The sequence below is a fragment of the Vigna unguiculata genome, chromosome 6 (genome assembly GCF_037176805.1).
Source record: "Vigna unguiculata cultivar grain cowpea cultivar isolate G323 ecotype 2 chromosome 6, ASM3717680v1, whole genome shotgun sequence".
Lineage (NCBI taxonomy): Eukaryota > Viridiplantae > Streptophyta > Magnoliopsida > Fabales > Fabaceae > Vigna > Vigna unguiculata.
This window is the reverse complement of record NC_140797.1, coordinates 32,534,711-32,606,799: the sequence shown is the minus strand read 5'-3', so window position 1 is coordinate 32,606,799 and position 72,089 is coordinate 32,534,711. Positions and strand designations below refer to the sequence as shown.

Below are 72,089 nucleotides of genomic sequence, written 5' to 3'. Positions count from 1 at the left end.
TAGTTCTCCTGAGTCAGCAAATCTGCACAATCGAGGCATGAAAGGGTGCATTCCTCGCACTGTGCAGAAGAGTAGTTTGAAAGCCAGACTTTTGGAGGCTAGGATGGAAAGCCAGAAGGTTCAGTTGCGCCATGTTCTTAAACAGAAGATTTAGAATGTAATGTGAGCATAGCAGAGATTCCTCACCTGTATAACTGCAGAATGACCCAGAAGCAGCAGTTTTGTGTTGAATTGTAAGAGTACAAATCTACTGCTGCCAGAAAAAAACTGTTCAGAAATGATGGGGGGTCATGAATAAATGCACTTTTGCTGCCTCAGACTTTGACCATCACTCATATTTAAAGCATTCAAAAGATGATCTTTCACCCCCTTGTGCCACTGCCTCGCTTATATCTATCATGAACGGCCTTGCTTCATTTTGTGTAGAATTCTATTAAGTTACGAGAAGCATGTTGCTTGTAGTGCGTAATTTAAGTCTGAGGACAAAGATGCAGGGAAACCAAATCATTTTAAGGTATAGATGATAGCTTATCTTTTTAGCATTTTGATTTTCTGTCTTAGATGTGGCTTAGAATTTGTCATAGATTGTAGACCATGAGGATGATTTCTGGTCCCAGGACTGAAAATTCACAACTGATAAAAACTTCATACCATAAGTCTTGGATGGACCACTTCATCATCTCTGTCTGTGACTGTTTCTTTGGAATAATGAGGACCATTTATCTAAAAATAATGAAAATCAGATTAATTTTTTATGTTTTGACCTTTTGTTTTATGAGTAATAATTAATGTAAAATAAGGTTGAGATTGCAGAAGTATTTAGGTATAGAATGAAATTTAATGATGAGACAATAATCATTGATATTATGTTATGTGTAATAAATATAAGATGCGTTGGAATGTCACTAATTGTATTTTATAAACAATTGGAATTATATATTTTTATTGTCTTTACTTTGTAGACGAATATTAAATGAAAAGACAGAATTAGTAATCTATAGATGAAATGAAAATTTTCCTTGAAATTATAACACAATCCTTTTATTAAATTTAGCTCATTATGCATTTGCATTCAAGATTTTGCCTTCTTGTACTTCCCCATCGTGGAAATGATTTTAGGAAGTTTCTTTTCAAAAGTATCCTAAAAAAAGTACAAAAATAAATAAAGAAAAATGATTTGTTAATTATCAAATTGCTAGTGTCTAAGACTTATTTATGTAAAAGGTGATTCCGTTAATGGTTATAACAATTATGCTTTATATAAAGAAAAAAAAATGATAGAATGTATTTGTCATAATTTTTTTTTTATTTCTTCAAAATCAACTTACAAGTTGTTAATTCTTATTACTTAATTTTGACAAAAACAAACTTTAAAACTAATATGGTATACAAGTATATTTTTATTAGAGAACAGAGAAAACTCCTATTTGTGACCTTTTTATATAATAAATATTTTAATAAAAAAAGACACTTCTACTTGTTTAACAATGGTATTAATATTTACAATCAGAATAAAAAATGTCTTTAATTTTGATCCTGCATTTCTTTTTTTTGTTTTCCGTTTTTATAAAATTTAAAAATAAATTGTTTAGTTCTTCTAAAACGAGTGAATTTTAGTTTACTTTTTATAAATTAAAAATCTTTAAAATCTATCACCTCAAAATCTGTAATCACTATTTTTAAGCTTTAACATTCATTGATAAATAAATATAAATAAATAACTTCCAATGTAGGTTTTTTGATTTTTTTTAGACGAGTAGGCTAGTGATTTCACATGATTAACTATTTTTTTGTTTAAAATATATGCAGGTAGTTGATGTTGCATGATAACATAAATAAAAAACAATAAATTTATGCTTTTCAACATGAGATTATTTAATAACATTATAAGAACAAAAATCCAAACTCCTTCATTTTTTATAAAAATTTAAAATATATAATCTTAAAAGTGTGTTGGGGAAAGAGGAGAAAAAAGATGGAAATAGAAATAGGTAGTAAGAATAAACAAGGAAAAAAACATGACAAATAAAATGAAAATATTGGTTATTCCGATTGATCAACAAATAAAATTGTGAGGGTTTGGCTTGAAAACTAATTATACAATATATTTAAATAACCTAATCCAAATATACAACCAAAATATGTTTACTATGTATCTATTCAAATTCTATTGAGAGGTAGAACCAATTGCATTAATTTCAATCAAATTTTGATTAGTAACCCTAAATATATGTTTCTATTATATATCTCAAAGACTAAAAAGGAATTGGTGCTATATGAAAATAAATACTCATATCTGATTTGTTACTATCATTCACTTCAAAATAAAATATTGAAGAGTTCAAAGCATAAAAATTGTTGTTTATCAGTATTTACAAGCTATGTACATGAAAACAACCTTAAAGACATCACACAGAAGGACTAGATCTCAGAGTCTTCTCAAGTTTCTCCGCTTTAATGTAATCCTTATCCGTAAGTGGTCCAGCAGGGAAAGGGGTGATTTCCACAATGATATGTGGAGTTGGAAGCTCATCAAAAAGAGCTCTCACATTGTTGCAACACACACTTTCTCCATGTGCACTCTCCCTTCGTATTTGGCAACCCTATTATGGTTGTTCATCACCAACATGTAAGTCAAGCATGTCTTACATCAAATTATGATAAAATAGAACATATCAAAAGAGGAGTTGATGAAAAATTAATTAAGACCTTGTGAGAAGTGGCATCAACAAAGTGGTCATCATCAGATAATAGAGATGCAATAGCTTTAAGAACTCGTCGCCCTTCTGACTTGGATGGAACTCTATAGTTTCTTCTAAGTGTACCCTTTGTGGTAGGATGCCATTTGCTAACCAATTTCCTTCCATTAGGAGCTTCCTTTGCTGATCATATACAAACACACATAACTAAAAACATGTACTTTGAACCAACATCATCCATCATCAATAATAAGCGGAGAGACAAAGATAAGGAAACACATTGGCTTGCAAAGTGAGGAGAATTACAGATTTAGAGAAATGGAGAATGAAAGCAAGGCAACTTGATTGATGAGCCTTGCTCAGATGTCAAGGTTCATGTTGATGCCTAACATGATTTTATTTGGGAAATAAGAAAACTAACAATACCACACAAGATATAATAGACTCAGTGGCAGGTGTTGGAATATTCTAATCCAGTAGTACTATTTATGTAGGTATTTATGCAGTTATTTAGGTTAAAGACTTGTATTACCCGTACAAGCCCAAAGCCACTAACAATGAGACCTATATCTCAAATGTTTTATACCCTCAAATGTTTTAACACCCTTCAAGCTTAAACATGTTAAAGTACCAGTCATATGAATATCTCCATCAACTTGGGACTTCTCCAAATGAATGAGGGTCATATGAATATCTCCATCAACTTGGGACTTCTCCAAATGAATGAGGATCAACAAATGGCCAAATCAAGCTCCCTTATGTCTCTTGCTTCCCCACCGGTGAATAAGGGAATAACAAAACATTGGAAACATCCTTAAACTCATCGCTTCTAGTGAGAACATGTCCCAAGCATACGAAATCGTTCTGAGTCCTCTACCTTTCTCCTCTTTGTCCCATTCCACTGGTCTGCAAAACACTGCATCAAGTATCATACAACCTAAAACCCACCAACATGGTGTGAAATGTTTGATGGATAGCCATAACTATTAAGCATGTGGTCAATGTCCGATCTTCAGATCTCTGTCTCTGAAAGCTCATTCGTTAAGTGATGTTAGTCTCTTGAATAGGTCTCAGTTAACCTTGAGATTAGTCTTTGACTGTTGAAAGAGAGATAAGATACCCTGAATTCGTCCAAAAAAATAGTATAAACCAAGTAATGACCTCCTACCAAGTCTCCAAAACACTCCCAATTATAATACCACTCAATAACCCAAATGGGGTCCTATACTACCTTCCAAAATATTCAAACCACAATCATTCCCATTAAACAATCATCACTAAATCAGAATAGCCTTCAACTCACTGATCAAATCACCCCATACGTTAACACACAGCACAATCAAACCAGCTTAAATCCATTAAAACATTCACACTTGAATGAGAAGCAATACCACTAAGGGATCAGGAGCAGCAAGTACATCAGACATGAATTGGACAAACCTGGTTTTCCTAGTATGGTTTGGGCCCATTTAGAGAAACCCAAGTCAGCAGCACCAGAAGGAACTCCAGATTCATCATTACTCTCCCCAATTTCCAAATCTGAAAGAAAGAAACAGACACCCAACACATAAAAATGAAGCCTTTTTCCAAATTAAGGGTGTAAAAAATGTAAGAAAATGTACTCAATTGATTAATTTGGTTTGGCACCTGAGACAAGTGGATTGGCTTGAGATCCAGCCAAGCCAGCTTTAAGAAGGGCATAGAAGATGCATATTCTTCCAACCCACAAAACTGGAGCCTCCACCAATGAAGCATTCACACGAACACTGACACTGTCACCACTCAATCTTCTTCTCCCAGACACTGAACTCCCATTGAGTTTGAGGGAAACACCACAACCAAAGAGGGATTTGGGGAGCCCAGAAAAAGGTAAAGGAAAGGGATTATTCAGATTACTGTGGAGAAGAGAGACGCAACTGAATCGCATAAGGGGTGCAGAAAAAGCCATTCTTTTTTCGCCTGAACAAATCGCAGTTCTTTCTGTGAGAGATGGAAATGATATTTTCTTTTTGATACTCGTTCCACTTCCTAAGCAGAAACGATGCCGCATGAACGCTCGTGGGGTCCAATCGAAATTGTTTCGGATAAGATGAATTGATGTTGCAAGCAAATACAAAAAATACGTGTCTCCGAAGTACATATAAAACTTTCATTTTAAATGGATACATTTTATTTCGATCGAAAGTTTCACTTTATTATAAAAGAACTTTGCTTTGTGTATTGTTTTAATTAATTCTCTTTCAAAAAACATTATTAACATCGTTAACAGCGTGTCATGTTTGAGCTTTTGGTTTATTTCATTTTTTAATTTTCTTTTAAATTTTGTAAAAAATAATTTGTCACGTGTCAAATTCTTGGTGTGACACGTAGTATTGTCAGTGTCACGTGCTTGCCACGTGTAAGTGTCTTTGTCGAATATTTTTGTCTTATTTCAATTTAATCTCCACATATATCTATTTGTTTCAATTTAATATCTATATATGTTATTTTTGTTTCAATTTAGTCTTCATCCTATTTGTTTCAATTTAGTCCGAATATTTTTTTTTCGAAATAGAGAAATATTATATCTCTTACAAGACAAAATTTATTATTTACAAAATTAAGTATTGATATTTATATTAAAGTTTAGTGGTAAAGTCATGAACAACAAAACATGAATTAACAATTAAAAAAAATGTAATATGTTATGAAGTCATTTTTAACAAAAGAAATATGAGTATTATTGAAATTATTATACTGATGTTTTGTTAATTATGACTTTTACTATTAAATTTTAATATAAATATGAGTAATTAATTTTATAAGTCATTTTTAATAACAAATATCACTATAACATTTATATAAATAATAAATTTGATCTTAAGGATGGACAATATTTCTTTATTTTTTAAAAACAATATTTGGACAAAATTTAAACAAATAGAGTAGACTCAATTGAAATATATATATATATATATATGAGAACTAAATTGAAACAAATAGACATATGTGGGAACTAAATTGAAATCAAAACATGACATTTGGCAAAGATACATGTGACGGTACCTTATCACATGACACTGACAATGTCATATGTCACACCAAGGATTTAGACGTGACAATTTTTTTTTAAAATTAACAAAAAAATTAAAAATTAAAAAAAAAATTCAGAGACTAACACGTGACGTAATTAATAGCTTTTTTTTTCTGAAAGAAACCTAATTGAAATATTTTTTCAAAAGTTATGACAAAATTGAAACTTGTTTAAAAGCAGGTACCAAACTCAAACTTCCAAACAAAAACGGGTATTATTCAACTAGTTAAAAGATGATTAGTTAATTAAGACATAGAATATATACACAACAACTTCAAAATTTGCATAGTACCACTTTTTTTTTATGTTCATCGATCTTCGTAGTACTATTTGCTGCTGCATACCACAGTCTATATATCTATTTTTGTAACACCTAGATAATATATTTTATAAACAAATTATAAATAGGTATAAAATAGTTTTTTTTTCTTTTTAATATTTTAAGCACTCTCTAAAATTTTGGATTTTCCAATTAAATCACATATTGATCAAATTCTTTCTCTATTTGAGTTTATCATTTTTCTATAGATATTTTTTTTTCTTATTCTCATTTTCTTAAATTTATACTCTATATGTCAGAATCAAATAAGAAAATAAGATATTTGAGTAGATGTGTTAATTTTATAAGTTTAAGTTTATAAACTTGTATTTAGAGATTTCCTTATTCTATTTCAGAAAGTGTGAGATTTGCTTTCATTGCAAGGTAAACTACCTTCATATTAGGAAATTAACTCATACAAGTGGGTTTGGTTGGTTTTAAATGCACTAGTAAATTTGATCATTTTAAAGTTATTAGTATTTTCATGAACATGGAAAACAAAGTTGTTAATAGTATTGTTCACTTTTGTTACAGTTAGATCTTTTACTTAATTGAAGTGTTGAGTAGTCAAAACTAGTTTGAGTTAGAATACTAATCAGTCGAAGTGAAAAATAGGTTTAATGTGTTGGTTAAAACATGAAAAAATTGATTGAATTTGATTTGTATATCATTGATAAAATTTAGTTTTTTCTTTTTCATATATTGTTTAATTATTGTACTGAGTTTTTTTTTTCATATATTGTATGTCATATATTGTTTAAATCTGTTGTCTTTGAAACTTTCTTTAGTCCATGCGAAATGTCGTCATTCAAGAAACAAGTGATTGTTTAATTGATAGAGAGTTAAAGTTTTGAGGGAGATTATGTAAGTTAGTGGTTTAATGCAAGAAGTCACATCTCTCAAGTGATAATGTAGTGTTTGACAAGAGAAAGTAATATCGATTATTTTTACTCTAGGACTATAGTTTGGATCCAAACATTCAAACCAAAAAATAATCAAGTCATGTTATAATGTATTACTGGATATTTCATATTGAATAAATAACTCTAATTTTTTCATATATATATATATATATTAGCATTACCTAAACACAACAAAGTTTAATATTATAAGGTGGTAAGGTTTATCATTACCCACTTTATCCATTCAAGACAGATATTGTAGAAAACAAACATATACAGCATCCTCAACACACTTTCAAAACATAAATTCATAAATAGAAAACAAGATACACTGCTAAATTGAACTCCAACATAAAATGTAGTAGAAACTCAGCACACTCTTCTTTCCAATGAGCATTAATATAGACTCTCTATAGAAGAAGCTCATTGGTGCAAGAATTTTCATCCAAGTTCCTCAGTTACTGCAGAGCACAATTTGGATTTGAGAAGAAACATCGCTTAGGACTTTCTTTTACATAGTTGCAGAGAAATTCAACATCAGTACCTTAAAAAAAGGTATTATCAATCAATCAAAGTTGTCAATTTTGACAGGAGTAATATCATCAGCAACATCAAAGTGCCCAATCAATCGTGCGAAGAAGACCATTTCTTGTTCAATTGTATTCTTAATGTTCTCAGCCTGCAAGTAACATCACATTACTGTATATAGTCAATGTTTCATTCTAAAAGATAACTAAATTAAAACGAGTCCAAATTCTCTAATAGTTTTTTTTTGCTGTCTTCTGCTGAACATTAAAAATACACTATATTATTACTTTAAAAATCTTTTTAAGATATTTTAAAATTTTAAAATCAATGACCATTAATGTATTTTGAAGACACAACAAAAAAACGGTATAAAAAACTCAGTAGAAAATCCAAATTCAATCAGAACACACCTTTCGGAAACCGTGTTGTTCTCCTTCATACTCAACAAGAGCAACTGGCACACCTTTCTCCTTCACTGCCTGGTATATTTTTTCAGCTTGATCCGGTGGCACAACCTGCAGAGTGCATAATAGATTGATCAACTTGGTTTTTGTAAAGGTGGCAATTTCCAATTTACATTCATGATCCTTCAAATGTTAGATATGGTAAGGGGAAATAATGATAACATTGTTACTAACCTTGTCCTCCAAGCCTTGAAATATTATAATGGGACAAGAAAAATCATCAACATGATTGATAGGGGATCTTTCATACATATCCTTATCATCTCCTGCAACCAGTTGAAATAAACTCAGCACCAAATGAAACAAATAATAAACCAACAAAATTAGAGGTACCTTAAATGGTCATTGTTGACTTACCAACTAGATTTTCAACATAATGGGATTCAAACTTATGTGTTTCTGCTCTCAACAAGTTCAAGTCAGCTATCTGTTCAATACACCCCCCCATTGCCAAATCAATTCCATAGTTAGGGATTTAAATGAATGGAATTGAAATATTCAATATCAACTTGTTCAAGTTTATTTGTTTGGTTAAATTAATAACACAAGGAATTGCTCGTGGGGAAGAAATGGGAAAAAGAAGTGTCAGAAGATGCACTCACTCCATACAAAGAAGCACCAGCCTGAAAAGTATTTCTGAAAGCAAGAACTGCCAAAGTGGTATACCCACCAGCAGAGCCACCCATTATACAAAGCCTCTCCTTATCCACCTTTCCACTCTCCACCTAGATGGTACAATTTATCATATACCCCTTTGCTTTAACAGATTCACCAACCAAAAAAGTAGGTAGCAATTACCAAATATGTAGCACAACTACAACAGTCATTAACATCAACTATTCCCCACTGTCTCAAAAGTCGTTCTCTGTATGCCCTGCCATAACCTTCCAAACGTATGAAAGACAGAAAAACTAAGTTTCATCTTCTAAACAAGTCAAAGTACTAAAACAGGCTACAAGTTTATACAAAAATGAATATTTTCCGGGGACTCAAATAAATCAAGGACCAAAACCAGAAAACAAATTTTATAGGGACTAAAACTAAAAGAGAAAAGGATGAAAAAAAAAATCCAGCACTTCCACTGTGAGAGATGGAGTTATAAGATTGGTAGTAGACAAGATGAGAAACAAACCAGTGCTTCCACCATAATTAACATCAACAACTGCCCAACCTCGGCTAGTCCAATACTGAACGCTCAAATTTAAAATTCCACGAGTTTCTTGAGTTGGGCCACCTGAAATATTCAAATTAAGTAATGTACATATAGGAGTTTCTGGTGGATGAAAGCCATTAGAGTGACAAAACTCACACACGACAACTTTGACAGAAATAATTAAGTGCAATGAAGCAGTGACCAGGTAAAACTGAATTCAATGAAGAAATTTTAGACAAAGTTGTTTTCAAACAACTGAATTAAATTAAGAATATGATGTCATAACTGTTAAAATGAGAAACTTAAAACATACTAATGCAGAGATGGACAAAATCATGAGTACTGTACTGTCGACAGATAGAATTGAACCAAAGATAATGTAATTAAAATAACTATTGTCACTGTCATTAAAATGCTCTCACGACCTAAGCAGCATTAGCATACACTTATAATTTTTAAAGGTAGTTCATACTCGATTACCAAGTAGATCACTAGAAATTAAGCTACATATACATGTTGGATGCAAAGGGAAGATCCCATTTTCAGCATCTAATTGATCAAACAAACAAATAAGAATATGAAATAGAAAGTGATAATCCCAGATTCAGGACCAGAATTACCGTGGCTCTTCAATAATAGTGGAGGCTTTTCTTCTTCACTAGCTTGGAAATCAGGATTAGATGGTGGATAAAAGTATGCATAAGCATTTTGACCAGGAACGTCAGTTGGGAATTCAATTAACTCTGGCTTACTGATGTATGAACTATACTTCAGACTATCTGGTGATGAGGACCAGATAATATTGAAATCCACTGCTTTTGATTTATCATCATCAAAAGTCACCTGGAAAGCAAGAGAGTTGTTATGGTGTGAATTGAAATAACAAAGAAATGGAATGATGGCTGAAACTCTAATTTGCAGTTGCTGTTGTGGTTAGGGAAATTGCAGTTGCGGTCATTGTGACGGCTGCATTTTGGAGTGATGTGAAATTATTATATGATGGCAGTTATTCTGATTATTATTATTAGTATGTCTTTTATTTATAAGACTGTACAAATTTTAAGATTTTTCATCGTTTTCCACTATGAAATACCTCTCAACACTCCTATAACAACCCATAACACAGCACCTCATCAATCATAGACACTTGAAATAGAAGATTGAAGTTTGAATCTCCTTTTTTTGACAAAAAAAAAAAAAAAACCAAGAATGGAGTTAAAGTTCTGTTGTGACCCTGTTGCAGCTATGTTGCAGATGCGTTGTGGCAATTCACATGATATAAAATCACACCACAATTTAGGTGTTGCAGTTGTCAATTTAAAACCCTTGGTGGAACAATAAAGTACCTTGGCCACTGATGATGGAAGAACCTCTGATGCTCCCTCCACGTACAAGCAATTATCACCAGACGTCTAACAAAATGATTCAATTCAACAACTAAGAATGCATTTCAAATATTTATTTAAAGCCACAAGAGAAAAACAATGAATCAATTTTGAAAGTTACTATGTTATTTATGTCTGTGCAAGGGAAATCAATCACAGTTAGCTCTGAGCCCTCTACATCAACAATACCCAGATATGACTTTCCATGCTGCCTACAAAATGCAAAACTTTGAATTAAATTACCAATTTGAACACACACGCACACAAATTTGTAAGTAGTAGATTTAGAAATACCTGTAACTACAAGCAATTAACTTTTTAGAACTTTGAACAAATTCATAAGAATTCACACCAAAAGTCCACAGCGGCCTTGTAAACTCAGCTTCCAAAGAATAAACTGACACGACCTTATTCTCAGACTCAATCTGCGGTCAATTATTATAGAAGTTAGAAAAGGAAAAGTAGAAATACAAGTAATTAATTAACTTTTAGTGGCTACAGCATGTCCAACCAGAAAAAGCAGACAAGCATGCTTGCAACTGAATTATTTGTCACAATCATCCTTTGCACAGGGAAATCCAAGCCAAACAGAGAGGGATAAGTGATCATAGGAAGAGCAAAATATCCACAGAAAGCATTTGTATAACTAATTTAACCTGAACCTCACTGCGTGGATCAAATCCCAACAGAAAGCATTTGTATAACCAGAAGAATGCTTAATACATTCCCTAATCAAATTTACCGAAGAGTTTAAACACTCTTATAGAACTTTACTTCAAGAACATTTAAATGTGTTAAATACTCTACCAAGATTTTAATTCTGGAATGTATAAAATGTTTCTTTCGGAAATTTTGTATATCAAAGATCATTTCCATTGTTAGATAGAAGTAATTGGAACAACAATTAGAAAATAAAGGATGGTGCAGTTAGCAGCAAAAGTGGCAGGAAAAGCAATTTCCTTTATGTAAATTTAGCAAATCAGAAAGATATTAAACATAGTTGTTCTAAAGAAACAATTCATATCAAATTCATAGGTTAGCTTTTGTAGTAGAAAATTTTTCAACACTTAATTTGGAAAATTAAAAGTTGACTCCATTGCAAAATGCACACACATAGACATCAAAATAAAAAACGTCATAGAAATTCTATTTTTTCAAAACCAGCAAATTTATATTTTATCAGCGGGAAATACAACTAGTCAACTACGAATCCTTCATCGAAATTTGTTGATGTTCAGTAAATTTCACAAATAGAGTAATGACTAAAATATCAATCTGTACCTACCAAGCATCCAAATCTATATATAAACAACATAATTTCAAAATTATTCAGTGCATTAAAGAGTATTTATTAATTAGAAAATCAGAAGTTCTTGGAAACTACCACAGAGAATTAATAGCTTGGAGAAATGATAGGTGAATGAAAATTACCCATTTGTGGAGATTCCAAAAACCATTTTCCCTATCTGTGATGAAAAACAACTCCCCTGCATAGTCATGCAAAATATAATAACCAGAATGCACAGAAAGATAAAAATATATGTCCGTATTGGAGTTAGTAGTAAGTTTAAAATCACGTCCATCAATGTGAATACAAACCAACGTGAGTAAAAACCATGAAAAGTAAAAACATAAAGTTTTAAACTATGGAACATTAAGAGGTCACAAATTGACATAGATCAAGGATCCTGAGCCTATCTCTGGAGTTATCATGATTTAATGATCTTAAGAAAACATTTACTCAACGAAATCTATCATGACTTGAGTATCTAAAGGAAACATCTACCAAACAAAAGCTAAATGATTGATGTTAATGTTACTATGTCAACTTTCGGTTGAATAAAACTACCAAGTATTGTTTGGGGTATGGAGTTACAAAAAGGCTAATTTATGTACCCTCAGAGGACCACTTGGGCTCTGTTGGAGATTCCACAAGTGAAGGATCATTCCCAGCAACACAAACACGTTTGTAGATCTCACTGCAGGAAACCATGAGATGATCAAGCTTTAAGTTGAAACATGAACTATGTATATACTAAAAACCATGTAATCCAATTATCATCTAGAACTTGAAAATGAGATCCAGGATACAAAGCAGGAAACAAAATAGAGGGTTAAGAGGAAAAACTTTTAGAGGGAAAAAAAAAATCTGTGCATGACCCTGTATATAAATAGTGCATGGAGACAAGAGGGTAGATAAGTTGTGTTAATAGTTGACATTTGAAATGTGGATACAAACCAAGTGATCCTTGCATCCTTTTCTTAATTATGAAAAGGGCAACACCATATAGTGTTACATAATCGACAAAATATTAGAACTGAGGAAAAGAAAGAATATATCGCCAAAAGCACCAGCACTGCATACTCATATTTAAGCTCAGCATATCATAGATAGACTTGTAGGAAATTTGAAAACCAAAACACAAATAAGAAGTGAAAACGATTCTTCCTTGCCACAATTGGGAGATATACATGGCTACATGTTAAGCAAACTATCTTAATTCTTATAAGTTACTTGTACCATAATAACAGAGAGTTCTGCTCACCCATTTTCAGAAATATAGCCAACCCAAAGTTCTGTTTTATCCCATGGCATGTTGGGGTGATTCCACTGAATCCATGCTATTCTTTCACTTTTAGAGTCTAGACGTGGGTAAGCATAGAAGTCACTCCCACCAACTAGCACAACTGGTTCTGAATGTCACACAACCGAGTCAGACATCATATCAAACAATTGATGCACAGTGGAAGCAACCCTCAACCAACTGAAAATAACACAAACTTTCGAAAACCTTGGACGAGCAACAATGAAATACTCATCAGCGATATTCATTCAACCTCTCCACTAGTTAAACACACTAATAAGATGGAAAATTTTACCCTGAACATCTTTGCTGCCAAGTGCTATGGATACAATAGTTGTAGGTGGATTTAGACTGCTTTCACGACGATCTAGCAACATGATTAAGCATTTATGATCATATAAATGAATGATTTAACAACACTGTGGGAACAAGCTAACCTGAGCCTTGAAGATAAACTTATAGTGGATTTCTTACCTTCCCTAACACAAAGAAAACGGTTAAATCGTACATCCAATATTCCATCGGCATAGCTGACTACAGGTCCACCATAATCCGGAGTGACAGGTACAGGAGGATCATCTACAAGGCAATGAACCATAAAATTCAAACAATGAAATACAAAAAATGCTTCACATACACCTTTTGATAGTAACATAATACAAATTCAATATTCCTAGATTAATCAAATGAGATGTAACCTAAGTTAAATTTACAATGGAGAAAATTTTTTAACTCATGACTCTGAAATCATATTAATAGATAAATTTTAAGTCTAACCGAAACTTATAAAATCAGCTTGAGCTTGAAAAATAAAGTTTGCATTTAGTTATATACAATCAGCTTGAGCTTGAAAAATAAAGTTTGCATTTAGTTATATACTTACTTTGTAAATTAGTCTTATATTTAGGCGATGTGACAACCGTTGTTAACTGAATTACTGATTAAAGAATTAAAATAAGAAAGCTTCGTTGAAATTCATACTAGAGTGTATTAAAAAATCAGAGGAAAACACATTTTTACACATCTCAATATAAAACTTCCCACTTTCAAAACATTTGTCTTTGTTTATAGAGAAAACAAAACAAGATGCAACTAACATAGATTGAACTACACATCAGATGAAAGGGGCACCAACAAACATGTCATTTCATGTCAAAGTGCAATAAAATTGGAAAATATGGCATTGGATGATGAAAATTTACGCTTGCAATACTGACCCAGAGAAGTGATGGACTGCGTGTACAACCTCTGATCATTGTAATTTGCAAAGAAGACAACATCCCCTGAAACAGTAAAAGCAGCACCTCCATATTCCTGAGCCAATGTTCTCACTCCAAACTCCTTAGGAGTAATATCCACAGCCTCACCTCCTGTTTTTTCTGGCTCAAGAACAAGAACTCCACGCCTGAACCAAGAAAGAGTGCCAAACCAAAAGGCTGAACATGCAAACTCAAAAAATAAAAGCATTTATATGAAAGAGTGAATGTTTAGGATTTATTATATAAAAATATAACAATTATTTAATATTTTATTAGGTGATCAGAAATATTTAGGTGTTGTACTTTAAAAATTTATTTCAGAAAATATAGATAAAACTATTTTGCACCCCCATTAAAATTGTTTGGATGAAAGAGAATACACAATTAAGGTTCGGAGATGTTTTTAGATATAAGTTTCAAAACTTTTAAATATTAAAATTAGTTTTTAATTTGTTTAAATAGTTTAGGATGTTTTTAGTTCTACTTTTATTTTGAATTTTTAGTCTAAAAATAAATTAATTTAAAAATATCTATCATATAAAAATGAGGTTAAAGAAGTATATATTTATATGATGACAGTGATGGTAATTACACTGACATTGTTAGTTGGTTCGGGTGGTAATAATCTTGACAATTACAAAAATTCAACAGTAATTACCAAAATAAGGAGCGTGTGACATTAATAATAATGGTAATAGTTGAAATAAATAGTGCTAGTGAAAATAGTAATAAAAACAATTATTAGTAAAATTATATATTTATGTAGGGAAAGATGAATTCTATTTCATAACTTAAATATGAAATACCAAACTAATTGATGAAATCAGACTTTTAAAAAGATAAATAAAGTCAAGTCTCAAAAATAAGTCAAAAACAAATAACATGCTTTTTAATAAAATAAGTTAGTTTTGGGGCTATTTATAAAATAGTGTTGATCGACTTTTTCTTTTACATAAAAGTTAAATTACATGACTCGATAATTATAAAAAAAATAAAGATTAAATTAATAATAATAAAATTTTAATATATATATATATATATATAATTTTTTAAACTTTAATATATATGTTTAATAGTGATAAAAAAAAATTAAAATGATTACATTAAATTATTATATTATAAAAAATAAAACTTGTTTATACAATTATAGTAATAAATTTGTAAAATAATAAATTAGAAAATAAAAATAATTTTATAAAAAATATCAAAATAGTATTCTACATGATAAAAATAAATAATAAATAAAAAAATTAAGAAAAATATTAAATGTGTGTTTTAGAAACAATTTGAGAGATCATCAAAAGACATCACACAAAGAAGGATAAATGTATAATTAAGGATATGACAAAATGAAAAATACTTTAGATACCTAAGAAAACTTTTCAAATATCAACTTAATTGATGATTGATAGATTACGAAAATTGTTTTAGAGAAATAAAATATTTCTTTAAATGAAACAAAAATTAATAATAATAGACTAAAGAAGATAATTTTTTTATATGACCTAGTAAATGAAAGTTTTATGCTATTGAATACTTAAATTGATATTGTTAAAAAAGTGTTGAAATATTCAAATGTTAGACATAAAAAATATTTAATTGACATACATCGTTTGAACATAATTGCATAAAAGTTGTGATAAGACGAGAAATATATTGGAGAAGTGAATGGATTTTATAATAAACTAAACAATAAGAAAAAAATAAAAAAATAGAAAGTGTGTAGTATATATATAATTTTACAATAAATAAAAATATTATAAAAAAGTATAAATATTTAAATGTGAGACATAAAAATATTTAATTGACATACATCATTTGAACATAATTATATAAATGTTTAGATGAGACAAGAAATATACTGGAGAAGTGAATAAATTTCATAATAAATTAAACAATAAAAAGAAATAAGAAATATAGAGTGTTTAGTATATATACATATATAAAATTACTTAGCAGACGATGAGTATTCTTAGTTTAAGGAGAGGATGAGATATGACGGAAATAAGTATTATAACGGAGTATGAAGACGAAAACAGAACAGATATATAGGTTCCTATCCCATCTTCGTAACATGTTGAAAAAGTTTTATATTTTTCATTTTTATACTCATACTTAATTAATGTCAAAATTGTTCATCAAAACATATACTAGTTAAGATAATACCAATCAAATATATTTATTCATCATCTCTACTTAAAATATTATTTATAAAATTCAAGAGATAGTCAAAGTTAAGTTTGAAATAACTTTTGAGAGAAAAATTAATAATACACCATCAAACCCGCTGTTTTAAACTCGTCCTTCAATATTCACTGAATTTTACTCAAATTTACATATTTTATATTAGTACCATTTTTTCGATTTTGTAACAAAATTAACCTATGATAAAGCATATATTATAAATATACGTGTTACTCTTTTAAGTTTGTAGTCATCAATAAATAAATAAAAAAATATATATATATATATATGAATCATATTTAATAAAAAAATACAGACAAGAAAAACGCGTATATCGAGAGCAATCAAAATGTAAAAAAGAAAGATAGACAAATGTAGAACATTTAAGCTTCTTCATGCGTTGCGAACCATGTTGCTTTGACTTTTTTGTAATTCTAATTAACTTCTCCAAAAGTGCTTTTCACTCTCTTTTTCTCTTTTATACCGAAAAATAAATAAATACATAAATAACAGAGAACTGAAAGACCTTACTTACCCTGATTCTAATGGACGGAATTCTAGCCAGATGAGGCGGCCATGGCCATCCACGGCGGTGCCGCCGAGGTCCTTGGTGGCGCCGGAGACAGCATCGCCTGTGATGGGGGACTTCCAAGAGCCATATGGAGCAGTGGTGAAGCTGGCTGTGGAGAACGCCATTTCCCGTATGTTGTCTCAGTGAAACAATTAAAATTAAGTGATTTTGAGTTTGAAGGAACACAACACAAACGTGCTTATTTTAATGGTTGGATGGAATATGTGACTATCAAAAAGCGAGTGCTCTAACCTTAAAAATAAAAATAGAAATAATTCTCATCGTACAAAAATAAACCATATTCATATTCCTAGTGAAAGACATTCACATTTTTTTAATATTTATATCGTATAAGTTAATAATATATATAAATTATTTAAGTTAATATATAAAGAAAATAATAAAAAATATATGAATATTTACAGTTTAAAATAACGATCTTTTCTATAAAAAAATAGTTAACAACTATATTTTTTAAGAAAATTTAATAATTATATTATAAAGAATAAAATAAATTTAAAATTATATATACATAAAAATAAATATTTCTTTTATATATAGATGTAAATTATGAGTAAAATTAACATAAAACGAAGAAATTGATGGTAAGAAAATTAAAAAAATATATATTTATTTTAGGTCCTGTACTTTAACTGTTAATAAAATATTCTTTATTATTTTTTAAGTGAAACTATAACCTAATTAGAAGTCGATTATTATTAACACGTAAATATTAATAATTTTAATTTATATATAATATAATCTATAATCAACCATCAATGAGACATTCTCAATTTCATCTTTTTTTAAGTACATGAATATATATATACTGTGGTATAAAATTAAAATAGTTATTAAAATGATAGAAAAGTTTATTAAACCTGAAACTTAATAATGCAAATTTATCTGATTTTTATATATTTTCAAAATTAAAATCTTGATTTATGAATAAACGATGAAATTAATTCCAATAAATAAACAACCGTGTTAAAAGAAATAAAAAAGAAAACCCTTAATAATGAGAGCAATAGATGAGAAATGTGATTTTGAACGATGAATATCGTGAAGGTATCGTCATTTTCAATATTCAGAACTGAAAGATACTTGATAATATTGGGACCATGGGTGCTACAAATTTTGTAAATTACACTACAATTTTGTAACACGTGTAAAGCATGCCCTTCAATACTTTCTTTGGCTAATATTTTGCATTATCATATTGTCCTCTTCTCCATTTTCTCTCCAATATTCTATTTTAATGTAACATTTATCTTATATTATTTTAGTGTAACATTCATCTTATATATGAATAATGTTAAAGATATTAAGAACATTAGGATATCTTTATTTGTAATGATAAATGGGAATATTAAAAGAGAATTTTATTTATTAATAAATAGGTTAAATTTTCAAATCACATTATTATTTTTCAAATTACACTCTCTTTTTTTCTTATAGAGAATTAGTTAAAAGATGTTTTCGAGAAGGAAAATAATATGACCACTATTTTTTACTACTTCTCTTATCACATTATGTACCGTATTTTAATTTCTTTTTTTAATCTAGTTAAAAGTTGAAAGCGGTGGCATATTAAAGTGGAATATCACTCTGTGCATTTGGGAGAAATTCTCACTCTCTTACCCTTTCCCCATTCTTTGAAACAGAACCCCTTCCTCTTCCACTTTGAAAAATTTCCAAACCTCAAAAAGTTACCATTAAAGAACCTCAACCCCATTTCAGGTTTCCACTGATTCTGCGCGTTTGGGGAGGTTTAATTTGTTTTCTCCTCACCTTTCGATGACACGCCATCCATATTTGACAATCCTCATCTTTCCAATAACCAATTACACAATGCAAGAGGAGACAACCAAACAATGGGTGCACACAAAAGCCCAAAATGTTATAATTAATTGACGAATTAATTCTATTATGTGACTCATTTGAAATATTATGATGGACTCAGTTGTAATTTAATAAAATATAAGAACCTATTTGTTATTATGGGAAGTCGTAATAAAATAAAATAAAGCTCAGTCCATCCAGAGAGAGGGTGTGAGAGGAGTAATGAAGGAAAAGAGATGGATTGGGAAAAGGAGGTTGAAGAACAGAGATTGAAGAACGCATTATTATTGGGTCTCTCATGGATCAAGGTTAGTATCCTAATATGATTTATGTACATAAATGTGTGATTATGTGCGTGAACATGTGAGAATCATGAATCTTAAGATCCTATAGTAGTTTTTTTAAAATGAAGTATTATTGCATGCAAACTACAACATAATTTACATATTTTTTTTCCCAAATTGTGTTATCCTGAAATTATTATAAACCCTAATTATGAATTTAGGGAATTTATAAAAGTATGAATCCTAATTATGAATTTAGGAATTTTATGCTATAATAAACCCTAATTATGATTTAGGGATTTTAAGATATTATAAACTCTAATTATGTTTTTAATGTAACATCCCGCTCGGATATTACGGGATTTTAAATAAAATAGAATAAAATAATATTAAAACCTCATTTAATATAACTGTAGTTCCCAAAACACGGGAAATTTAAAACTTTCATTCATCATAAGATAAACTTTAAAACCATAATTATAAGCTTCATTACAATCATCAAAGTCTAGTAATATAAAATATTACAATTTATTTAGAAACACAAAACATAAAACTCAGAAAACTCTTTTCTCCCATACTAGCCCCGCTTCGGCTCTATGCCTCACTAGATCCACCTGCAACATCATTTGCTCTCGTGTACCACGTACACGATCATCGCCAAACACAAGCAGATAGAGTGAGCTAACAATTAAATAATCATATATATATATATATATATATACACACACACACACACATACATACATACAAACACACAAAATGAATTCCATCCTTTGATTCTATATCACATGGCCACCACCATGTTACCCGTGTTCTACGTCTTCTGACAAGTACTACCTCAAGATGTTTTGCTGCCACACCTACTAGCCACAACTGGTAGAGCATGTGCCGGAAACCACACTACGGACCACACTCCGTAACGCCAGGTTGAGTTTCCAATACGAATAACATTCGTAATGTTCCAAGACTACCAAACTCGTTGGTCTCATGCCAAGGAGGGCAATCTATCTGGACCCGCCATATGCGTCACAACACGCACACTCACACCGATAACACTCACCAACCCGAGCCACAACTCAAGAGTTCATCGTATTCATCTGCCATCCCGAGCCACAACTCAAGAGATGTCATTCCGAGCTACAACTCAAGGAATGCCACGTGCTTAATCCCTATCTCGAGCCATAACTCAAGGAATACGTTCTAAGCCACAACTCAAGGAACCCAGTAAGCCGACCTTGAGGTATCACCAAAGCTTTGTAGATCACGCACATCCAAAGCAAACAAAGCTTATGCCTTTGCATCATCGCTTGACGCTACTCTAGAGCCGCCATGTGAAACTCATTTCCAGACCGCTTGGCGGGGGACACATGCCGCCAGGCGCCAAGCGCCTCTGATGCTATTGTTTTTGCAAGTATCGCCTAGCGGGACAACCCTTACCACCAAGCGCCACACGCTTCAATACTCCACTGGTTTTGTAGCTATCGCTTGGCGGTCAAACACCACCGCTAGGCGCTACACCAGTACTTGCGCAGTACTGGTTTTTAAGCACCCAAAACAAAGTAAAATCAATCATACTCTTATAATTATGCATATCCACAATGAAGAATATAGGCTTCTAGAAATCAACATGACTCCCATGCACAATCTCAATTTAGATGGCTTCATCATACGCATACACAAGTATCACCATATATCATATACATCAATCCTCATATATATATATATATATATATATATATATATATATATATATATATATATATATATATATTTCACCCTTTAAATCCATGCTAGCATTTAATTCCAACTTACGAATAACGTATGCTCAAACAAATATAAAGCAGCATCACTCTGACAATTTAAGCACATAATCCTATGCACCAATGTAAATTAATATAGCATTATTGCCTCTCCTATGCAACAAGTTAATTTATATTGACACACATGCATTCACCAATAAACCAATTCTAAACATGTGACTAACCAAAGGAACATTCAAATTCATAGAGACTTACAACATAACCCAATCATGCTTCATTAGAAGTTACTTAAAATTGTCAAGAGCTTATTTATGCATTGTAAAGACTTCAAAACCAGCAATAATGAGTAACATATATCTCTAGCTACTGAACTCCAAATCAAATCTCCATCGTTCAAAGTGAAGAACTACACATTATGGACCACCTGTCAAAATTTCACCTAAATCGGACGGTTAACGAATTGAGAAATGTAGTTTTACTAAAACTGCACAAACTAGAAAAATGGTGGCGCCTAGCGCCTAGCGCCTAGAAGTTAGGAAGGTGGCGACTGGCGGTTCCTGATGTGCGAAAAGTACAAAAAATAGTATTTTTTGTAAACAGAACATCACGTGCATCGCCTGACGACAACTCTTCACCATCAGACGATTTTTATGACAGTAATCCAGAAATTGTGTTACTTTAACATGAGTCGCCTGGCGACACTGCCAAACGGATTATCATATTCTGGGTAGAACCAATATTATTTTCCGCACTCGTGAAGAACCCTAATATGTCTTTTTTACATAAATAAAATCTTTAAGTAAATTATTAGTTTAAAAATCTTATAGAATTCAATTCAAGCTATTGGTTTATTTATTTTTTTAATATTTTATCAATTATGTTCATTTGTATTAATGTTTTATTTTATTTTTGTTATATTCAAATTTTGTTGTCACGTTAATTTGCGATTTCAATATTGTAATAGTAAATCACTTGATACAGTAAATATTATAAACGAATTTGAATTAAATATTTGTAGAGATATTATATTTCCTAAAACAAAGCATATTATGAACATTATTTTTCTTCAAGATTATTCAATAGTATATTTTAAATATATTATTTTTACAATAGATTAAATTATATAAATATAAAATCTTTCTCTTATTTTATATATTTTTTAAAATACATTTAATTAATTCGGTGTGATATTTTTTTCTTACTTATTGTATATTTAATTTTTTTTCATAAAACTATATATAAAATAAAATGTGTTTTATTATTATTATTATTATTATTATTATAGTTTTAATCTATATTAATGAACTTAAATATTTTTAGAATATCATTTTAAATGAATAAATAAATTTATAAAAGTAAAAGTAAATTTTGATTTAGTTTACCAGACAAAATACATTATTCCCACACAAATATTGAAGTTATTTAAATAGGAACTTTTAATCAAGAATAATGATATGTTAGACAACTATATTTTGACAACTTTATTTTATAATCTGAGATGACATATTTTAATTAATTTAAAAATATAAAAAATTAAAAACTGTAAGACCGTTTAAAAAATAATACATCAAATTATAAAAAAAATTGTTGAAAAATAATTTTCCTTTAAGTAAATACATTACTTCTGCAAAAATATCAAAATTATTTTCATAATTGTTAAATATTTTTGTGAATAAATGTTAAACTAATTTTTATGCAACTAATATATTTTAATTATCTATAAAATTTAAATATGAGTATCAATTAAAGAATATTAGTTTTAAATATAATATAAATAAATATTAATTTAATTTAATTTTGGGTATAAATATTTTCATTAGTATCTCATTTATAATGTTTATTAACAACTTTAAATATTTGAAAAAAGTCATCATTTTTATATAATTTAAATAATACAAGTTTTTTACTAAAATTATAAATCAAAATATATAAAAATCCTAATTTATTGCACATTTTTTTCTAACTTTAAATATTATTATTATTTATAATAACAAAAAACATTATATTTTAAATAGTCCCGTGTATTTGTACGGGTAAAAACTTTATATATATATATATATATATATATATATATATATATATATATATATATAACAGCAGCAAATAAAAGTCAGAAAAATAAAAAAAATGAAATGAAAAAATAAAAGCAAGATATAATGTTTAGTAAAAGGAGAAGGATAATGATACTTTAACCCATTTTTTTGACCCACTTTTAACTCACCACTCTCATCATCTTTAGATCATTACATCACTACAAAAAATTAAAATAGATAATCTAAGGGTGATGAGAGTGATGGGTTAAAAATGGATAAAAAAATGGATTAAAATATCATTTTCCAAAAGGAGAAAGAGAAGAAGAAGGAAATGCATGATTTTTTTACCCCAGTACGGTTTTGCTTTTTAATTTCCCAAACAGCACACTGTTCCCATTATTTACCTCAATAGCATGGTTTTATTTGTAAGTGAGAATTCGGTCCCCAGGGATCCGAATTCTGAACTGGGTTTTTTATTTTTTTTTTCATTTTTTTAAATAAATAAGAATTAAGATTTTTGATTTTTTTGAATAAAATATTTTTAAGAGTTAATTTTCTTTTGTGAAAAATTAGAGGTTAAAATTATTTAAAAAAAAAAGATTTAATAATGTGTTTTTAGTTATTTTAGGTACTATTTGAAACAATGAAAAAATAAATAATTTTTTTTGTCTTTTTGAAATTTGTTGATTTTAAAATAGATTTTGTATTGTGTAGTAAGTTATTTTATGTGTAATTTGAAAATATTAAAGTAAATTTAATTTAGTTTTTTTATAATTTGTGTAGTGTTAATTATTTTTAATTGATGTTTATAAATATTGAAATTATAGTTATCTTTTAGTTTTGGATAATTTTTAAAATTTGTATATTATAAACATTGAAAATTTGTAAAAAATAATTTAAAAATGAAGGAAATAACTAAAATAATTTAAAATCATTTCATTATTGTATTTTAAATAATTTTGTTACTTGTTTTTGGTTTATGTAAAATAAGTAACAATAAAAGATAATAAGAAAAGATGTAGCATTGAATTGAATCAAGTATAAATTTATTGAACACAATTAAAAGTACAACATAAACTAAGTGGTTGATGTGGATCATCTAAGTGCAGGGTTATTAGGACAATGATTTCTTGTGTGTCCTTCAGTTTTATAATAGGAACAGTTCTAGATTGTCTCCTTCCTTAATGTCCATCTCAGTCCTAATTCTACTTGATTTAGGACGACCCCTCTCGCTTCTTTTTGTGGCAGGATGAGGCCAAACCTGTGGCCCTTGGTATGGTGGCCAATATTCTTCGTGTCTTAACTCGTCAAATAAATTTTCATATACTTTCATGACGACATCCAGCCTATAATGGGGACTTATGTACATGCTGAAGTCGTGATGTGCATGCTTGCAAGCTACAATAACATGTGAACATGGTAGATGTATTTTTTGAAACTTTCCACAATTGCACCACCTTTCATCTAATCTGACTACAAATTTTCCTGCAGGACGTATTTCTCTAGGATTCACCATCTCCTCCACTCTGAATCTTGTGGTATTTCTATCAAATTCAACAACGTGGTGCGTGTTTGACTTGGAGTCCACATCTTGTAGGAAGTTGGTCGCATATTCAGAGTACACATGACCAACATTGACCATTGTAGTTATTTGCCTACCTCTTTTCGTGAAGTATGTGTTGCACCTGGTGTACGTGGCCAATACTATGGATGAAATTGGCAAATTTCTTGTCTTCTTTAGGACAAAATTTATTGCTTCCGCCATATTTGTTGTTACATGACCCCACCTTCTTCCTTGATCATATGCAAGACACCACTGCTCCCTTGGTATTTGGTCTACCCAAGCTACTGCTTCTGGGTTGTCTTCTCTAATGATGTTGTAATAGTAGTTACAACGTGGCTCCGTCAATGCGTACGCTACAAATATAATTATAAGAATAATTTATTTTCTAATAATGGGTGTGAATAATTAACAGCCAAAGAAATGAAAAATAAAAATTTACATGTAATAACTTACCCATGTTGACGAGGTCCTTTTTCAGAGTTGTATTCTTGAATCTTTTTGTAAAATTTTGTGCAATGTGTCGAATACAAAACACCTGTATGCAGTTCCCTTCAGTCCAGCCACTACTAGGTCTGTTGAATGCTGCACTGATTGAATTGTGGCGGTCTGACATTAAGCATAAATTTTGTTGAGGCGTAACATGTGTCCTTAGGTTTTTAAGGAAAAAAAAACAAACTTCGGCGGTTTCACCCTCTACTATAGCAAATGCAATGGGGAAAATGTTATTTCTCCCATCTTGTGCAACAGCTACTAGAAGGGTGCCCCTATACCTTCCGTAAAGGAAGGTTCCCTCCACTTGCACTATTGGTTTGCAAAATGGGAAGCCATCAATGCATGGTTTGAATGTCCATAACACTCTTCGAAAGTGTTGTTGGTTTTGTAGGACCTCCTCCCCATTTGTAATTGGACTGGTTTTCAACTTGTATACAAATCCAGACAAATAAGTTTGCATGGCTTGTAATAGGCACGACAATCGGTTATAAGACTGTTCCCAGTTTCCGTACACATCTTCAATTACTTGTTGTTTCGCCAATCATGCCTTTCTGTAGGTTGTGTTATATCCCATAGAGGTCTGGATGGAAGAAATTATTGTTGCAATTGGTGTGGATGAGTCTGACTCCACCATTTGTCTTACATGTTGAGATATTATTCTTGAGCCAAAGTGTCTGTGATCTTGCGTTATGAGTTGTATGGCACATGTGTGCATACCTTCAACCTTTCTAATTTTCCACACTTGGTCCCTTGTACGTAATATTGCCTGACATTTCCAAGGACATACGTGTTGCACACATTGCACCCTCAACCTTGTTGTGTTTGAGTGTGTGGTTTTGTAGGTGCAATGGTTTGTTATGTAGTACCTATTTAAAGCATCTAGAAGTTGTTCCTTTGTTTAGAACCTCATTCCTTGGGTTAGTGTACCAACATCGTGCTCAAAGTTGTCATGCAACATTGTGTGGTGGTCATATGCGTTTGGAAAATCCTGGTGTGGGGTCTGGTTGTATTCTTCATATAATTCAAAGTGTTGTGGTGGGTTATAGGGGACATGTGTCTGAGGGTTAGGGTGTTGTTGTGGTATGGGGTGGACATGTAAGGTTTGGTCATGGTCATCATGTTGATCAAAAAGTATATTGTCCTCATCTTCACTAAACGCGTCTAAGGATGATGTAGGTAGACATAGGTTTTCAACTTCTACGATAACTGGAGGAGAGAACCTTTGGGTGTTGTGATGTGCGGGAGTTTGAAAAATATTTGAGGTAGAAGGACCGGTTAGTAGTTCGGTATATGATTGTATATCATTTCCCCAATCCCCTAATCCCCTAAGTAGGTAGTGTTAAGGTCAAATAGTTGTTGTTGTGGTTCAGTGTTTGGATGTGGATGATGTGCATCAAAATGTGTTAAAGAAATATTTTCAGAAGGTCTCGTACCTGAGTTGTAGGTGGTGCAGAGTTCAATAGATGTAACAGTTGGGGTGGCATGTATCATGTCGAAAGCGCCATCTAAGTCGTCGTCATCTTGGATCTGAGTGGTTGTGTACATGTTGGCCACAAACTTTAGTCGGAAATTTAAAGTGAATAATTGGAACTCCATCCCTTGGATCTCTATTTGCCTTCTCCATGATTATGCGAATAAGTTTGGATAAGTCGAAACCTCTATGGATGCAGATCATGTTTGTCTTTGCAGATGCAAAGTAGGCACCAATTTGAGCGTCACTAGCGATTTCTCCATCGTCGTATACACAGACAAACATTGACCCTTCCATCTTAGGTTGTGGTTGAACCTGACTTTCGATGATTTTTCACAGTGAAGAGAAATTGCAATATTAAGATTGTGACTTTAGAAAGTGATGGTAGTCTTTTATACCGAAATTAAAGTTATCATGTGACTTTTTACTATGTGAATATGTGACTTGCACGAGAATTAATGTTATCATGTGAGTGGCATGAGCTTTTATGTACTCATGTGATTCACACGACTTCTTATGTACCCATGTGAGTGGCACAAATTATTATGAACTCATGTGACAGACACGACCTCTAATGTTAGCATGTGACTTGACAACATTTTATAAGAGATTAGCATTTCACCATCCCCATTATGTAAGTTCAAATTCATTAAAATTAAAAGTTGCATAAACATTTGATGAAGAAGAACGTCATAAATAAAATTACATACTTTAAATAAGAAAATATAAACCTCAATCTAAGTTGAGGGACATGTTGAAGTTATTAGAAAATTCAAAATAAACTTCCTCAGGGATTGCATTTCTATGCCTTGCTGTAATAAAGGCCATTATCTCAACTGGAAGGTGACATGCTTTTGTCGTTCCCATGTAAAAAATGGACTCAACATCATCATCTCCACACATCGTACAAGATCGATAGTGTGTAATGTCGCCCGATATGAAGATCGGTAACCTGTAACGTAAGTCGACTTCATAGTCGTCCAACGTTGCACCATTGAATTCGTTGAGGATTTCCTGCTTAAGTTGGGACATCGTCATAGTATTTGTTATGGTCACCCATGCCGTGTTGGAGCTAATGTATGTATCTGAATAGTTATCTTCAGCATAGATGCTGCCATTGAAGTACACCAACACAATGAATACTGTAGATGTCATTGAGGGGTAGGAGTGATATCGCAATGACTTGATTAGATTGATGAATGAATTTATGAAGGGCATTATTTATAGCTTGATTGGCTTAATGTGGGATACAATAATGACAATTTTTGTTTGTTTATGTTAATGGTTTAGATTCAAAGTAGACAAATCGAACGCATAAGATTTAGATCCACTTTGCTGATCAACCAATGACATTTTGACAGTGATTTGTTTTGTAGTGATTTTTATTATGTGTTGCAGCTTTAATTATTTCGCATGTGATATGTCAGGTTAAAATAAAAAGCACTACACCTGATGAGTTATATGCTCTAGTCAATGTCATCACGTGAAAGCAACATCACAGACACAGTTGATATACACACTGCACGATGAATTCCAATCAGGCTTTATCCCACTTTACTTTGTCATGTGAACCCACTTTAATCTAGGGGTCAACATTTTTTTTTGACCATCAAGTAACCAATCCGCTTATAAATTATTAGGTCGTTCAGTTCACAACCATAACTACTTATTACCGAAACAAGGATGGTGCTCTATCACAAAAATAACATTCACAATAGTTTTCTTGTTGCTGTTAACTACGAAGGTCGCATTAATTGTGCTTTTTATGTGTCAAATACTATGAATTTGCAAATGTTGAAAGAAGAAATTGCAAGCTATCGTTGTTGCAGTCAAGGAAGAAGAGTCAAAGATGTATGGTTTCACAAGCCAGTGTTAGGACGTTGGGACCAATATGAAACAATTAAGCTCCTTACGGATGATGATGTTCGAGACATGGTTGCCTTCTTCCTTCCACTCCCACATGATCTCCCAATGAAACTTTCTATGACCCTATATCCTGCTGAAGGTGACAATTTGGATGCAACAACCTCAGCTTCAACCAGTAATGTCGATGACTAAGGCTTAGTTCGTTATGTGTTTATGGAAGTCCTAAAATTATGTATAGTAATGTTTGTCATTAGTACTTAATTTCCAATAAAGACTTAAGTGTGTGCAATGTAAACAAAGTATTTGTGTGTAATGGAACTTTTATTGAAGTACTAAGTACCTATTTTTCAAGGACATTATTTATGGTTTAATATTTGTTGTTGTATCTTAAACTTCTGTCATTGGTTCAATCCCATAAAACACTATTGTCATTAACACAACAAAAAAATTTTAAAAAAGTCATTCACTTGAATTCGGTGTACACCCTCTTTTACAACTAAGCACCTATTGTCTTTGCACATTAATCCCTAATCAGATTCACATTAATGACCCTTTATTAGTACTGAGCACCTATTCTGAACCTAATTTATGTAAAATTAAATAAAATATGTTGGTATTGACAAATATTTCGTTGTTTGGGCCATAATTCTGAAAAGGTCTCTGCATTGTGTAGTCACCATCATGCAGGCTTTAGTCAACCTCATGCAGGATTTAGTCAACCTCATGCAGACTTTAGTTACCATCATGCATGCTTTAGTCACCAACATCGGCAGACTTTAGTCACCATCATGTTGTGCAATAAACGTGTAAGGAATGTGATTCGTTTGTGTAATCCAACGACTAACTTTTCCCTTGGCAAGTGTTGAGTCGTCTATAAATGTTGAATGTTGTTGTTTTCAATTCAAGCTATCGTCACCAAATCTACAAAGATTTAATCAAGATGTTGCTGTGGAAACAACAACAACACATGGCTACATACATTTTTGCTCGGGTATGTTAATTGCATTTTTAATTTACAAATGTAATTATTAAAAATAATCACATCTTTTATTTATTTGGTTTAGGACACAGAAGGGAGCATTGTGTCGTCTTACTGTCACTTAATGTCTGAACCTCATCCAAGTATTGTGCCTGTAATACAAGAAGCAGGGTTTGGCGGTGTGGCTAAATTGCGACATCTAAAGGTTGACCATGGTTTAGTCACTGCCTTGGTTGAAAGATGGAGGCCTGAAACACACACATTTCATTTTCCAACTGGATAATGCACCATAACCTTGGAAGATGTGTCACTTCAATTGGGTCTTTGTGTTAACGGACACCCTATCATTGGTCCAACTATGTTAGATTGAGACGAGATGTGTGATACCTTATTATGTTTAACACCAGTAAAGGGGGAATCCATTGTCGGTTCTATGATAAAACTGAAATGGTTAAAGGATAATTTGTTGCCTATAGATGAAAATTCTAGTATTGAGGTCATTCATGCACATGCTAGAGCTTATATATTAGGAATGATAGGTGGTGTTTTAATGCCCGATAAAACTGGGAATAAAGTACATTTAATGTATTTGAACTACTTGAGTAATCTTCGAAGAACCTGTAGATATAGTTGGAGTTCAGCGTGTTTGGCTGTCTTGTACAGGGAGATGTGCAGAGCAACCGATGCACGTGCAAGGACTATGGGTGGATGTGCTTCGTTGTTACAATCATGGGCATGGTTTCACATGCCTTTTCTTGCACCCATTTCAAGAGTTCCACCAACTTTCCCGCTAGTTTGCCAATGGAGCGGCGGTCAAGTACTGAACTACAGAAATGTCCCCCACAATGATTTAGTCGGATACCGAGCAAGGATAGATCACATGCAACAAAATCAGGTAACATTTTAGATTTGTATACCGATAAATGGTTGTAACTTAATGAGTGACATTTTCAATGATTGTTGTAGTTTATTTGGGTTCCTTATGAGGGATTGGGCTCTATCATTGATGTTGGAGTATATCGCGACCAAGCAATATGGACGTCATGCACAAGTTTAATTTGTTTTGCCATTGTCGAATGACACCAGTCCGATAGGGTCAAGTTACAATTTCGCCTATCACAGGAGATCCATGAAGAACCCAACAACCTTGATCATTTACATAAATTAGACATGAGGGGGCGGCAAGATGAGAACTGGGTTACTAGACAGGCGTAATGGATACAGGTATGGAATAACAGGCGTGACCTTACATTGAATGGAGTACGGATGTTTGGGCCACTTCAACACACAATGGAGTACATGTCATGGTATACTTCAAACTTATGTTTATATTTGTCAGTTCCACAAATGTTAAATGATCCTAGAATGCATCGTCAATCAACATCGACAAATGTCCCACCACCACCACAAACTACGCATGACTTAAACACTCCTCCTCCACCACAAGGTATGGAGGGAACAAGGAATTCAGTTTCACTAAACTCAGAACTAGGCATACCAAGTATGTTTGCAACTTATGCTGAAACATCACCTTCTGCACAACCGTGGTTGCATACATATCCCCAAAGTCCAAATTTCTTTGAAGGTCTGCATCAGCCACAACAAGACTCAGTTTACTATGTCCACAATCCTTACACACAAGCATCATCATCTGCTGTAAATGATGATCATGAACCTGATGAGGAACATGAACGATAACCTTCACAGGTTGAAGAACCTAGACTTGAAGTGCATAGGAGGAACCCCACTAGAAACAGGCGTCGACCTCGGTGTGGAACTAGACACCACTACGGTGATTAAAAGGACAAATATGTACTTTAATATTGTATTACATATGTATTAGGTCATCTTTATGTGTTTGTAATAGTTTGCCATGTTTAACACAAATTCGCATATTAGTAATGCAAGAACTTAATCATTCCAAATGCTTCATTGCTAAATAGTGAACAACAACTTCTGTAGATAAAGTGAACAAGTTCAACCATCTTAAAGTATAATGTTAAAACATATAAAAGAAAACTTAATATGAACAAAGTTGTCACACTTCTCAACTTTCATGAAGTTAACATAAAAAGATATTGTCGTTGTCGGGACCATCATTGCGTGCCACTGAATGGCATGTTGAAGATCTTCGTCATTCCTTATAAAAAGGAACTCATAATGCCTTGTGCAACAAATTCAGGAGGGACATGGTACCAAAGATGGCTGAGTGGGGGCTCAGATGGTCCCATCAAATGACTTCTTATGATAATGCACATATAGTTAAGAGTAACGCCATTTGGAAATCTACATAAAGAGAATCTTCCATCTTCGAAATCAATAGCAGCATTAAAGGAATTATATGCGTTCAACTCCTCAAATAAAACCAGTTTTACTTATTATACTAGAGCGCTCCACAACTTTCAAACCAAGGAACAACAACCTTAAATAGAATTGACTACCTTCACCTAGATAGGGTGTCAAGAAAGATATTTACTCTCACCACTGTAAAAGGTGGCCTCACTTGCACCTTCTAATTATGACAAGACTGGTCAATTTTATTGGGAAGTGCCAAAACTGATAAATTATATTACTCCTCTAAAAGGTGATAGATACTTCAATTGAGATAACGTGCCAATTCAAAAATTTACTGTCACCATTGTAAAAGCTGGCACATATTTGAAATAAATGGTCTCACTTGCACCTTCTAATTATGACAACACTTGTCAACTTTATTAGGAGATGCTAAAGCTGATTTATTATATTACTTTTGTAAAATGTGACATATACTTCAATTGAGATAACGTGCCAATTAAGAAATTTAGTTTGACCACTGTAAAAGCTAACGCATATTTGAAATAAATGGTCTCACTTCACCTTCTAATTATGACAACACTTGTCAACTTTATTGGGAGGTGCCAAGGCTGATTTATTATATTACCCTTGTCATAATGTGCCAAGGAAGATGTTTAATTCAGAAATTTCCTCTCACCCTGCAATTTGGACAACACTTGTCAATTCTTCGACATGGAACACTTTGGCATCAACACCCAAGAGAACTATTCAAATTCCTATCTTGTACATCCTTAATCACATGTTCAAAATGTATACCATAGGTTAGCACTTATGTAGCCATGTGTAAGCAAAAATATTGCGTAGTGGTAGTGAACAAGAAATATATACACCTTTATTTTTCTTTTCCAAACAACAAATAGGGGCAAACTAGACTCACTTGAAGGAATATGAGTCTGAAGATTTAACTTTATCATACGAACTCAAGGCATGAAAGTGCCACTATTGAAGTTATTGAAGAAAGAAAAACTTCATGTGCAAAACATTGCCCCTGGGTTACCATTTATTAAGTCACGGGTTGGCACATAGGGAATGAATTCATATGTTGTTAATTAAATTACAAAAAATTTATTCTTTGACTCACCAACATATACTCCCCACTGGTAATGACAAGAGTGAAGATTGAAATAAGTTTTGTACATCCTTTCACACATGTTCAAAATGTATACCACAGGTTAACACTTATGTAACAATGGGTAACCAAAAATACTGCACACTAGTAGTGAAGAATAAATATATACACCTTTATTTTCCTTTTCCAAACAACAAATAGGGGCAAACTAGACTCACTTGAAGGAATATGAGTATGAAGGTTTAACTTTATCATATGAACTCAAGGCATGAAAGTGTCACTATTGAAGTTATTGAAGAAAGAAAAACTTCACGTGCAAAACATTGCACCTGAGTTACCATTTATTAAGTCACGGGTTGACACATAGGGAATGAATTCATATGTTGTTAATTAAATTACAAAAATTTTATTCCTTGACTCACCAACATATACTCTCCACTGGTAATGAAGAGAGTGAAGATTGAAATAAGTTTTGTACATCCTTTCACACATGTTCAAAATGTATACCATAGGTTAGCACTTATGTAGCCATGGGTAAACAAAAATACTGCCCAGTGGTTTCACACATCCTTTCACACTTTTTGCTTTTTCTCTTCCAATTTGCATTTCCACCTTTTGTTTTTTCTCTTTTCGCTTCCTTCCAAAGAAAACCAACATGAAAATTGAAAAAAATTAAAAAAAATAGAAAGTGACAATAAAACGTCAAGTTGTGAGTGAAGTTATCAATAAATGGATGTTAATATATCATTTTCCTTAAACTTAATACCTACTATAAATTCTAATAATAAATTTTACATTATTTATTTTTGTGTAAAAATAAATATTTTATCAATAAAATTCTTATAAACAAATCAAAATATAAATATATAAATAAAAAATAATTCGTACTTCAAACAATTTTTTTTAATTTAACATATTTAATAAACATTAAAAAAATAAATAATACAACACCACATTAAACATTATATATTAATTATTTTTACTTTAGTTACCTTTATTATAATTCATATTTTTTTTCTAAAATCACTATTATAAAAAGAAAATTAATCAACAAAGTAAAAAAAATTAAATTAAATTGACTTTTATATTTTTAAATTGCACATAAAATAACTTACTACACAATACAAAATCTATTTTAAAATCAACAAATTTAAAAAAATAATTTTTTTTTTATTTTTTATTGTTTCAAATAATACCTAAAATAACTAAAAACATATTATTAAATAATTTTTTTAAAAAAATAATTTTAACCTCTAATGTAACATTTTTCAAAAAAAATAACTTTCAAAAATATTTTATTAAAAAAATCAAAAATCTTAATTCTTACTTATTTTAAAAAAATGAAAAAAATAATGAAAAACCCAGTTCAGATGGAATAAAAAAAAATTAAATTTTGTAAAATAGAATTCGTATACCACGATACTGAATTCTCACCAAGAAATAAAACTATATTATTGAAGTAAATAATGGAACACTGTGCTGTTTTAGAAATTAAAAAGCAAAACCGTGGTGCTGCATAAAAGAATCGGAAATGCATACGCAAAAGGAAACAACGTAAGAGGAAAAAGAAAAGAAGGGAACAGTGATGCCGCTGAACCAGAGACCCGACGGAGCTGCGACGCGAGGCGACCGGAACTGTGACGTGGACGAGCGGAGCTACGGCGTCGAAGGCGATGAAGCTCAAACTCGAGATCACGAAATAGGTCAGCGTTCGATTAGGGTTTTCGATTTGGGATTTGGGCTTCTATCTCTGCTTACAATTGGATTTTCGATTTGGGTCGTTGGGGTTTAAAATCCTAATGCCAACGACATGTTTTTCTGTCATTTCATCCCGTTTTCGAACTCGGTGACTCGGTCTCAAACTCGCGAGTCTGGAACGAGTCAGCGAGTTAACTCCGAGTTAACTCGTCAACAGTGTCATGACTCGTTGACTCGTTGGGATTTACTTGTATACCAACTCTTTTGTGCATTTTACATTACAAGATAAAAACACCAGCAATAAACAAGAAATTGGAAGATGACAGCAAAACCGTCTTAAGCAAATCATATACAAGTACAGAACTCAAGACAGTTGCCAGAGCAAATATGCTGCAAAAGAAAATACAAAAGAAACCCAATAAAAAAATCAACACACCATTCAACACAGAAAACAGCATGCATGCTCAAAAAGCAATTACCGATCATCATATACATTGGACTTCCCCACACTTTCAAATCCTTCGGTGTCAAGGTAAAAGACAGAAGTTCTTACTCCATTAATATTAAGGCACAGAATAAGGTATATGTACATATAATATGATACTGTTTTTCATTCATTATTATATTTGAATCATGATTTGCACTGTCTTATTATATGCACAGAATAAGGTAAATGTACACACATTTATGTATTACTAATAATAATCCAGTGACTCCTCAATTTATAGAAGAAGCTATATAAGATGGTCATAATTCAAACACACTACCTCTTGGCTATGGATTGAAAAACAAGGGCTTTCAGCTGCGATCACCTAAATAATGCATGATTATGTCCATGTAAAACATCCAGAAACCATAATTGTAAAAAAAAAAGATATTTATATTTTATTTTGTGAATGCTTGGCCATATCTATCAATTTGTTTTTTTTTTCTCACACCCTTTTGCCCTATTAATGCACTAAGTTATTTTCTGCAAATTTCCTCAGGTTTCATTTCTCTCATGCCAGAAGGCGCTCCAATACAATATTAGCTGATCAAGAATGGTAATAGGAGCAACATTGCAGCATAGATTTCTTCTTCATTTCCGGCCTTTTTTGAGCCGATGTCCTTCAGCTCGCTCAGTGTCTTCATTGCAAAAGCTTGAGCATGCTGTAAGAGAGGAAGTAGAAGTGAAAAACTATGTTAAACTTCCTGACCTTTTCATTTCCTTGGAGTCGTGCCAAAATTCAAATCCTTTCTCTTTCTTTTCTTCATTGCCTCATAACTTACGAGTGCAAATTGTTGATGAAATTTTGCAATCTTTTATACCTATCAGACCACGTTCCAAGCCTCAGCTAGCTTATTCCTATCTTCTTTCTTACACTCTTCAAAGCTCTCATCCTTTCCCCCTTGCACTTGCTGTCCTACAACGGACTCTACGGTCTGGTTGCCTTCCGGTTCCTCAGACTCGTGTTCTCCTCTCATCGGCTTGGTTGGAGAGGCGATGCCTCTCCCAATCTGTTGCTGATATTTTACTTGAGATGCAAACAATTGGATATACTCCTGACTGTGGGACTTGTAATTATCTATTATCATCTCTCTGTGCTGTTGACCAACTAGTGGAAGCCGTTAAAGTCCTTCGGGGCATGGGAGGGGCTGGATGTATACCAGACTCAAATAGTTATGGCACTGTAATTGGTGCCATGAGCAGAGTGAGAAAGACTACTGAGGCACAGGATTTGATGAAGCAAATGGTGGTGCAATATGGTTTAACCCCAGGGCAGGGAACACTGGTGAAATTGTTGGCAGCATTACGGGCAAACAGGGAAATATGGAATGCTGTTGAGATTATTGAATTCATGGAGAAAGAGGGTAACTCTGTCGGATTTGAAAGTTATGAGTTAGTGATCGAAGGGTGTTTGGAGAAATGTGAGTATGTTTTGGCTGCAAAGGTTGCAACAGGGATGACAGAAAGAGGGTTTATACCATATATAAGGGTCAGACAGAAGATTATTGAAGGTTTGGCCAGTATCAAGGAGTGGAAGATAGCTTGTGCTATGAGACATAGATTTGCAGCACTTAAATCTTAGTTGCTAAGTGACTTTTCTATTAGGGTGTCCTACCATTCATATTAATTGTTAAGGTTAGCGTCAGCTGGCACTACCTTATTTATTTTTTAATAATTTTTTAGTTATCATTTGCAACCGACACTAACTTATTTATTTTTAATATTTATTTGAATTAACCGATGATTTCATAAAAACATTATAACGTGGCAAAAAATATAAAATAATGAGAAGAATGTGAATGAAAAAAAAAAGTATGAATAAAAAAATTGAGTAAAAAACGATAGAAAAAAATATAATTGATGAAGAAGATAAGTGTAGATGAAGAAGATAAGTGTAGATGAAGAAGAGAAATTTAGATGAAGGAGATGATGGAATGAATGTAGATTAAAGATATGTGTGGATAGAAAAAAAAATAGTAAAGATGAAAGAGATTAATCTAGATGAAGAAAATGAGTATAGATGAGTAAGAGGATGAATATGAATGAAAAAAACAAAATATATATATATATATATATATATATATATATATATATATATATATAAAAGGAAATTAAGGATGAGGAGATTTGTCTTATTTAAATTTATAGGTTTTAGATATAAAATAATATATAGTTCGTATTAATTGTGAAAAATACATACAAATTTAAAAGTAATATATAACTTAGCATTGGCAATACTAATTTAAATAAAATTAAATATTAAAAACAAATAAGATTAATGTCAATATTAATGGCAATTTTATTTACTTTTAATATATTTTTAGTTAGTATTTACTAAGTCAATTTGACTTATTTAGTTTTAATACTTATTTTAGTTAATATATGCTAAGTCAAAGTTAGTTAGGGATAACAAGAATGGTGGAGATGAGTTTCATTATTTCATACCCATCTCTAAAGAAAAAAATTCATTTTCATCATTATATTTAACTCCAATCGGTATCAAGTTTTTGTTTCATCCCCATTCCTACCGCTTAACATGTATATATTTGTATATGTGTCTGCACTCATTTTCTTGAAATATCAATTAATTAATTTTTATAAAATAGTAAAACATTATGGTTACAAAAACATAATATTATCAAATATTCAATATCAAAAGGAGGTATACATTATTAAATATTTATAAAGAAATTATAATTGTATATATTTTAAATTAGAGCACCAACTAAAAATGTATGACAACCAAATCATTAATTAAATTTTCAAACGTTAATGAAATCTAGATGATAAAATTTAAAAATATTTTAAAAAAATTATAAATGAAAAATAGATGTTCAAATTAAAAATAATTTAAATGTCTCTTTACTCCCATTCTTTAAATTCTAAGGAAATATCTTTTCTTATACATTAATAAAAGTTAAAATAAACTAATTGAACAAAATCATTCAAAAGAAGTAAGAATAAATTAATAATAATTTAAATTTAACATTTATCTATGATCTTTTGAACTTCAATATATGTTAGATAGTGATAAAAAAATTCATGCCAATCACATTAAATTTTTATATTATAGGAAAAATTTCTTTATAACATTGCACAATTAATTAGAAAATAAAAATGATTATATAAAAAACATAAAAATATAATATTCTAATTGATGAAAATAAATAGCAAATAACAATATTAAAAAATAAATAAAAATAATCAAACGTGTCTTAGAAACAATTTGATAGAGCATTAAAAAAATCGCACAAAGAAAAACAGATGTATAATTAAGAGTATGATAAGATAAAAAATAAGAAAATTTTTCAAATATCAATCTAGTTGAATTATTGATAGATATTGAATTTTTTTTTACCAAAACAAGAGTTATTCAAATGAAACAAAAATTAAATCAGAGGAATAAAGAAGATTTGTTGTTTCATATTATCTAGAAAATGAAAGGTTTAAATTATTGAACACTTAAATTGAGAGTTAAACATTCTCATGTGATAAAAGAAACACAGTAAATAAAAATATTAAAAAGGAGTAAAAATATTCAAATTTGCGACATAAAATAAATAATTGACATGGTATACATAATTTGAACATAACTGCAGAATCGTTGTGTTAAGAGGAAATGTATATTGAAGATGTGATTAAGTTTCATGATAAGCAGTGGTGAAACTTGGACAAAAATTTAAGGGGGTCAAGTTATATTTTTTATTTATAAATTATTTTTTCTAATTAAAAAAAAGTTTTCATTTTTTCTCATCATTTTCTCTACTCAAAACAAACACATGTAATAATAGAATCTAACAAAAAGGACAATAATATATACGAAAGTGAAACATAAAGTTTATCATCAATAGTAATATATTAAAAAAAAAGAGAAAATTACCTTTAGTCAAAATGTTGATATACGTTCGTTCAATGACTTAAAATCTTCAAAAATTGAATGAGAACTAAAGCTTGTTGCCTACTTTTCCCTTACACAACTCCAAAGCCTAAAATAACACCATTTACACAAAGAATAGTTCGATCGATAATTAGATTATGATTTTATTATATGTGTTAGAAGTGAAGTTTAAGTCTAATGCAACCCCACAAAACCGGTTGTAAGATGATGTTTACACCCCACTTATATATAGAGAATTGTCCTTATCTCTAGTCGATTTGGGACTTCCAACAATTTGTAACAAATAGAGATATGCCTATAATGTAGAAAAATCACATACAAGAGAAAAATGTATTGCTTCTAACAAAAGAATGAGTAAAAAATAAACTTATTCAAAAGAAGAAATTGTTCGATCCAAAACATTTCTTAACTCATTAATTTTGTCTTAGTGCAATTTGATTTTGGAAATAATGAGAGATTGAGGGTGAAAATTAAGATAAAAAGAAGAGGTAAGAAAAAGAGGTTTGAAAAAGAAAAAAGCCAAATAAAGGAGAAGAAAAAAATAAAGAAAAGGAAGAAAACGTAATTTTATAATTCTAAAAGACTTTTCTAGACTAAATCAATATAAATAATAAAATAATATAAAAAGTATTTTTTAAATATATATAAATAAAAAAAGAAAAAAAGAAAACATGAGGAGTCGTAACTCCCTTCGTTCTTTAAAAGGATCGTCTTTGATAATAAGCCAAACAATCAGAAGAGAAAAAAAAAGAAAGAAAGTGTGTATTATATATATATATATATATATATATATATATATATATATATATATATATATATATATATATATATATATATATATATATATATATATATATATATATATATATATATATATATATATCATTCAAAGCAACTCTCTTTAACACAACCAATTTATTTTTGGATGTCGTTGTTCTTCGTCGGACCACCATCAATTTTGTCTCATGCTAGCTGTTCATTTTCATCCTTTGATGCTGTTCGTGGCACCACCACTGCCATTTTTCTGGCGCACCACCGTTTTTCGTGGCTGCTCTTTGTCGTTATTTTTGCTCCCTGCACCACCATTTTTCCTTGTTGTTCTTGGTCGTTAATTTTGCTTCCTACGCCACTTTTCGAGGCTGTTCTTGGTCGGTTTTGGACATCACCTTTAGGCTTTATGTTTCAATCATTTGCACCCCTTCTTTCTGCCGCCGACGTCGCCTCTCCAATCCCTCTTTGCTTGCCATTTCGTGACGCAAAGCAACACTCCATAGACTCGTGAATCTCACATTCTTCTCTATGGTATTCTCCTTCTAGATTAGTTTTAGATGTTTTAATTTTTATTTGATTTAATTTATTTATTTTTTTATAAAATGTAATAATATTAAATTGGATTAAATATATTTTTAATGCCTGAACGTAACCTAAATTGGAATTCATCATGTTTGAAATTTCAAATAGCTTTTTAAATTTAGCGGATATTAAAAGATCATAAGTTAAATTACTCTTAGGTTAAATTACTCTTAGCGGATAACAATTGTTTTTCACTCACTTTGATATCTTGGAGTCTGTCTATAATGGATACAATTCGTATTCACGTCAATACATTTATTTAAAAAATTAATAAAATAAAATACATACATAGTTATAAATTAATACCATCGTAAAAGTATTACTACATTAGATGCTTCCATTGATATTGGATACGAAAATTGTGTGGTACTGGTGGATCAGATAAAACCAATGCAGAATAGTATAGTATTATTAAGCTCGTAAGTTAATAACATCACAGTTTACGCAGAGCATATATTATCGAGAACAAACTTGTCAGTAACTTTCAGTAAAGGTCTAAAATATAAACTCAAAACTGTATTACAAGATTATAGACTAAATTGAACCCCAATGAAAATTTGATGCAGTAGAAACTCTGCAAATTGCAAACTTTTGGCAAAGAGAATTAAAAACAGACCTGCAAAAGAAGACTTGGTTCAACATGGATGCAAGAAAGCGAAGATCAGTACCCTAAATATGTTATTATCGATCAAAGTTGTCAATTTTGATGGGAGTAATATCATCAGCAACATTGAAGTGTCCAACCAATCGTGCAAAGAAGACCATTTGTTGTTCAAGTGTAAACTTAATGTTCTCAGCCTGTGCATCAAACCCGTTAATGGTTATAATCACTGTGTCAGTTTAAAAGGTAAATACTTGAAGTGGTGCATACCTTTCGGAAACCATGTTGTTCTCCTTCATACTCAACAAGAGCAACTGGCACACCTTTTTCCTTTAGAGCCTGGTAAATTTTGCGAGCTTGTTCTGGTGGTACAACCTGCATTGTACACCAAAAGATATATATTTATCACATTAAATTCTAACAATTTCCACCCCGAAATCCTTTAAGCAATAAATATGTCAAAGAGAACATTTTTAACTGTATTGTTACCAACCTTGTCCTCCAACCCTTGAAATAAAATTATGGGACAAGAAAATTTGTCAACATGATTGATTGGTGATCTTTCATAGCACCCTTTCTCACCTCCTACAATCAGTTAAGACAGATTGAGCATCAAATCAAATTAAAGAAAACAAACCAAAGAAATTATAAGTACATTAAATGGTTCATTGCTAACTTACCACCCAGTCTATCGATATAATGAGATTCAAATTTATGAGTTTCCGCTCTCAACATGTTCACGTCAGCTACCTGTTTGAGAGACCAGTTCACAAATAAATTCCATTGTAAGCACAATTGTTAAAACTTTTATTCTTTGTTAAACTTGTAACAATTGTTAAACTTCATTTTGATTAAAAGCTGGCTGAGAAAGGTACATGTTTAGTATCTTAGCTGTAAGAAATTAAAGGGATTATTATAATTTAGAAGTAATGACTTAGAAGAATATTGTAGCAGAAAAGCATATCAGAAGTTTCACTCACACCATACAGAGAAGCACCAGCTTTAAAAGTTTCCTTAAAAGCAAGAGCAGCTAAGGTGGTATACCCACCAGCAGAGCCCCCTGTAATACAAAGGCGGTCCCCATCTACCTTTCCACTGTTAACCTACATAAGAGATTGTATTGTACTACCCATCTTACAACAGATTCTTCAATTACAGAATGTAGGGAAAAAATTACAGAAATACCAAGTATGTAGTACAACTACAACAGTCATTGACATCAACTATTCCCCAACGTCCCAAAAGCCGTTCACGGAACTCCCTGCCATAACCTTCCAAAGAACATTCTAGTCAGACAAATTGAGTTCCGTGTTTTCAGTGAGTGAAATGATTAACACACGCAACAGATGATACAAATTAAAATAGTGAATACTGAATAACCTTAAGTATAAAAAATTTCCAGTTCTAACTACATAAAATAAAAATATGGGAGAGAAAGAATAGGTAATTAAGAAATCAGAATATAATTTTGTAGGCAAGGTGAGAAACAAACCAGTGCTTCCACCATAATTAACATCAACAAAAGCCCAACCCCGACTAGTCCAGTACTGAATGCTCAAATTTAAAATTCCACGTGCTTCAGCAGTTGGTCCTCCTGAAATATCCAAACACAATGAGCCTATAAAAGTGTGCTGTGTGAAATCATTAGACTAAGAACCCATGCATGTGTAACAATGTTTTTAAGGCAATGGACATCACAATTTAGAGAGTTCAAAAGATTGTGTCCGAGAAAAAGTTAAGAAACTAGACACTACAAGATTTAGACTTCGGCATACAGGAAAAGTTAGAGGAAGAATGGTTTGGGCATATTATTGTGGGCATCAATTTCTCATTAACATTTCTTGACGAACAGAGCTAAACCAAAGTCAGTATGTATTCAACAATGTAAAATAAAAATTAGTACTGCCAGTTTCATTACAATCCATCCATAACCTCCATAATGTTCAGCCATATTAGCATACAGTTTTAACATTTTAAAGGTCATCCTTTCTCAATTTTCAAGTACATAGATCATGAGATAACAAACTACACATAAATTATGGTTGCAGAGGAAAGACCCCACTCCACAGATTTTCAGCATCTAATTAGCCAAATAAATTAGATTATGAAATAGAACGTGATCAGTCCGTATAGTATACAAGATCAAGATTTACCATGGCTCTTCAATAATAATGGAGGCTTTTCTTCAGCACTAGCTTGGAAATCAGGATTAGATGGTTTGTAAAAGTATGCATAAGCATTTTGACCAGGAACTTCAGTTGGGAATTCAATCAACTCAGGTTTACTGAAGTAAGGACTATACTTCAAACTATCCGGTGAGGAGGACCAAATAACGTAGAAGTTAACTACTTTAGATTTATCATTATCTAAAGTCACCTGAAAAGTAAGACAGCTATCAGGGGATGCATTGAAATAACTGACGTGAATAATAGGGGGAAGAAGGAAGCACCTTGGCCACTGATGATGGATGAACAGCAGACGCTCCCTCCACATAAAGGCAATCATTACCAGAAGTCTGCAATAGCGTGATTGCACAATAAGACTGATAATGCATTTCAAGAATTGATTTAGACCATAAAAACAAGAACAAGGAAACAATTTTAAAAATTACAATGTTTTCTATATCTGTAAAAGGGATATCCAGCAGAGTTAGTTTTGAGCCTGGCACATCATCAATAATTCCAAGATATGACTTCCCCTGTTGTCTGCAAACACAACCAAAACCTTGATTGAATGCCCGAGATTGGACCCAAGAGTGCAAGATATTTTCAAGTAGCAGACACAGAATTACCTGTAACTGCAAGCAATTAAGTTCTTCTGTGTATGACTTTGAAGAAATTCATAAGAATTCATGCCAAAAACCCACAATGGCCTTGCAAACTCGGCCTCCAAAGAATAAACAGGCAAAACCTTGTTCTCAGACTCAATCTGTAATCAGTTAGAAAAAGAAAAAGAAAAGCAGTCAACTAAATACTTAGATCATATCGCATCTCCAACTAAAACAGTTCAAGGATGAACAGGTTGTTGAACAAGGGAATCCAAGACAAACCAAAGGAACAGATTATCATATACAAAGTGAATTATTAAAAAGCAAGAATTTATTCTATTGTGACAAAAGAATAATATAGATATTTAACCTCAGTGATTGGATAATGCCCAAAAAAAGCCAACTAGAACACCTCTACTGTTTTTCACAACATGGTTTTGTTAGGAGTTTGCTTTAGGACTCCACGAGTGTTCTCTGTTTTTTATTTGTTTCACTTTTTAAAGTATTATTTCAGTTTCAAGAAACAGTTAGGAGTTATATGCTGACTCATAGAAAGTTGGTTAATTGGAAGTTATGTTTTCTGTTTTTTGGAGAAGTTGTAATATTGTAATTATGTGTTGTAAGAGTTAATTGAACTTCTTCTCTTTTGCTGAAGATCAGTTTCTGTAATTGTTGCAATACTGTGCAATGTTGAAAGTCTTTTGCTAACAGGTTTTACGTAAATGTTGAGGCAGAAAGATATTCAAAGCCTGACTAATTCCAGGAAAAAAATCATGAAATTCATACACTAGCTTTCTGTAAAATCTGATTACTATCCATTATATAGGATTCTCTTTGACATCAGCCTCAAAGAAGTCAAATATAAATTGTGAAATTCACCCAGTCAGGAACCTATATTACAAAACATAAACTTGTTCAATGAACTTTATGACAAAGTGAGTCAACCCGGCTCATACAGATTGGCTCATCACAGGTTGGGTTAAAAATAAGTGAACCTGACTTGACTCACTTTATAGTGAGTCAGAAATTTTACAACCCAACTCAACTCATCACAGGTTGGTGGGTTAAGTAGGTTGGCTCACTAACCCATATAAAAATAAAATATTTTTTTAATTATTTTTAAATATTTAAATTTGTAAGATGGAAAACAATTTTGTCCTTGTTCGGCTATTGAAATTTGCAGTGTCTCAAATATATCAAGAAATAAAAATAAATACAATGATTAGGGTTTCTTTTGCTGGTTCAAAGATAAAAATAGGTTATTTAAAATAAGTGGATTGTGGGTTAAGTGAGCCTGACACGAAAAATTTCAATTTCTCAACCCGACCTGGCTTGAGCCCGTAGTAAGTCAGGTTGGCTAATGAGTTTTGACCTGTTTTGACATGTCCATTTACAATTAACACAATAACAATTTGCATCCATCAAGCCACCAAAAATATACATCTGAGCCTTCCATGTAAAATTATCCAGAGTATAATGTGTATTTATCAGCGTAGAAATTAGAGAATCAAAAGTCAATCAAAGCCCACTATAGACACAAATGATTTTGTGGGAATAAAAAGTAAAAGAATTACCCATTTATGGAGATTCCAAAAACCATTTCCCCTATCCGTGATGAAAAACAGCTCCCCTGTTCAATTAAAAGTAAAATAAACCACAATGCACACATAGATCATAACAAAGCTTCCCATTCAAATCAATGGGTAAACTCTGAATTAATAACATTCAATGATAACAGAACCCATAAATTATTTGAAAAACAAAAACTAAAAATAACACTTTTATTTCTCCCTTTCCTGTACAAATATTTGAAAACAGATTCAAACAAGTAAAAAAAAGAAAAGAAAAGGAAAAATAAAACGCAAGTAAATGCCCCAAGATATCATAAATTAATCAGATGAAGGATCCTATCCCATTATCTGCGATTACCATGACTTGATGATATTAAGAGAACACAAAAATTAAAATCTTGAGAACTACTATTACAAAGTCATGTTTATGTACCATCAGAAGACCACTTGGGCTCAGTTGGGGACTCCACAAGTGCAGGATCATTCCCCGCAACACACACCTGCTTGTAGATCTCTCTGCATAAGACCGTAACATGATTATGCTTCAAGTTGAAACATGGCATATAATACAAAAACAGCCACTCCAACTATAATATGGAACTAGGAAACTAGATCCAGAACAAGTGTCGGAAATAGATGGAAACAGGAAAAATCTTCCGGAAGAAACAAAATCTGTGAATCATCATAACAGAAAAAATTCCATGAAAATTATGAAGAGTATCAATTTAATCAACGAGTGATAAATTAGCATTGTGTGATTCAGAAAAGAACTGAATATCTGCAAAAAATATAAGCTGTTCATATTAAAAGAAACTGTATCATGAATAGATTAGTAATCAATACAAAGAAAATAAAAGCTCACACAATACATGAACTTAAATAATATTTCATTGTGACTTCAATTACATGACCAACATGATAAGAAAACTTAACTTTTTCAAGTTTCAATTTTATTAGAGTTCTACTCACCCTTTTTCAGAAATATAGCCAACCCAAAGTTCTGATTTATCCCATGGCATATATGGATGACTCCACTGAATCCAAGCTATTCTTTCACTTTTTGGATCAAGACGTGGGAAAGCATAGAAGTCACTTCCACTAACTAGTACCTGCGGTTCTGAATGTCACACAATCTAGTTAGACATAATAATGATGAAACAGTCATCAAGAAAGGGAAACTACCCAATATATGAAAACTTTTAACAAGCAATAACGAAATATTTACCCCCTGTTTGGTTTGGTTTGGGACAGTGCTTTTTGTTTTCATTTATCATTTTCAAAAATAATGACTAAAAATGACACCTTATTTCACTTTATTTCATGTTTTCAAATACTTGTATACGAAATGGCAATAAGAAAGAAAAAAAATGCTTTCAACATTTCCTATATAAATCACTGACAACAGGAAACAAAGAAAACTTTGAAATATTTTTAGCAGTTTTAAAATAAAAAATGTTTTCTCATCAAACAGGCCATCGTTAAGGATTCATTAAATCTCTTCACAGAATAAACTCACTAGAACAAAGAATTATTACCCTGAACATTTTTGCTTCCAAGTGCTACAGATACAATTGTTGTAGATGGATTTTGAGTGCTCTCTCGACGATCTAGCAACATGCTCAAACATTTAGGACCAAATAAATAAACGGTTTAACAAATAAAAACATCAGGAACATTCTGACATAAGACTACGAGATGATTTTTTCTGGACTGCTTACCTTCCATTACAGTGACAAAACGGTTAAAGCGTCCATCATATATACCATCAGCATAGCTGACTACTGGGCTACCATAATCCGGAGTAAGAGGTATGGGAGGCAGATCTGTTAGAGAACAACGCATAAAATACCGGCCCTTATAAGAAGATTGTTTTATATATGCCTTTGATGATAACATGACATGACACTAAATCAATATTTCGAGATAATCTCTGATGAACCAAAGTTAAATAGAACACAAATAAATTAAAAAAAATTAATGACAATATATAACAGACATATAAGAGTAAGCCTACATATTAATCCAAAGGGCACAAACACAGATGCCATTTATGTTTACTGAAAGTGGTGGATTGGAGGAATTTGAGATGGTTACATTAACTGTTGATGTTTGGATCATTTAAAATAGGAAGAAATGGAATAAAACCAGTAAGAATCTATTCAATCACATTCCATCCAATTCTTCTATTTGCTTTTTTCTCCAAATAGGCCAATATGAAATGGAAACAACTAAATATACTCTAATATCCTTATCATTCCAGTCCACACTACTCAGCTATATTGCATTCCACCAGTCAAATAACATGCCATAACATTGTTTTGGAAAATATGGCATTAGATAATGAAAATTTATGCTTGCAATACTGACCCAGAGAACTGATGGACTGCTTGTATAATCTCTGATCTTTGTAATTTGCAAAGAAGACAGCATCCCCTGAAACAGTAAAAGCACCACCTCCATATTCCTGAGCCAATGTTCTCACTCCAAACTCCTTAGGTGTAATGTCCACAGCCTCACCTTCCAGATTTTCCGCCTCAACCACAAGAACTCCCCGTCTGAAAAACAGGAAATAGCCAAAACAAATGGGTAAATTTGCAAACTCCAAGAGTTTAAAATTTTCACCTTTTCACACTCCAAACTCCAAATGGTAAAATGCTTGGGTATTTTTGTGCAACTATTCAATTAGAACTAGAGCTCTAAACGTAATCAGCGTGTAATAAGGTTTGCAAATTACATCACTTCGATATAAAACTTTATTGGTAAAACATCACCAAAAACACCTAAAACTTTATCAGGGTTTTGTCCAAGCTAATAAGCCAAAGGGGCACTTGGTGTTTGTCAGTTAGTTTGTTTGTCTGTTTGGACGACTATTTGCAGAACTAATTTTCAATGAAATTAAATGTATAAAACTGAGTTTAGTTACAAATAATTTTGAAACAAAGTAATTTATGTGTAATTATTTATTCTAAAAACAAGTTAACATTAGTCAATAAATACAAGTTGTTCTATTCAACACAAAAAGCAACTACTTTTTTTTTTCTCAAAATCAATTTTAAATCCTAAATCAATTTCTGCTAACGAAACTAAGGACATATCATGCTAAAACCAAGAACATGTTTAGGTGCAAGTTACAAGTGTTTTGAGAACATTTGTCATAAAAATACAGTGTTTTTTTTATAGTAATAAAGCTCTCAAAAACATTATTAGGTTTGTATCAAACAGACCCCAAACATTTATCTAAAATCACTTTAGCGTCTACTCCAACGTGATTTTAGATCATCCAAACAGCAGTCAAACATACCCTGATTCCGCCGGACGTGATTCCAGCCAGACGAGGCGGCCACGGGCGTCTACGGCCGTGCCTCCGAGTCTCTTGGCGGCGCCGGAAACGACGTCCGTGGTGATGGGGGACTTCCACGAACCATAGGGTGCGGTCATTCTTTCGGAAATGGAAGGGGTGGTGACTGGTGAAGATGCTATTCCCCTTTTGGAGTTGCAACAGAAGAAACGACGTCGTTGATGTGGGGTTTTGAAAGATACGAACTTTGTAGTGAAATGATTGAAGGTGCGAGAGAAGAAGTTGGAAGAAGAAGAAGAAGAAGAAGAAGAAGAAGAAGAAGAAGTGCGAGTGAGAGTGAGAACAGCAATGGCTAACGTGGCCATTCTACGTTATTTTCTTACGGTTTCCTTTAAATATTATATATAATAATTAAAAAAAGTGTTTTTCATTCTCATTTATAAAAAAAATTAACTTCACATTTTAGTTATGTTAAATTTTACAAATTGCATAATATCCTTTTGTTAAAAAAAAACAGTAAACAAAATGACATATTTCAGTGATTGAACTAAATAGCATATATTAATTAAAAGTGAGGTATTTAAAAAATTATAAAAATAAGTAAAAATAATTCAATTTTATGTATGCTTGATAAAAAAAAAAGATTGTGATTTCTTTTGCTTGTAAATGACTACAGTGACAGTGTGATACATATATTACGCTTAGAGAAAGATAATAAATATTTTACACGATTATATCATCTAATACTAGAGTGTGGTTAATGATAAAATTGTTAATTTTGTGATAATTGCTTTTAAAATTCAATTAAAATGTGCTCACACTTATTAGCTAGTTAGAAATTCTTTTATACCAGAAAATGATCACATATCATAAAATTGTAAATTTTGTAACAATTAATTTGTTAAACTATGTCTAACATATTTTTAAATGATTAAAAGTTTTATTAATACATAATTATTTATTCTTGTTGTTGTTGTGTCTCTCTTCTAAAATATGTTCTAAAATTTTAATATTATTTTTTGAAACCATTTTACACATTCTTTATTTAATTATCTTTATAAAGAGTTTATAAGAATTTATAGAGAAATATTAGGATGGAGCGCCTCTAGCACGAAGAACAATGCTTACAAGATCTACTCGGTGACTCGGTGGCATCTGTAACCGGTCTTGGACTACTTAGGAATGCTACTACTCAATAAACTTCATGTTCGGCTTGTCAACTTTAATATTGTCGAGAAAACGTGAGTCTTCACCTGAGCACACCCACATGTTAGCTAGAAAGTCATGCATTATATAGCTAGAAAGTTGAGCAGACTTAGTCCTTGACCAAAGTTCGAGCCTAGTCAGCTTAAACCAAAGGTTTAGCCAAGTCAGCCCTGACCGAAAGTTGAGCTGAATCGGCTAGATCGAAAGTCAAGTCGAGTTGGTCTCGGTTAAAGGGCGAGTTGAGTCAGTCTCGGTAGAAAGTCCAGCCTAGTCGATCGGGCTAAATGTCAAGCTGAGTTGGTTTTAGCTGAAGGTCAGTCGAGTCAACCCTAGTTGAAGGTCAAGTTGAGTTGACTCAATCTGAAGGTTTAGGTAAGGCAGTCTCGACCGATAGTTAAGCCGATTCGGCCTCAACCTTAGGCTAAGCCGAGTCAACTCAAGTCAAAGGTTAAAAGTCAGCCCCTTTCGAAGGTTGAGTCAGCTCCAACTGAATGTTGAGCCGAGTAAACTGAACCTAGGTGGGACGAGTTAGCTTGACGCATGTATTAAATTGTTCTCATTGGACTTAATCTAACTAACAAAGTGAATTGTATCTAGATTTAATCCAATTGAAATTGGATTGATAAAAATTCCAACTTTGGTGTATGGAGTTAATATGGATATATTTAATCTATTTTATTGGCTTTGGAATGAATTTTGAAAAATTCAATCCATATCCACCCTTAGCGATAGGTCTCACAAGTTAATATTAACAAACTACATGTATGTAGTTGTCAAAGATAAATAAATAAAGTTGTACCATAGTGGGTCGACCATCCCTAGCCAATGGCTAGACCTGAGGTCAGAAACTTGTCCATCCCTCCAAGGAAGATCAATCATAATCCTTTAACATAATAACCCCATAAGAAAATGGGAACCCTAATACACCTATGAGGACCACCTAGTTATCGGTTATGTCTAAGAATCCAGACCGAGCACTTAACAACCTTGATTAGACAAACACTGAAACTAAGTGACCATACAAAGTAAGTCATCAATAATAGGACACTTATCGACAAACGATAGATATGCAACCCCTCCTCATAGACATAACTTAGAAGAATTTGTTAAAGATTAAGTAGACTTTTCAGCAAATTAGGCCTCCAACATCATGCTCATGAAGCCCATAATTGGGTCCAAGCCTATAACCAAGTCAGAATACACGTAAGGCTGCAAAATGCCAAGTAATGATCCTTAGAAAAATAGTATGAATACACATGGACCTAAGTAATTAGACTCACTTTAATCATTAGTTGTTAATCCTAGATATTTGACATTGAAAACAAAAACTCTTTGTTGACTTGAGGGTTAGCGTATCTTTTGCATGTATCTCTCCACACTTTGACCTACAAAAGGACGAAAGCTAAAAGGATGACTAACACTTACAAGAGAGAATTTCATTAAGAAGTCTTGAGATGTTTATAAGGTACTATCTCAGTCCTATAATAACAAAAGTAATGTCTAAAATAATTCAAATAATAATTAATAAATAAATATACATAAGAAAAATTTTAAAACATATTTAAAAAAATTAACGAAAGAACAATAATTTATATAGACTATTATATATAAGGTTTTAGTTCAAACCTTATTATTTGAAATAAATGTTAGAAAAAATGACTTAAGTGTGAGTAGTATAGGATGGATCATTATTTTAAATCCTTAAATCTATTTTGTTATTGTAGGTTTTTCAATAATAGATTATTCAACCATATGTAAACACAATCATTCTCATTTTTTTTTAGTTTTGTAAGAAATTATTTTAAGAAAGAAATTAGTGTTAAGAGCGATTGTGGGAGGTTAGAAAGAAAATTAATCTCTAATTAGGTTAGTTTTATTTGAAATACATTAATATTTAAAATAATTAAGTGCATGTTTGGTCTTTAATAAAAATTACATGTATTTATTAAAGAAAAAGTTATCCCTAATATGCAATTAGCTTTAAAAAAACTACTAAAAGTGTTAAATTAAAAAAAAATGATAAAAACTTCCAAAGTTAATTACACAATAATAGGTGTGAGAATTACTAAATACAAACATATTTTTAATTACCTTAACTATTGACATAACTTAAATAAAACTAACGAATTAAAATATTTATAGTAAAGCTATATTATTTTTTCTTATTATACTATAAATAAAATTATGGCATTATTCATTCTACTAAACTAGTTCTTTACATCTTCTAACACTAAGATTATGGATGACAATTGATCGGTTCAAACATAAATAGTATATACTCGCAATCTGACCCACACAAAAAATCTTTTTGTTATTCATCTGTTTACCTATTGAGTACCCATTTAAAAATATCAGTAAATTTTTTGAAGATCTGCGATTACTCGTGGATTTTCTTAAAACCTGGGAGTACCTATGGATACCCGCATACCAGCAAATATTTAAAATTGATATATAATTTATAAAAAATAATTAAATTTCAATTTTAATTAAATTTAATCTAATAAAATATAATTATAATTTTAGTTAAATTTAAATTAATAAAATATATATTAAATTTTAATTTTAATTTTTGTACAGGTAATAGATATTCGTGAATACAGATACTCATATTCGACCCATTTATAAACGAATTTTAAAATACCTGTTATCCATTACCCGTAGATAGTAAATATTTGCGGACACTAACTATTTGTCGCAAATTTTTTATCTAGAAATACCTACATGTGTTAGTAATTTTACCATCATAAGGAAGATGGTATGATTAAATTATACATCATTTGATCAATGGTTGGGTGTAATTGTAAATGGTTCGGTGTAATCGTGATCAAATTTGGATAATATTATTATGAGGAAATGTTTGACTTATCCTTTTCATTCCCTTAAAAGTTATTCTTCAATTGTAAATGAGAGGGAAACAAATAATTTATTTTCCTAAATTTCACTCCCTTGTAAATACATATTCAGAACTCAGTTTTGTCTTTGTTACAATTGGTCTTTAATTTTTGTAATATCTACCTATAAATTTAATTTTATTATAATTTTTTCTTAAAACTTATTAATTTTTATAAATAATTTTTTAAATAACTTTGGATTGGCATAATTTTCATTGAACCATTACTACAATTATTACTACTATTAATATTTAGCTAAAAAATGCATGGAAAAGATTATTTATAAAAATGATTTAATTCAAAAAAATAATTATAATAAAATTAATTGACTAAATTTCTTCGAAGCACACGAGACTAGATTTGTTTTCTTAATATATATATATATATATATATATATATATATATAAGTTTTAAGTCTATATAAATTTAAGTTTTTTTAATTTAATCTTATTAATTTGTTTCTATAAAATACTAAAAAAAATTATATTTTTCAATTAAATTATTATCATTTAATTTTTATATTTATTAAATGATGTAAATGTTATTTTTTTTTTATTTCTATTCATGTATTAAAAAATGTAAGATTTTATGATAAATATAAATTAATATTACAAATATGGTAAAACTACAAATGATTTTATTGTTTTCATTGAATTTTTTTTGGTGCCGATGTCATTATACTCCCCAATTACTTCTACATCATCACATACAACAACTAACAAAACTACCCTTTTAATTTACTAGTCATCTTTCATCAACCACTATTATTTTTAATTACACGTTGTTGTATGGATTATTATATGTATAGTCCATTATCAACTATGAGAATGTTTTTCAACTGTAAGAAAATATTAGGTCAACAAAGCTTACATTACATTTCCACTTACACTGAATCAAACCAATAACCTTCTGTTCCCTTTTTCTTCTTTGTTTACAATAGTACATCACTCATAACAAACTAAGTGTAACAGTTAGAGGACTTGACCTTTAAAGAGCTCCAGATATCAATTTTGCCTTCATGATGAAGGCCAATTGGAGACTTTACAACTACTTCAGAAAATTTTGATCAGAAATATCCTTAGATATTCTGATTCCTGAGGTTGTTACTAACATTCACACACCAGTATGTGGTGAACAAGTAATTTTATTGTCAAATGTTTAATTTCACAGAAGTTCTTATGGAAATACATTTAGTGAAAAAAATTATGGTTCTTATGAAAATACATATGAAATTTAATCATTCAAGCGAATAGCTTAAATAATTTTTTTTGTAAGCTATGTAAGAAGAGCAGAAAGAAAGAAGGGTATCCAATCTATACAAGAAGCACAAACTGCAATAGATAACCATTTTCAATTTTCGTGGACAAGGTGTTGGATAATTTCTGTCAACTAGAAGATTTTAAGAGAATCAGCATAAACTCTAAGCAAAACAAAAAGTCAGAAAGATTCCACTGCCCGTGGAAATTTACAGCAGCCCAAATAGAAAGATCATGATCACGTCTTCAACTTGTCTGAACACTCGTCGTGATCAACTGGCGCTTTGAAGTTCTTCACTGATTTACCCAACACATTTAAAGCAGCAACACGCTGTAATTCTTTGGCTGTCATCATAGAAAAATCATCAGCTTCACACAGTTGATGAAAGTATTATGCAGGTTGGGGATTCTAACAGCTACAACTCCAACAAAATGCAAATGTATAATTTCTCTGTTCTATATAAAATAATGGATTTGAGAAAAAAGAAAAAGAAAACATGGCAAAGTAAGAGATTGCATCATGGACAGATGAGTTCCCAAGCATAACAGCTATGGAAGATATCAAAGTAATTCACAGACTCGTATTGATTGAAACTAGCACAAGCATGATATAAAGGGAATAATCATAAAGAGTTCATTTAATGCCTAATTCAACACCCCACATTCAGTATACATTCAGAATGAACTCTAAGAAAGGAAACAAACGAAACAGCAATTCCATTACCTTCCTCTAATGAAAGCTGAATTGATCTCTTCTCTAACTCAACAGCATGTTTGCTAAGTTCAACTGAGGACAGGGAGCGAAGCACTGGCAAAGGATAATATCAGCTAAACAAAATATCATGAACTTCATAAGAAAACATTTGAGTTACTATTCTACGGTTCCTGGACATACTTTGGATATATTCTTCTTGGTCTGATTGGTCCAATTTCTTCAAAAACATCTGCAATTGTTGGTATCGCTCTTCCCAGTGCAGATTTTTTAATCCCTTTGGATTACCAGTGGTGGGAGTAGCGCCAGAAGAAGCTGTCACGTAATTGGACTCAACTGGTGCTAACTTGATTGAAGATTTCCCAAGAGAAACAGGAACTGAAGGCTTTCCAGATGAGTTCATCGAAGAAGCCACGGGAAAAGGTGCAAATGCAGGGAAAGAAGAAACCTTTGGTTCCTTTATCTGAGATTTTGGTTGAGCATTCTCCTCTTCACAACAAAGTTGCTTCGAATGTGAACAATAAGCATTAACACTTGGATTTTCAAAAGCAGTGCCCTTGCCCATTTCTGCTTCTGATTTTCTACGGACATACACAAGATGTCCATTTGCAGCATTATTTCCCGGAGATTGCTGGAGATTTTGGTTCACTGGGTGGTCAGAAAAGGGTCTCTTTGTACCGGAAACCCTATTCGATTCAGTACCAGGATCCTTATCCTTTAAAAGCGAAGAGCTTCCAACAGAGGTTGGCACCATGATTTTATTATCATTCTGCAGATCTCTCAGTGCTGTCTTCTTCACAGCAACACTCTGCTGGTTATCACGATTAGGCAAGTCCATTTTAGGATTGCCAGACTATAGCCACCAAATTTAGAATTTGTAAGTGTAGTTAGAATCGTACGATTGGAACCCCTATTAGTTACAAGATTCTTCCTCCGCGATACTTATGGTTTGAAGAATCGTTTTGTAACCTGAATCGTGACATAAACAGGATCTGAATCGTGTGATTGGCGATTCAGTTTCCGTTACAGACTATGGGTGAGGGAGGAACAAGAAAAGAAAAATCAGCACGAAACACAGAAGAAGAAACTCAGGGATGAAAAACGACGGAGAAGATGAACATCAGAGTGAGGACCAATGCAGAAGATAAACAGTGAAAAGAAAACAGGAGAAGATGAACATAGAGGGAAGAAGATGAACGGAAGGAAGAGAAAAGATCAAAGATAGCAGTGAATAGGGTTTTGGACATTAAAGTAATATTTTAAGATGTCAAATGCTTTTTGAGATGTTTTTTATTTTTTAATTACTGATACTCACTTTGATACAAGGGTATTAATTTGGTACCGTTTTAATAAAAGTATCAATTACATCCCAATTTTTAACTTTTAAATAAGTGTTTCAATTAGGTCTTTCTTAGATGAAGTTGACTATAGTCAACTTGTCACATGGTCAGTATGTGATTTTTTTTTTCATTTTTTTAAAATTTTTCATATATATATATATATATATTTTTTTTCTTTTTTTTTATTTCAAGTTAGTATCTATTTATTTGTATCTGATTCAATTTTGTTCCAATTTTTTTAATAAGTAAAATATTTTTGTAATCCATTTTTTATAAGATTAAAACTAATTAAGTGTAAATATTTTTATAAAATTAAGTACTAATATTTATCTTGTTTCTCTCAATTTCATACCAAATTTATCATTTGTATAAATGTTTTACTAATATTTTTTATTAAAAATGACTTTTTAACATATTACTTTATTAATTACTTTTTTATTAAGTACTCATATTTTGTTAATTATTACTTTTTTCCAAAATAGAACAATATTATCTCTTACTAATTTTAAACCAAAATTTCTAATGTCTAAATGTTATACTAATTTTTTTATATTAAAAATGACTTTCACCACTAAATTTTAATATAAATATCAAATACTTAATTTTTGTAAAAATTTTATACTTAATTACTTTTAACTTTATAAAAAATGTATTTTAAATATTAAAAAAAATTAAGTCAAGATTGAATCAGATACACATAAGTATGTATTAAATTGAAACAAAAAGACATATATGAGGACTAAATCGAAATCAACACATTGACATCTGATAGTGACACTGACACGTGGCATTGCAATGCCACGTGACACTGACAATGCCACGTGTCACACACAGGGACCTGACACGTGGCATTTTTATTTTTTTTCAAAAAATTTTAAAAATTTTTAATTTTTTTTTAAAAAGATTCAAAAAAACCACAGACTGACACGTGGCACGTTGAGTAACGACGTTAGTCAACTCCGTCTGAAAGGGACCTAATTGAAACACTTTTTCAAAAGTTGTGATGCAATTGACACTTTTTTAAAAGCGGGTACCAGATTGACACACTTGTATCAAAGTGGATACCATCCAAGTAATTAAACCTTTTTTCTTTTCTTCACCTTATAATCTTAATCATACTAACTTTTATTTTGTTTTGGTTTAATCATACACAAAAGTCCCTCTTCTCTTGGTTAAGAAATCTTAATTGAGTCCTCGACTTTTGAGTCGTCCAATTGTTTTTTTTTTAAATATGTATTAAATACGCCCAAATTGTTAACATTGTTAAAATTTTTAACAACGACGTACAATAGGTAATGTTTGGTAATCTAGTTTTTTGACGTAAAATATAATATATGGTATACGTTAAATAAGGAAAAAACAAAAAGGGTCAATTTGGGCTTAGGTTACAAATTAGGGATTGGTCATTCGATTTTCGAGCAAAATGATGAGTGGAACGAGCAAGGAAGGATAAGGGACGAAGAATTGGGCACGTCGATCGTTTATCGAAGTAGTTTGTAGGGCATTTGGGGGTGTTTGTTGTTGATCGAAACTGTAGTTCATGGAGGTATCACCAGCGAAGGTGAGTTTGTTTTCGTTGTTGGGTTTTGGTGTTTTATTTGACTTCACTCCATAAATGTTGTGATTGTTGGTTTATGCGTATGATTTGGTTGGTGGATTTTGTTCTTTAAGTACAATTCATTTTATATTTGGTTTGTTTGTTGTGCTATGAGATTAATTGGGTGGGTGGGTTATATTTTAGTTCATTGCATATTTGGTGTGGCAGTGGGGTTATGCTTTTTTGTTTTTGTCACTCATGTAGGTGTCGTCTAAATATTTGAACAACTTGTGGTCCCCCATTTGGGTGTGTGGGTGGTAGGGACCGTAATTTGTTAATTAATTTATGGGCATATATGTATATATAGGGTGAGATGTGTGATGGCCATTTTGAAGTGTTGGTCCATCAAAGTGGAAGCTTTGTATCTGATGATAATGGGAAACTACAATTTCATGGAGAAACTACATGATGGTTCTGTGACCCGGACAAATGAAGTTATTTTGAGGTTGTAGATGGATTGGAATAGTTATGACATGTTCATATTAAGGACACATGGTACTCTTTAGGAGGTGGGTCAGTGTTGGAAGATAGATTGGAACTTTTGACAGATGATAAGGGTGTTATGCATATGGTTAACTTAGTCAGGCTAAACGGTGTAGTGCATCTGTATGTGGTACATAAGATGACTGAACCAGAGATAATAGAGGCCATTGAGAGGGCTTAACCTAGTTTAGAAGAGATACAATAGGGTACTGAGTTTGGGTGTGTTGGTGAAGGGGAGCAATAGTTAGAGGTTGAAGCTAACCTGGGTTAGAAGATATACAAGAGGGTGGTCAGTTTCACTATGGTGGTGAAGTTGAAAAAGAAGTGGAGGATTGTAATGGTTTGGGTGAACATCACGTGGAGGAAGAGGTGGAGGATGGTAATGGTGTGTGTGAACATCACGTGGAGGATGGTAATGGTGTGGATTAATGTGACGTGGAGGAAGAGGTGCATGATGGTGGTGTAGGTTGAAAAGAGGATGAAGATGGTTGTGAAGATGACCACGAAGATGATCTTAAACTTATAATGATAAAGGACTACTTGATATTAGCATTGAATGTGAAGTAGATAGTAATATGGAAAACAAGTGAGATGGTGATGTTGAATGTGAAGTGCAAAATGTTTCAGAAGACGTTGTTGGGACTTCAAAGGCAAAAGTTAGACAAAAACGACAACAGTCTTCTAGGCCAGATGTGACAGTACAAGACAATGATTTAGATAGTGGGGGAGTAGAAGCTGAAGATAATCCTATTTTAGATGAGTGGCATTCTGATGAGTTGGTTAGTGCATTAGATAGTCAGGAGGATACTTTTGATAAAGAGAGTTATGGTAGGTTTCCTACATTTTCAAAGCCAAAAAAAATGGATGAATTCGAATGGGAAGTAGGAACTTGTTTTACTGAGAAGAAGGAATTCATAGATGTTATGCGAACTTATTCCCTTCAAAATGGGAAGAATTTGAAATTTGTTAAGAATGATAAGAAGGGAGTTTCAATGAAATGTGTGGGTACAACTAGAAAATGCAAATTGTATGCTTATTGTGCTTATTGTGCAACTTGAAATGTGTGACGTTCATACATGTAGCAGAGATTTCAACCTAAAATTAATGAATTCAAAATGGTTAAGTAAGCACATGGAGAAAACTGTTAGAGAAAACCCACATATGAAAGTAACTGACATGCGTGAGAAAGTAAGTAGGAAATGGAATATAGGAATATCTAGGAATATGACTTATAGGGCAAAAGCCATGGCAATAAAAAATGTGGAGGGTTCATTTAAAGAACAATTCAAAAGAATCTATGATTATGTACACGAGCTTCTGAGAACAATCTAGGCTCAACAATGAAGGTCAAAGTTGAGGAAGTTCAAGGTGACCTAATTTTCAAGAGATTTTGTGCATGTTTGAAGGCATGCATGGATAGTTTCACAAGTTGTAGGCCTATCATTGGGTTGGATGGATGCTTCTTAAAGGTAGATTTGGAGGGGAGTTATTAACAATATTTGGAAGAGACATGAATGAACAAATATTACCTATAGCATATGGTGTTGTAGAAGTTGAGAGCAACGACTCTTAAACATGGTTCTTGGAGCTACTCATGAAGACCTAGGTGGGGAAACAGTGGTTGTAGCATGCAGCTTGATTTCAGACCAATAGAAGGTGAATTTCACGTGTAACTCTCATGTTATTTACCTCATTTTCATTTCAATTTGACATTATCTGACTTTCACTACTTTCATTTGACATGTAAGGGTCTTTTGCCTACACTACAAGAGCTTTTACCTAGAGTGGACCAACAATTTTGTGTGAGGCACTTATACTCCAATTTTTGAAAGAAATTCCCTGGAAAAAAGTTGCATCAACTAATGCGGAAGGTTGCAAGAACAACATATCCACAAGCTTGGGAGATCGAGATGAGGAACATCAAGGAGGTTAATGTGGATGCTTTCAAACATTTGATTGCAATTTCACCAAGTCACACTTTTGGATTTTATTTATTGAATCTTGAATTCATTTCCTTTTTTTTATCTAATGTGCATTTTTACAAGGATTTAAATTCACTATATCAAGTTTTGGTCAAGGTCAAGGTTCACTTCAAGAGCTCATTGTGACATATTAGTCAACAATATGTGTGAGAGATTAAATAGTGCAATAGTGTAGAAGAGGAGTAAGCCCATAATTAGCATGTTGGAGGATATTATGGTTTACATAATGAAAAGATTGGTAAAAAATAGAACAAAGTTGAACTCACATCAAGGCTCAATCTGTCCCAAAGTTCAAAATAGACTAGTTAACTAGATATTGGATACCAATGTCAGTTTTACTTTGTGCTCCACATTTTATTTTAAGTATCTTACTTTGATCATTTTTTGTCTTGAAATAGTCTCAATTAGGTTCTCAATTGTAAATAACATTTTTTTATTCCAAACTAGGTGGTCATCAGAAAAGTTATTCGAAGTTTGGCACATATCTCAAATTGAAGAGCAGTTTGCTGCCAACATTGACAAAATGGACTGCACATGCAAAAAGTGGACCATTGGTAGAATTCCTTGAATCACGCCTTTGCTGCAATGAGATTTCTTAATTTAAGTGGAAAGGACTTCATTTCCCAATGGTTAGAAAGTCAACATATGAAGAAACCTACACTTCTATCATCTAACCAATCAATGGTCAACAAGCCTGGGAAAGAATTCCATATCCAAATCTATTGACCCCACACAAAAGAGTCGTACCATGAAGGCCTAAAAAAAAGGAGACTAGAGGCTTGAGAGATTAAGAAGGACGATACTGAATTAAGAAAGGGAGGTTACAAAAAAAATATGTATTATCTACAAGGTTGTTGGACACAACCGAAGTTCCTGCCCACATAACACTCAACCAAACTAGTCTAAATTAACACCATGTGCAACAAAGGAAACTAATGCTACATTATCTGGACCGTAATAAACTGCATCAACAGAAGCACAACCCTCAACCCAAGCAGGACGATCACTTCAGCCAGCACCATCAACAGATCCAGTACCATCAACCTCAACACCCATACCACAAATGAGGGAAAAACTGAAGCCTATAAGGGGTCCTGTTTGAATCACATGAACTGTAACTGCCTTTATTTTGATGCATCTCTTAAGACAGTTATTTTATGAATCTCTTACGACGTTTTGTGGACATTTACTATCACGAATGTCATTTATTTGGCGTAGTTTCATGTTTAAATTTCTGCCTTTCTTAAAGGATTGAAGAACCTTTACTATTATATAATTAAGTACAATGGCTTGAAAGCCCTTTTATTTTGGCAGGATGAATAAACTAAATTTATATTTAAGACTGTTAATTTAAACATGCACTTTCTTGGCTTACTTTATGGCTCTATTAATGGAGTCAAGAACCTTTTGTAGTGATGCACAATGGTTGGAATGCCCTTTAGTTTTGGTAGTCAAGAAACAAACTTTATGTTGATGCCCTTACTTTATGTGTACTCGTTTTTTATATACAACACTAAAATTAATGACCATAAGCACTAAAATTGTCTCATTCATTTCGAAACATTACATTTCATGAAGTAAATCAACCCATTACAACACGTCAAGGGTTTACAACAACATTGATATAACTATCACATTCAAAACACATACAATAATCTTCATTCATATTAGGCTTGAGCATCGGTTGGGTTAGGCCGAATTTAACTTATCATAAACCAAATCCGACTCTTTTCAATTGGGGTTAATCAGGGTTCGAGTGGTTTCAAATATGGTCAACAATGGATGTGTATGGGTTATCCGATGGCCACAACCATCGGAAGCATATCTGTGCATCCTCTTTTGGCTCTCCCTTTGCACTGCCTTTGTCGCCTAAGACGTCCTTCGCATGCATCTTCAACAGATCCAAAGACCACATGCCCCATGAACAAATCTACACTCATGTAACAGATCCACCATTGTCGGCATTGGGACTGAACAAATTTATAATGGTGTTGTGAGACCCAATTTTTGTAATGTCTGATTTGTCAAGTTGCTACAGGTGTGGAGGGTCGTTGTTTCACACGATGGTGAATGCCGATAAGGTGCAACGACTTTTTGAGTAAGCTGACAGTGAGGCGTTTTTAGAGAGGTGCAACTTTTCCTCCATGTAGATGAAGAAGAATGAAAAAAAAAAGTTTCGTGTTGGTAAAAAAGAAGGAAAAAGAATGGCTCATTCATATTAAAATGTTGGACTAAACATTGACTAAAAAAACCTGCAAGGTTAGGGTTTGTGAATGTTTAAAAAATATTAGAAGAAAACTATAAATAAGGGGTCAGATCGGGTATTTGGAGATATTGAATTTTAGATCTAGACCGACCACTTTTACTCATCGCTTATGTTTGACCAAAGTTACATGAAATAAATATAGACGTGACATTAATAACATGCATATTAATAGTATAATTAATGATCATCCACTTTTATCATATTAATATTTTGGGTACGTGGTCCATAATTCAATTTTTGTCGTGTGCATTGATTACAATGTTATATAATTGGCATGGGTTGATGGAATTTGCTATATAATATAATTTTTTAAAGAGTATGTTCTAAACACGTGTTTTGCAATATAATGGATATTTTGTCAACTCAAACAAAAGAACTCGTGTCAAAAAAAACTTGCCAGTACCAAAAGACCCAAAATTGATTCTTTTTACCTACTTAGATTGACCATTTCGGCCACCGATACTGGTTCTTATTACGTGCCCGATCTCAACACCCACACCATCCATGATGTTTGGCTCACTATCCTGTAAAAATAAAAGCAGGGGTAATTAAAACACACTGAAACAGAAACAATAAATGTGTTGGACATTGATAGAATGAAGTTGTAATGGGCCTACATCCTCAACTTCATCCATTTTTACAAATTACCTACAGTCTTCTCTAATTTCTCATTATTCATCCATTCACAATCTTTTTCTCCTATGTTGACCACACCTCATTCTTCCATCATCACCACATGTCTTTCTTACATCTTCACCACATATGCATCAATTAGGTTTTTCATCAGACTCTCTTCTTTTTCTTCTTCTTCATCATCTTCTTCTTCAATTTCTTGTTCAATGAACCATTGGAAAAAATTAGAGCCACCCACTTTTATCATATTCATGTTTTGGGTACGTGGTCCAGAATTCAATTCCCGTCATGTGCATTGATTACAATGCTATATAATTGTCATGGGTTGGTGGTCCTTGCTATATAATGATAATTGTTTAAAGAGCATGTTCCAGCCACGAGTTCTGCAATATAACTGACATTTTGTCAACTCAAACAAAAGAACTCATGTTAGAAAGAACTTGCCAATACCAAAAGACCTTGAATTGATTATGTTTACCTGCATAGATTGACCATTTATGCCACCGATACTGGTTCTTATCACGTGCCTGGTCTCGATACCCACACATCAATGATGTCTGAGTCACTATCCTACAAAAATTATAAAAAAAAGGCAATTGAAATCTATTGAAACAAAAATAATAAATGAGTTTGAGACATTGATATAATGAAGTTCTAATGGACCCTTCTTGTCAATTTCATCCATTTTCGTAAATTACCTACGACCTTCTTTAATTTCTTAGCTTTCATCCTTTCACCATCTCTTTCTCCTATATTGACCACATCTCTTTCTTAAATCTACTCTAATTTTTGAACTTTAATCCCTCCATCATCTCTTTCTTCCATCTTCACCACATGTCTTTCTTCCATCTTCACCACAGATGCATCAATTAGGTGTTTTTTTAGACTCTCTTCTTCTTCTTTTTCAATTTCTTGTTCAATGAACCATTGGAAAATTTGCAACCATCTACTTTTATCATATTAATGTTTAGGGTACGTGGTCCATAACTCAATTCCTGTCATATGCATTGATTACAATGCTATATAATTGTCATGTTTGGTGGTTCTCGCTATATAATGATAATTATTGATAGAGCTTGTTCCAACCATGTGTTTCGCAATATAACTAACATTATGTCAACTCAAACAGAAAAAATTGTGTCTGAAAGAACTTGTCGGTACCAAAAGACCTAAAATTTATTCTTTTGACCTGCTTAGATTGACTATTTCAGCCACCGATACTAGTTCTTTTCATGTGCCCGGTCTCAGCAGCCACATAATCAATGATTTCCAACTCACTATCCTACAAAAATAAAAGGTAGGGCCATTGAAACCTACTAAAACAGAAACAATAAATGGGTTGTAGACATTGATATAATGAAGTTGCATTGGGCCCCTATCATCAACTTCATCCATTTTTGCAAACTACCTACAACCTTTTATAATTTCTCAACCTTCCTTCATTCATCATCTCTTTCTCATATATTGACCACATCTCTTTCTTCAATCCTCTCTAAATTCTGAACTTTAATCTCTCCACCATCTCTTTCTTCCATCGTCACGACATGTCTTTCTTCCATCTTCACCACAAATGCATCAATTAAGTTTTTCTCCAGACTCTCTTATTCTTCTTCCTTAATTTCTTTTTCAATGAACCATTGGAAAAAATTGCAACCACCTAATTCTTGACACCTACTCTATTCAACAAAATACCAGAATCACACTATCATATTTTGCAGCCATAAAAGAAATTTTGAACAAAAACTGAATTTTTCCCACATCTCACCTTAAACTTAGGGCAACCTCAAAATTGTTTGCTCATATTCTTAAAGGTTCTTGTCATTCTCAAGACAACAATCTCACCATAGTAGCAAATGAGTTTAACACCAAACATCCTCGCGCCACCACAATAAGAAGACCCATCACCATGAGAAGAACCACCACCATAAGAAGACACGCCACTACGTTACTTCCCCCACATGTACAAGACAAAGACGAAAGAGAGCCAGACATAGCTTACCTTAATATTGCACAACGTCAAAACATTGCACTTCTTCTTTCTTCAAAGGTTAGGGCAAAGTGATAATCACTGAACTAGGTCTTATATACACGTAAATAACACTCAAATTTGAAAATAAATCACACATGCACGGTTCAATATTACATTACAGCAACAACAAACGTCGTTTCGCAGTACATAACGTAAATGGCGTATTTAGTACAAATTTCAAAAAAGATTGACTCAATTGGAACGACTCAAGAGCTGAAGACCTAATTGAGAATTTTTATTGAAAATAGAGACTATTTATTAATCTTATCATATATTTTAAATGTGTTTTTAGTTCCTAATATACAAAATTAGAATTTATCATTTTTTCAAACTTTAATACATTTTGATCTTTAAACTCAAAAGATGAATATGTATGAATCTTTTTGACCCAATTAATAAAATATTTTGTGTTAACGATATTTTAGACTATTGTGTTCCGGCGTAATATCAACCTAAAACATTATTTAACACGTAAAAAATAATAATTTATTATTGAATTAAAAAAACTGTATCCCTTAATTTTTTGAAAAATAGGAATCAAAATTTATCATAATTTGAAACAAGAATTGTTGAGTTAAAAAAGTTATATCCCTTAAATTTTATAAAATTTAGAAACTAAAAAAAATCATTGGAGAGAAGACATAAACAAATTCCTTCAACCTCACAGGTTCCAAGGCAAATAATTATGAAACTATTCTCAACATACGGATCGGAATAAAAACATTCAAATTTAATTAAATATAATTTTAATCCTAATTTTTTATTTTTCATTTTCTTTAATACAATAGTTCTAAAAAATATACCGAACCATTAGATTAATGAATAACTCTGTATTAAAGTTAATCATGGAAAAAATAGCTTAGTTTCTCCCTGCTCTCGTATTCAATAATACATAACTTTGATGCACTAGTTAGCATTTGCCATCTCTTAATTATACAGTCGGGAATGTGTCCAAACAGTTAATAAAATATGAAAACCATTCACTTGTTTAGTGCTAAAAGAATTTGGAAGTAATATGCAATACAAGTCAAAATGCTTATTAAAGTAGCTAAGTGAGTCTAAACTATCATACATCAAATAATACAACAAATAAATAGCTCTAATGTTAGGCACCACTTCAGAACATAGCAGTCTTCATAGAAGAACATCATAATAAAGAAAAATTAATAAAGTAAAAGAACAAATTAGAAAAAAAAAAAAAGGAGAAACTTGTGCAGAGTAAAATGTGACCAGTCTAGTATTAATCATAATGATTTAATTTCATCCAATATCACAAAGCCGCATAAAAACTTATTATATGCTAAAAGTTTCACGACAGACTCCAACATCAATAGAGGCTGACCAATCAATTCTGTAAGAATTTCTGAGCACGATGGATGAACAAGGGCCACTAACACTCCACACAATCTTTTCTCCCCTAAAAGTGGAATCTATTTGATTCATTTGAAGAACTATATCATATCATAATAGATTAGAAAAATTATGAAAATAAAAAAAACGCTGCAAAACAAAAATGCAAGGAATTCTTTTGCTATATTTGTCAGATGGTATCAGTAAAAACTTGGGTCTTCAGCTCATGTGGGGTATAATAATAACATCAACGTATTCATGGATCATTGGAAGAATCTGGCATGTCTTTGTCTTCTGGAAATGGAGAAGCCTTGGATCCCAATATGTGTTGGCATGTTCTAAAAACCATCAAAAAGGGACATTTGTTAATGATGTGATAAAATCAGAAGAGAAAAGACAAACATGTTTACAAGACCATATGAACAGTGTTATGCACAAGCTAGTGTATAATCAAAAGGACAAAACTTAGATTTAGTTACATAGGCATTTGTGTTGTTCTACAATCAAAATTAAAATTCACCTCAATAATCTGCCTAATAAATATTTTTTATTAAATGTTAGCACAAATTACTAAGGTAAAAACTCTAATTTGGAGTAGAAAAAACATTAAAAGGACTGAATCTAAGTTTTGTCCTAGCTCAAAATTATCATAACATAACTATGAGGAACTTTATTACACATGAATCAAAAGATTTGGTTGCCTAATACTACTACAATTTAATTAATACTTATTCCCAGACTCTTTTAAGTTGTGTCCCATGGACTCAGAAAACTATAAGTATACAGTTTTGAAAAGGAAAACAGAAATCATACAAGTTAAACTCTTCTGTCTTGCTCCTAATCTCACTTGACCATACTATTGGTTCAGTATTCTTAGGAGATGATTCTTGTTGCTGGTTTTTCTCTTCCAACCACTGCTCTGCTTTATTGCACTCGTTGATGATCTGAAACAATAAAGTCATCACTTAAAGCTGATCTAAACGATAAAATCACCATCATAATCGCAATAGTATATATTAGCCTAATTTTTACTGTACCAGTTCTTTATCCTGGGGTGGAAGGGAATCTGCAGATGTGCGATGCTTTAAAATGCACTTCAATAAATCCCCTTTAGCTTTCCCTCTTTCTTTTTCATCTTTGAACCGATTCTCAATTGGATCTACCAGCTACAACATGACACAGATTGTAAACAATAAGCCCGAAAAGGGATTCAGTAACCAAAAAAAAAAAAAAGAGAAAAAAATAACCTTTTTCAAATCTTCTAGTTTTGAAGAATAAGCATGCTCAGTTTCATCAACACCATCCTCATAAAGCCATTCCTCAGTCTCTTGAAGACTCCTAGATATGTCATCCCTCTCTTGTTCACTCGCAAAGCTTCGATATGTGTGGAAGAGCTATTTAAATATGCAAATAAATTTAAATTTCAGTTCATAAAGAACAATAAACCAAAAACATAATCTTCAAATGCAAGTATAGAATCAATGGCCATTAAAAGGGATACAGATTTAATATTTACAACCCCGTGCAGATAAGACTACAAAGAAACCAATTTTTTTAGACTTACATTTACAAACGAATCACCACAGAAAGCCATGAAAATCAATTTTCAATAACTACACGCAATCAAGTTTCTCAATATGACACTTAAGACTTTTAATTAACTCTACAAAGGTTAAGCCTCTAATGTTGAGACACTGAATGTGTACCTTGCTCCTCATATCATAGACATAAGACTCCAAGCTATTCTTCTTTTCTTTGGTTTGCTCTATAATTCTGTCCTGTTGGGCCAACTGGAGTTCTTTTTCACGAGCTTCGGCGATTTCTGCCTTTGTCATTCCACCATAGATATTCTCATTCACTGGCACATCAACCCTTCTGTTACCCTTATCTTTTCTTATACCATCAACCTGTAAAAAGGTATTATTAAAATATTTTAACTTAATCCAAACACTGAAATAAATCACATCTGCAATCATAATTATCACCATAATCACAACAATCACAATCAACATGTAAAATGCCATAATAGTAAAACTAAAATTTACTCCTAACACCAACAATTCATGATAAATATGCCCCTACAGAATTCATTATCAGAAATTATTGCAATTGCCTCGTATATTTGACTTATAAAATTACATAGGATAAAATTAAAAGCAATCTCTAACATCCGAGATTTCCCAGTAAGTTAACGAGAAAGTGAGAAACAACAAAGGGGGAAAATATGAGCACTTACAGAACTACATGGAGATTCCAACTTCTTATTGGTAATATCTTCAAACCCATTGGCAACTGTGTCAGGAATGGGATCAATATCCATTGCATCAGAATTTGAATTATGATTACCAGACATAACCAAATCATCCGTGTCATCCTTGATCAGCTGGAACCAAAGAAATTATTATGACCAAAGATCTCTTTGAAAAACTAAAAACAAAATATGGAAAGATAAAAGAGACTTCTTACTTACTGTAGCTGATTCAATATTGAGAATTCCATGCAGATCAAGTGAAACTCTAACTTTAATTCTGCTCTTACGACCATGGGATCCATGGAAAGGGCCAATCTGAAAAGAAGTGTTGATCAAATGGATAAGCACATTTCAGGGTTAGGGCATGCAGATAATGCATGCTGAACTACCAGCACATGGAATGATGCTAGATCTACCACATACACTTCCTCTTTTTCCTAACAATGATTTAGTCAAGTGCGTGCATATCCACAGAAAACTGAGTCTGACTTTCGTATTGTTAAACCTAGTTAGGTTTACATTACAACAAACCATGGTTTCCTTTTATGTCAGAACAAGTCACAGTCACAGGCCATTTGGTAACGAAGTTTATCTATCATTGGGAAATAGGGTGACGGTCTATTTCAATAGCTCTGGATCCATTAAAGTAACTTTTTTCACTTCATGCCAATAACTGACAGCAGTCATACAAAGTTTGGAGATATTTGCATATATTGACATTAGCAACTGCAAAATATTAGAATATTACAGCTCCCACAAAAAAGTATTGATAGTAGTAATGATAAATAACTACCAAAACCACTGTGAAATTTAAATTTAAAACATATATATGAATCATTGAGTACCTAAAAAGTAAAATAAAGATCATCTAAAAGTTCAAATGATAACTACTCCGAAAGAATGTGGTCCAGGACAAAATATAAAATACATAAAAATGAGCACAAGACAATATAATTTCAAGTTTAACTGATTTACACCAGCAGAATGGTCTAAAGTAGTATACCGTGACACAACTAATTTTAGGAGATGTCCCAGGTGGTAATTCATCTGGATTAACGTAGAAAGCTTCCAAATGAAACAAATTACTTCGCTGAAAGGCTATGACTTTAACACTTGGAAAGGATTGGCCTTTTGGGAAAAATACACCATTTGTCCTCACAGCAATTGGACCTTCATCTGATGAAAGTCCAATTGAAAAGGGAATAACATCCTGAACCTGAACAAACATTAGAAATCACATTAATTATATGCAGAGCAATACAAGAAACAGAGGCAGACGACTCTATAATTATGAGAAATTGAAGTAAAGGAAGTGTCATTTGAAATCAGAAAAGGAGAAAATGGAACTACGAAAAACAAGAAAAAGGCTGAAACTAAACTTTGTTAGAATAAATCTAGCAAATAACTTGGTTCGTTCACAATTACTACATACCTTAGAGTCCATAAACTCAATTCTAATCAGCAATATATAACATAAAGATAGGATGAGGATATATGTGAAAAAATGTGTATACAAACCTCGTATTCTCTCACACGGTAAACAGGACTGAGCATTGCACACTGTAGAGCACAACCACGAGCTACACACTCACTTGCATTCAGCTGTCGACTGGGTTCTCTCTTGAATAAGGAAATTAGTAATGTACTTATAGCTGGAATCCTAGATCCCGAACCAACTAGCTCTACAGAAGAAATCTTCTCCACTGTCAAGTTTGCATCAGTTAATGCTCTGAGGCAAGGAATAGAAACTCTCTCCAATAATCCTGATGCGAGCTTCTCAAATTCTTCCCTTGAGATAAAGCCCTTCACATCCTTCTCATCCATCAAGCACTCGATATTTAGTGGTGCCTCTAGATTTGCACTCAAAACTTTCTTCAATTTCTCACATGCTGCACGTAGCCTAAAGCACGCCTTGGTATTAGAATACACATCAATACGGTACTCTTCCTTGAATTTTGCTGCAAAATGACTAAAAAGAACCTCATCAAAGTCCCTTCCTCCCAAGCTCCTGTCAAATGCCTGCGAAAGTATCTTCATTTTCCCAAACTCAAATGATGCAATGGAGACCTGAGTGTCACAATGACCAACGTCAATAAATGCAACATAAACCGGACCTGTACCACTAAAATCTGTTTTATACATTCCATAACTAAGGGCAGTTGCAGTACAATCATGGATCAATCTCAGAGGCTTCAACCCTGCAATTTTCGCTGCATCAAGATATGCCCGTCTCTGCAAGTCCGTAAAGTATGATGGGATCCCAATAACACAATCCGAAATGGGCATCTCCAAATCTTTTTCAGTCATAGTCTTCAAGTGAGCAAAGAGCATGGACATTATTTGAACAGGTGTAAATACATGAATCTCCCCCAAGTACTTCAAGTGGATCAAAATGCCTCCATCTTGACCCTCAGAAGTTTCAAGAGGAAGCATTTTCAGCTCTTTAACCACATCAGGATCTGCAAATTTCCTTCCTATTAGTGTCTTTATTTGAGATACAGTGGACTTGATGTGCATCATAGCCGAAGCAGCACCAGCAGACCCCAAAAGCCGCTGCTTCTCGCTGAAGCAGACCACAGCCGGGGTTTCGCGTTTGGATTCATAATTCAACAAAACATCAATCCCACGTTGCCTGACTACAGCAATGACACAGTTCTCATTACCAATGTCAAACCCCACCACACTCATCTCAACTCACTTGCACCACACTTCAACCAACTAGTCCAATCCAATTCACCCACTCTACTCAACCAACACACCCCAAATACAAAAATTCACCAAATTCCACAAAACCAGCCCAGAAACCTAGGCTCCGCCACAAATCACTATAAAAGAAAACACAAGTAAAGAATCAGAATTTGTTACCATAAAAAATGAAAGCACTAACAAACTAAACACCATCTATTCTTGCTAATAATTCCTTAGATTGACCATCAGGTCCAACAAGCAGGAACAAAAGTGAAAAAAAAAAAAATGGGGGGAAAGGAAAATGATGAAGCGGGGGAGGGGAACCAACAATTTAAGACAAACCCATCAGTAAAAATCCTACTTTCAGTTGAATTTTTGTCCACTATAAGAAAAACAAATCGAGGAGGTGAAAGAGGGCAATGCTATGAATGTAACAAAAAGCAACATAAGCAAACAAAAAGTGGATTGAGACAATCTGAATTAAAGAGAAACGAAGAAAGGAATATACCTTACGGATGGCAGAATCAAGAGGAATTTGGGATTGCATAGTGCGAGTAGTGACGAAGATGGAATACAGAGAGTGAGAGAGAGAAATCTTCTCTTTATTTCAATGGCACGAAGCAGGGGTTTTTACAGAATGGAACAAGGACGCCAAATGTGAGAAAAAATTATTTGGGGCCAAATTTGTAAAAAAGGGTTTTGCATATATACCCTCTGATTCAAGAAAGAAGATAAAAGGGTGGGCTGGAAATAAAGTCTGGGTGGCCTGCACTTAATATCTTAAGTCCAGTGATAAATTATTTTAATGAAAGTATTAATATTTAATATATATATATATATATATATATATATATATATATATATATATATATATAATGATATGTATGTTGAGAATATTACTTAATATCTTTTTTTA

At 32.1% G+C, this 72,089-nt stretch overlaps 6 protein-coding genes and 2 pseudogenes across 8 annotated transcripts in view; 2 read left to right on the top strand and 6 right to left on the bottom strand.

Annotated features, from left to right (window-relative positions):
• LOC114188100 (uncharacterized) overlaps window positions 1-755 on the top strand; it is a 5,237-nt gene extending 4,482 nt beyond the window's left edge. The window contains exon 3 of the mRNA XM_028076622.2: window positions 1-755. This exon is cut by the window's left edge and continues 1,412 nt beyond it. Within this exon, the coding sequence (XP_027932423.1) occupies window positions 1-154 (154 nt within the window). The 3' untranslated portion in view covers window positions 155-755.
• Window positions 756-2,277: 1,522 nt separating this feature from the next.
• LOC114186670 (6,7-dimethyl-8-ribityllumazine synthase) lies at window positions 2,278-4,765 on the bottom strand. The gene is made up of 4 exons (XM_028074647.2): window positions 4,347-4,765; window positions 4,140-4,238; window positions 2,710-2,882; window positions 2,278-2,603 (listed from the first exon to the last, which is right to left on the bottom strand). The coding sequence occupies exons 1-4, from the start codon at window positions 4,747-4,749 to the stop codon at window positions 2,409-2,411; spliced, it is 870 nt and encodes a 289-aa protein (XP_027930448.1). The 5' UTR covers window positions 4,750-4,765; the 3' UTR covers window positions 2,278-2,408.
• A 2,425-nt stretch (window positions 4,766-7,190) lies between these two features.
• Window positions 7,191-17,323, bottom strand: LOC114187079 (peptidase uncH-like). The gene is made up of 18 exons (XM_028075206.2): window positions 17,087-17,323; window positions 14,326-14,513; window positions 13,583-13,687; window positions 13,404-13,475; window positions 13,070-13,217; window positions 12,420-12,502; window positions 11,955-12,010; window positions 10,818-10,948; window positions 10,645-10,735; window positions 10,485-10,550; window positions 9,759-9,981; window positions 9,118-9,219; window positions 8,784-8,869; window positions 8,588-8,710; window positions 8,343-8,412; window positions 8,160-8,251; window positions 7,932-8,036; window positions 7,191-7,672 (listed from the first exon to the last, which is right to left on the bottom strand). The coding sequence occupies exons 1-18, from the start codon at window positions 17,245-17,247 to the stop codon at window positions 7,559-7,561; spliced, it is 2,016 nt and encodes a 671-aa protein (XP_027931007.1). The 5' UTR covers window positions 17,248-17,323; the 3' UTR covers window positions 7,191-7,558.
• A 6,813-nt stretch (window positions 17,324-24,136) lies between these two features.
• Window positions 24,137-25,827, bottom strand: LOC146885817 (uncharacterized; annotated as a pseudogene).
• An 8,471-nt stretch (window positions 25,828-34,298) lies between these two features.
• On the top strand, window positions 34,299-36,756 carry LOC114189008 (pentatricopeptide repeat-containing protein At1g06270 pseudogene; annotated as a pseudogene). 2 transcript variants are annotated; one of them, XR_014995637.1, is made up of 3 exons: window positions 34,310-34,519; window positions 34,800-35,046; window positions 35,501-36,756. The product of XR_014995637.1 is annotated as a pentatricopeptide repeat-containing protein At1g06270 pseudogene, transcript variant X1 (transcript). The 2 variants fall into 2 exon arrangements; XR_014995638.1 differs by lacking the exon at window positions 34,800-35,046 and having other exon boundaries at window positions 34,299-34,519.
• Window positions 36,757-40,634: 3,878 nt separating this feature from the next.
• On the bottom strand, window positions 40,635-48,854 carry LOC114189107 (peptidase uncH-like). Its single transcript, XM_028077814.2, has 18 exons — window positions 48,493-48,854; window positions 47,559-47,746; window positions 46,910-47,014; window positions 46,727-46,798; window positions 46,161-46,308; window positions 45,625-45,707; window positions 45,195-45,250; window positions 43,645-43,781; window positions 43,465-43,558; window positions 43,303-43,368; window positions 43,007-43,229; window positions 42,346-42,447; window positions 42,039-42,124; window positions 41,834-41,956; window positions 41,534-41,603; window positions 41,347-41,438; window positions 41,124-41,228; window positions 40,635-41,050 (listed from the first exon to the last, which is right to left on the bottom strand). Exons 1-18 carry the CDS (start codon window positions 48,852-48,854, stop codon window positions 40,934-40,936), a joined length of 2,229 nt encoding a protein of 742 aa, XP_027933615.2. The 3' UTR covers window positions 40,635-40,933.
• A 5,046-nt stretch (window positions 48,855-53,900) lies between these two features.
• On the bottom strand, window positions 53,901-55,795 carry LOC114186867 (uncharacterized). Its single transcript, XM_028074911.2, has 3 exons — window positions 54,738-55,795; window positions 54,567-54,650; window positions 53,901-54,187 (listed from the first exon to the last, which is right to left on the bottom strand). Exons 1-3 carry the CDS (start codon window positions 55,390-55,392, stop codon window positions 54,081-54,083), a joined length of 846 nt encoding a protein of 281 aa, XP_027930712.1. The 5' UTR covers window positions 55,393-55,795; the 3' UTR covers window positions 53,901-54,080.
• A 10,324-nt stretch (window positions 55,796-66,119) lies between these two features.
• On the bottom strand, window positions 66,120-71,849 carry LOC114188131 (heat shock protein 70 (Hsp 70) family protein). The gene is made up of 10 exons (XM_028076672.2): window positions 71,682-71,849; window positions 70,004-71,310; window positions 69,489-69,701; window positions 68,705-68,800; window positions 68,471-68,617; window positions 67,941-68,141; window positions 67,482-67,628; window positions 67,272-67,400; window positions 67,048-67,178; window positions 66,120-66,572 (listed from the first exon to the last, which is right to left on the bottom strand). The coding sequence occupies exons 2-10, from the start codon at window positions 71,171-71,173 to the stop codon at window positions 66,491-66,493; spliced, it is 2,316 nt and encodes a 771-aa protein (XP_027932473.1). The 5' UTR covers window positions 71,174-71,310; window positions 71,682-71,849; the 3' UTR covers window positions 66,120-66,490.
• Between the last annotated feature and the right edge of the window lie 240 nt (window positions 71,850-72,089).

Excerpts from the sequence above, each read along its gene's own strand:
- LOC114186670 (XM_028074647.2), bottom strand. The coding sequence starts at position 4,749 with ATGCGGCATCGTTTCTGCTTAGGAAGTGGAACGAGTATCAAAAAGAAA. Across the intron at positions 2,883-4,139 it reads AACCATACTAGGAAAACCAG|CAAAGGAAGCTCCTAATGGA; the intron begins GTTTGTCCAATT and ends GTATATGATCAG. Across the intron at positions 2,604-2,709 it reads TTGATGCCACTTCTCACAAG|GGTTGCCAAATACGAAGGGA; the intron begins GTCTTAATTAAT and ends CAACCATAATAG.
- LOC114187079 (XM_028075206.2), bottom strand. The coding sequence starts at position 17,247 with ATGGCGTTCTCCACAGCCAGCTTCACCACTGCTCCATATGGCTCTTGG. Across the intron at positions 14,514-17,086 it reads TTCCGTCCATTAGAATCAGG|GCGTGGAGTTCTTGTTCTTG; the intron begins GTAAGTAAGGTC and ends TTCTTGGTTCAG. Across the intron at positions 12,011-12,419 it reads GCCCAAGTGGTCCTCTGAGG|GGGAGTTGTTTTTCATCACA; the intron begins GTACATAAATTA and ends ATGACTATGCAG.
- LOC114189107 (XM_028077814.2), bottom strand. The coding sequence starts at position 48,854 with ATGGCCACGTTAGCCATTGCTGTTCTCACTCTCACTCGCACTTCTTCT. Across the intron at positions 43,559-43,644 it reads TTAATTGCTTGCAGTTACAG|ACAACAGGGGAAGTCATATC; the intron begins GTAATTCTGTGT and ends TTGTGTTTGCAG. Across the intron at positions 41,957-42,038 it reads GTAGTTGTACTACATACTTG|GTTAACAGTGGAAAGGTAGA; the intron begins GTATTTCTGTAA and ends TCTCTTATGTAG.
- LOC114186867 (XM_028074911.2), bottom strand. The coding sequence starts at position 55,392 with ATGGACTTGCCTAATCGTGATAACCAGCAGAGTGTTGCTGTGAAGAAG. Across the intron at positions 54,651-54,737 it reads CCAAGAAGAATATATCCAAA|TGCTTCGCTCCCTGTCCTCA; the intron begins GTATGTCCAGGA and ends ATCCTTTGCCAG. Across the intron at positions 54,188-54,566 it reads TCAGCTTTCATTAGAGGAAG|CCAAAGAATTACAGCGTGTT; the intron begins GTAATGGAATTG and ends CTATGATGACAG.
- LOC114188131 (XM_028076672.2), bottom strand. The coding sequence starts at position 71,173 with ATGAGTGTGGTGGGGTTTGACATTGGTAATGAGAACTGTGTCATTGCT. Across the intron at positions 68,801-69,488 it reads CTAAAATTAGTTGTGTCACG|ATTGGCCCTTTCCATGGATC; the intron begins GTATACTACTTT and ends ACTTCTTTTCAG. Across the intron at positions 67,401-67,481 it reads AACTAGAAGATTTGAAAAAG|CTGGTAGATCCAATTGAGAA; the intron begins GTTATTTTTTTC and ends GTCATGTTGTAG.